The sequence below is a fragment of the Ursus arctos genome, unplaced genomic scaffold (genome assembly GCF_023065955.2).
Source record: "Ursus arctos isolate Adak ecotype North America unplaced genomic scaffold, UrsArc2.0 scaffold_34, whole genome shotgun sequence".
Lineage (NCBI taxonomy): Eukaryota > Metazoa > Chordata > Mammalia > Carnivora > Ursidae > Ursus > Ursus arctos.
The window spans coordinates 461,176-533,264 of NW_026623030.1; the positions used below are offsets into that span (position 1 = coordinate 461,176).

At 45.0% G+C, this 72,089-nt stretch overlaps 4 gene segments (V, D, J or C); all 4 read left to right on the forward strand.

Annotated features, from left to right (window-relative positions):
* The first annotated feature begins 12,649 nt into the window (after positions 1 to 12,649).
* Positions 12,650 to 40,132, forward strand: LOC113248744 (immunoglobulin lambda variable 1-40-like). The segment is given in 3 exon segments: positions 12,650 to 12,755; positions 12,868 to 13,199; positions 39,968 to 40,132. Coding segments are annotated over 3 exon segments (555 nt in total).
* A 5,112-nt stretch (positions 40,133 to 45,244) lies between these two features.
* LOC125281873 (immunoglobulin lambda variable 1-40-like) lies at positions 45,245 to 45,765 on the forward strand. The segment is given in 2 exon segments: positions 45,245 to 45,327; positions 45,437 to 45,765. Coding segments are annotated over 2 exon segments (387 nt in total).
* A 4,252-nt stretch (positions 45,766 to 50,017) lies between these two features.
* On the forward strand, positions 50,018 to 50,516 carry LOC125281874 (probable non-functional immunoglobulin lambda variable 5-48). The segment is given in 2 exon segments: positions 50,018 to 50,063; positions 50,176 to 50,516. Coding segments are annotated over 2 exon segments (387 nt in total).
* Positions 50,517 to 71,337: 20,821 nt separating this feature from the next.
* LOC125282120 (immunoglobulin lambda variable 1-51-like) lies at positions 71,338 to 71,858 on the forward strand. The segment is given in 2 exon segments: positions 71,338 to 71,420; positions 71,533 to 71,858. Coding segments are annotated over 2 exon segments (384 nt in total).
* The last annotated feature ends 231 nt before the right edge of the window (positions 71,859 to 72,089 follow it).

The following is a 72,089-nucleotide window of genomic DNA, read 5'->3' on the forward strand; positions in this document are numbered from 1 at the left end:
TCCAGCACCAGGGCTCAGGGAAGGGGCTGGGCACTCACTGGATGGAGCCCATTTGCAGGGACAGTCCCACTGGTGGCAGAGGGTGGAGGAGAAATGGAGGCCTGAGGCAGCCCAGCCATTTGTGATGACAAGGGGCTGGGAAAAGAGGCCAGGACTCCTGTCCTTATGCTCCTCTATCAAGGTACATGCAGGGTCAGGACTTGGGTAGTGGGTCCCCGTTCTCAGGCTCCATCAGTCCCTCTGGCTCAGATATTGAAAAGTGTTACTCTGGCTCCTGCCTATCACCCAGGAGGGTCTGTGTTTGCGGGTCCGAGTCCCAGCCTGTGCTGACCCAGCTGCCCTCCCTCTCTGCATCTCTGGGATCATCCCCCAGACTCACCTAACTCTGAGGATGTGTTACCAGAGTCCATCTCACCAAATTCCTCTTCCTTGTGTAGAATTACTCCTCATGCGAGGGATGTGACCTTCCAGACACTGGCCTTCTTTAGCTCCAAGATCCAGGACCGTGGAAGTTCTTGCAAGGAGCCTGCTCTGGGGATGGGATTGCATGGAGATCAAACCTCAAGGGCGTGGGAAAGCATAAGAGGGATAGAGGGACACTTGCCCTCATGCTTGGCCTCTGAAGGAAAGCTATAACGATAGTACATGGAGAATATTCTCATTCTGTGGTGTGTGTGTGTGTGTGTGTGTGTGTGTGTGTGTGTGACCCCTCTCTCCTTTCTCCTGTCTCACAGTGTCCTTGACTCCACAGTTTCCAGGCCTCTCTCTCCCTCCAGAAGTCAGGGTCAATGCTCACCAAACCATCGTCAGCATTACAATCTCCAAGAGGCAGAATCCCTATCAGCAAGTACCACCAGCGATACTGAGGGTAACAAGGTTACAAATTTAAGGACTATTTGCTCCAGTTCTTTGAAAAATGTCATCGGTATTTTGATCGGGAGAGAATTGAAAGTGTAGATTGCTCTGGGTAGCATGGACATTTTTTAAATGTTTTTTTTTATTTTTTTATTTTTTATTATTTTTTTTAAAGATTTATTTATTTATTTATTTGACAGAGATAGAGACAGCCAGCGAGAGAGGGAGCACAAGCAGGGGGAGTGGGAGAGGAAGAAGCAGGCTCATAGCAGAGGAGCCTGATGTGGGGCTCGATCCCATAACGCCAGGATCACACCCTGAGCCGAAGGCAGACGCTTAACCTCTGTGCCACCCAGGCACCCCTAAATGTTTTTTTTTTATTATATTATGTTAGTCACCATACAGTACATCGTTGGTTTTTTATGTAAAGTTCGGTCATTCATTACTTGCATATAACACCCAGTGCACCATGCTATACATGCCCTCCTTACTACCCATCACCAGTCTATCCCATTCCCCCACCCACCTCCCCTCTGAAGCCCTCAGTTTGTTTCTCAGAGTCCATAGTCTCTCATGCTTCATTCCCCCTTCTGATTACCCCCCCTTTCTTTATCCCTTTCTTCCCCTACCGATCTTCCTAGTTCTTATGTTCCACAGATGAGAGAAATCATATGATAATTGTCTTTCTCTGCTTGACTTATTTCACTTAGCATTATCTCCTCCAGTGTGGTCCATGTTGCAGCAAATGTTGAGAACTCGTTCTTTCTGATAGCTGAGTAATATTCCATTGTATATATGGACACATCTTCTTAATCCAGTCATCTGTTGAAGGGCATCTCGGCTCCTTCCATGATTTAGCTATTGTGGACAATGCTGCTATGAACATTGGGGTGCATATGGCCCTTCTTTTCACTACGTCCGTATCTTTGGGGAAAATACCCAGTAGTGCAATGGCTGGGTCATAGGGTAGCTCAATTTTTTCACTTTTTAAGGGACCTCCACACTGTTTTCCAGAGTGGCTGTACCAACTTGCATTCCCACCAACAATGTTGGAGGGATCCCCTTTCTCCACATCCTCTCCAACATTTGTTGCTTCTTGCCTTGTCAATTTTTGCCATTCTAACTGGCGTAAGGTGGTATCTCACTGTGATTTTGATTTGAATTTCCCTGATGGCTAATGATTTTGAACATTTTTTCATGTGTCTGTTAGCCATTTGTATGTCTTAATTGGAAAAGTGTCTGTTCATATCTTCTGCCCATTTTATGATTTGTTTATTTGTTTCTCGTGTATTGAGTTTGAGTAGTTCTTTGTAGATCTTGGACACCAGTCTTTTATTTGTAGCATCATTTGCAATTATATTCTCCCATTCCGTGGGCTGCCTCTTAGTTTTTTTTACTGTTTCCGTGGCTGTGCAGAAGCTTTTTATTTTGACGTAGTCCCACAAGTTCATTTTACCTTTTCTTTCTCTTGCCTTTGGAGATGTGTCATGAAAAATTTCTGTGGCCTATGTCGTAGAGGTTGCTGCCTATGTTCTCCTCTATGATTTTGATGGATTCCTGTCTCACATCGAGGTCTTTCATCCATTTGGAATTTATCTTTGTGTATGGTGTGAGAGAGTGGTCAAGTTTCATTCTTCTATATATAGCTGTCCAATTTTCCCAGCACCATTTATTGAAGAGACTGTCTTTTTTCCACGTGATGTTTTTTCCTGCTTTATCAAAGATTAGTTGCCCAAAGAGCCAAGGGTCCATTTCTGGGTTTTCTATTCTGTTCCATTGGTCTATGTGTCTGTTTTTGTGCCAGTACCATGCTGTCTTTGTGATCACAGCTTTGTAGTACAGCTCGAAATCCAGCATTGTAATGCCCACAGCTTTGTTTTTCCTTTTCAACAGTTCCTTGGCGATTTGGGGCCTTTTCTGTTTCCATTCAAATTTAAGGACTATTTGTTCCAGTTCTTTGAAAAATGTCCTCGGTATTTTGATCGGGATAGCACTGAAAGTGTACATTGTTCTGGATAGCATGGATATTTTCACTATGTTAATTCTTCCGATCCAAGAGCATGGAATATTTTTCCGTCTTTTTGTGTCTTCCTCAATGTCTTTCAAGAGTGATTTATAGTTTCTAGAATATAGATACTTTACGTCTCTGGTTAAGTTAATTCCAAGGTAACGTATGGTGTTTGGTGGTATTGTAAATGGGATGAATTCCCTAATTTCTCTTTCTTCAGTCTCATTATTCGTGTATAGAAATGCAACTGATTTCTGAGCATTGATTTTGTATCCCGCCACATTACTGAATTGCTCTATAACGTCTAATAGTTTGGGAGTGGCTTCTTTGGGATTTTCCATACAGAGTATCATGTCATCTGCGAAGAGAGACATTTTGACTTCTTCTTTGCCGATTTGAATACCTTTGATCCCTTTTTGTCGTCTGATTGCTGTTGCAAGGACTTCTAGTACTATGTTGAATAATAGTGGCGAGAGTGGGCATCCTTGTGTTCCTGATCTTAAGGGAAAGGCTTCCAGCTTTTCCCCATTGAGAATAATATTTGCTCTAGGCTTTTCATAGGTGGTTTTTATGAGATTGAGTAATGTACCCTCTATCCCTACACTCTGAAGGGTTTTAATCAGGAAAGGATGCTGTATTTTGTTAAATGCTTTTTCTGCATCTATTGAGAGAATCATAGGTTCTTTGAATTTTTCTTTCTGGATAAAATCTAAGACACCGGTTGATTGGCGAATGTTGAACCACCCTTGCATCCCAGGGATGAATCCCACTTGGTCATTATGGAAAATCCTTTTAATGTACTGTTGGATTCTATTAGCCAGGATCTTGTTGAGTATTTTGGCGTCCATGTTCATTAGGGAAATTGGTCTGTAGTTTCCTTTTTGATGGGGTCTTTGCCTGGTTTGGGGATCAAGGTAATGTTGGCCTCATAGAATGGGTTTGGTAGCTTTCCTTCTGTTTCCAATTTTAAATAGCTTTAGGAGAATAGGTATTATTTCTTCTTTGAATGTTTGGTAGAATTCCCCAGGATAACCGTCTGGGCCTGGAGTTTTGTTTTTTGGAAGGTTGTTTATCACTGACTCAATCTCTTCATAATTAATTGGCCTGTTTAAAAAATCAATTTTTTCCTGTTTCAGTCTTTATGGGTTTCCAGGAAGACCTCCATCTCTTCCAGATTGCTTAATTTATTGGCATAAAGCTGTTGATAAAAGTTTCTAATAAGCCTTCCAATTTCATTGGTGTTGGTTGTGACTCCTTATTCATTCATAATTTTATTAATTTGGGTCATTTCTCTATTCTTTTGGATAAGTCTTGCCAGTGTTCTGTCAATTTTATTGATTCTCTCAAAGAACCAGCTTCTAGTTCTGTTGATCTGCTCTGCTGTACTCCTGGTTTCTAATTCATTGATTTCTGCTCTAATCTTGGTCAATTGCTTCCTCATGCGTGGATTAGATCTGTCCCTCTGTTGCTGTTCCAGCTTCTTGAGGTGAGAATACAAAAACTGCATTTTAGATTTTTCTATTCTTCTGAGTGAGGCTTGGATGGCTGGTTATGTATTTCCCCCTTAGGACTGCCTTTGCAGTATCCCATAGGTTTTGGACCATTGTGTTTTCATTCTCGTTGGTCTCCATAAATTGTTTAAATTGATTTTTGATTTCCTGGTTTATTGAATCATTCCTGAGCAGGATGGCTCTTAGTCTCCACGTGTTTGAGTTTCTTCCAAATTTTTCCTTGTGGTTGAGTTCCATTTTCAAAGCGTTGTGCTCTGAGAATATGCAGGGAATAATTTCAGTCTTTTGGTATCAGTTGAGACCTGTTTTGTGACCCAGAACATGGTCTATTCTTGAGAATTTTCCGTGGGCGTTAGAATAGAATGAGTATTCTTTGGTTCTGGGGTGTAGTGTTCTATATATATCTACGAGGTCCAACTCGTAGAGTATGACATTCAAAGCCCTTGTTTCTTTGTCGATTTTTTGCATGGGTGTTCTGTCTATTTCTGATAGTGGAGTGTTGAGGTCCCCTACTATTAACGTATTTTATCTATATGTCTCTTTATTCTGGTTAAGAGTTGGCTTGTGTATCTTGCTGCTCCCCTGTTGGGGGCATATATATTTATAATTGTCATATCCACTTGTTGGATACATCCTTTAAGAATAATATAGTGCCCTTCTGGGTCTCTAACTATACTCTTTAGTTTAAAATCCCATCTGTCTAGTATGAGTATTGCTACTCGAGCTTTCTTTTGAGGTCCATTAGCATGAAAGATAGTATTCCATCCCTTTACTTTCAGTCTGAATGTATCTTTAGGTTCAAAATGAGTCTCCTGTAGACAGCAAATGGATGGATGTGTCTTTTTATCCAATCTGCAACCCTGTGTCATTTTATGGGAGCATTTAGACCATTTACATTGAGACTGATTATTGAGAGATATGATTTTAATGATGCCATGTTGCCAGTAAATTCTTTGTTTCTATCGATTGTGACTTTCTGTTCTGTATCACTCTTGGGGCCTTTTTACCTTTATAGGACCCCCCTTAGTATCTCCTGTAGGGCTGTTTTCATGGTTACAAAATTGGTCAATGACTGGCGATTCTGGAAGGTCTTTATCTCTCCATTAATTCTGAATGACAGCCTTGCTTGATAAAGAATCCTTAGCTGTATGTTTTTCTCTGAAAGAGCTTTAAAAATGCCCCCCCCCAACCCTTTCTCTCATACCAGGTCTGTGTAGACAGGTCTGACGTAATTCTGATACCTTTGCCTTGGTACGTGAGAAATTTCTTTGCCATGGCCACTTTCAATACTGTATCCTTGGATCTAATATTTGCGAAATGCACTATGACGTGACGTGCTGTAGTTTTGTCATGTTTGAGCTTGGGAGGGTTCCTCTCTGCCTCTTGGACATGGATGTTTGTTTCCCTTGCTAGGTTAGGGAAGTTTTCAGCTATAATTTGTTCAAATATCTCTTCTAGACCTCTGTTTTTCTCCACCCCCTCGAGGATGCAGATGATTCTGACATTGGAATGTTTCATTGAGTCAGTAATCTCCCGTAACTTACATTCCTGAGCGTGGATTTTTTTGAGTCCAGATTCTATTGTAGCTTTTTTCTTCCTCTAACCCATCGTCCAATTCCCTGATACGTTCTTCTGCCTCATTCACCCTGGCCGTCAGAGCCTCTAGTTTTGAGTGCACTTGGCTCATAGAATTTTTAATTTCTGCCAGATTTGCTCTCATTTCTGCCCTTCAAGATTCTATATTCTCATTAACACTTTCATTAATACTTTTTTCAAGTCTACACATCATCTTGGCCATTGTTACTCTGAATTCCATTTCTGATAATTTGGTTATATCCATATCCATTAGTTCTGTGGCAGAGGCCACAGACTCATTGTCTTTTCTTTGCTTGGGGGGATTTCTCCTTCTCGTCATTCTGATGAGAAGAGGTTGCGGGGTTGTCCAGAGCCCAAATTATTGACCGGGACCCTGGCCGTGCGCCCTTGTTTTATCTGGATCTCTGGGATGTGGGCTTCTTGATTTTTCAGCCTGACTTCTGGCGGAGGGGACTGCCGTGCCTATACTCAGGCAACCCTGTTTGGGTAGAGTCTCCGTGTCCCCTGTGAGGGGGTATGGGGATGGGCCCACTGTAGCCGGTATTTCCAGGCTTTTGATCTCTGGCGGCTTTCCCTGGCGGTTTACTGTGCCTCTTCTAAGAGTCAGAGCAGTAGTGGCTGAATCTCAGCCTCTGTCTCAGAACAGAGGGATCGCGGACCATTCTCCACTGATGTTCTGTCCACTTTAACTCTGTTTCTTTTGGTGTGCTCACTCCTGCAGTGTCCTGGGATGTGCGCCCCACACCCGGCGTCCCAGCCCTCACTTCCGGAGCTGGCGCATCTCTGTCATTTGTGTTTCTAACACCGCCAGCCGCCAGCAGCCAGCCACCCCCAGTTGCTCCTGGAGCTCCTGGTCTTAGTCTGGTTTCAGTGAGCACACCACAGCTCCGTTTCAGTCTGGTGGCACGTGTTCCCCGGCTCACAGTCCAAGTCTACTCTCTCGCTGGTGCCGGTCTGTGAGTCCACCCGCTCCCCCGTGTAGGTGGCTACTGCTTCCCGGCAACCGAATGCGGCAGCTCCCTCCCCCTTCTGTTTATCTTCCAATATCTGTGCGCGGTTTCATGGCTCCCTGCTTCGTACCTCAATACTCAGCACTGGAGATGTTCATTTGTAGAGATCCAGATGTATCTTCCTGCGTCTCAGGCTAATTCCGTGGATGGTCAGGCTGGTCTGCTACCTATCCAATTCTACTCGGGGGGCCAGCCGAAAAAGGGGTCCCTAATCCTCCGCCATCTTAACTTCCCCCCAATTGTGATCTTTTGAACATATCGCTGAGAATCTTTAGATCCTATAAAGTGTCCAATGTATACTGATGCCCTGAAGACCCCTCATAGGACATTCAAACACGCAAACAAACAAAAGCCCATCCACTCTTCCCTGGTGTGTCACGTCAGATGTGGCACATATGGGTCCTTCAGGTTTATCTGGAATCTCCTGTGGGGGTCACTAGCTACTTCTTTTGTTTTTCTGAGCATTAAAAACAAATGTGCCTTTTATTTTCCCAGTGATAATGGGTTATATTCAAGAAAAGTACAAAATGGAAATCCAGGACAGGTAAAGTATGGGAAAACCACCGGCAAGTCCAGAGAACAAAGGATAAAGGAGCTCTTTTGTAGAGCAAAGGGTGAGTGTGGAAGGGCTGTGAAAGACAAAATCTAAGGGAGGAAAGGGGAATTCTAGGTAAAACGGCATGTCATTGGTTGAGCTGTGACAATTTCTCATTGGCTGGGCTGTTGCCAGGGGAGGGGAAGTCTTTCTCTTCCTGAGGCAGTAAGGGAGAAGCTAACATAGTGCAGACTTGCAAGGTCTGTCTTCTCCTGCTGGGTCTGCATTTGAGGAGTTGTGGTCTTGAGAGCTCCCCCTACTGGTCTCTGATCTCCATGCAAAAGAGATTTTCCTCTTACTAATTTTCAGATAATATATGTACGTGTTTACCTTCTCATAGACCAGGACTGGTTCTGAGAGGGAGACTCAACAATATCATCAGCAGACCTAAAAAATCATAGTATCTAGAAATCAGACCTAGTGAGGTGCACACACCAGCTGGACTCTCAGGGCTTCGGGCCATGGTGACTGACATGTGTGCATTTGACCAGCAGGTGGCGAGGTGGGACCGCCTCTTGCTCCCTAAGCAGTTCATTAATGAGAACCATTCAAAGGAGCCTGGGGGCCTGGTACAGTGCTCCCAGATGGGACTCAGCAGCTGTGTCTCCTCTGGTCTGGCAGAGTTTCCCCAGGGGACCTGTGTGTGGTCTCAGCAGGTGCTTCCTCCCAGGGCTGTCCCGAGGGCTGAAGCCACCTGCATCCTCCTCAGTGTGGGGTGTGAACTGAGCTCCAGCACCAGGGATCAGGGAGGGGCTGGGCAGTCACTGGATGGGCGTCATTTGCCTGGAGAGCCCCTCCTGGGGCAGAGGCTGGAGGGGAAAATGAGGCCTGAGGCAGCCCAACCCCCTGTGGGGACCAGGGTCTGTGTCACAATTGTCTGCACTCCTGTCCTCATGCTCTTCTCTCGCTGCACAACAGGCCTCAGGGACCAGACTGAATCACCCCCATGGTTCAGAGTCTAGACAAGATTTACTTTGACCCATTCCAATATCCCATGAGTGTCTCTTTCTGCAGACTCCCTGTCCCGGCCTGTGCTGACCCGGCTGTGCTCCCCTCTGCACGTCTACGAACAACAGTCAGACTCTCGCCTGCACCCTGAGCAGTGGCTTCCGTGTTGGCGGCTCCTCCATTTACTGGTTCCAGCAGCGGCCAGGGAGCCCTCCCCGGTATCTCCTGGACTACTCCTCAGACTCAGATAAGCACCAGGACTCAGTGGTCCCCAAACACTTCTCCGAATCCAAGGATACCTCGGCCAATGCAGGGCTTCTGCTCATCTCCGGGCTGCAGCCTGAGGACGAGGCTGACTGTTTCTGGGCAACAGCTCATGGCGGGGGGAGCAGCTCCCGTTCCTCACAGTGTCTCAGATGAGGAAGAAGTGGGTCAGAAAACTCTGGACCCAAGACTCTTGTTTCTGAGCCTCTGTCCAGGAGGACACTTATATGGACAGACACAGCGGCGTGGTCGCTTCTGCACGATGATCTGTCATTCATCAGGGAAAGAGAGACACTCCTGTAAGGCCCATAATGTGAGATGAAATGGGAACATCGCAGGAAGACACAGACAGATGAGATATCAGAGCCCAGCTGCCCATCACCCTCAATCTGGAGACGATGAAGAGGAATCGACACAGTTTCCACAGTGAACATGCTGCCCAGCGAACACTCACCCACACATCAGTTCTGGCCTCTTATTCCATGAAGTGTGACCTCGTGTCACGGCTGATGCATCCGCAGCTGATGTATGGACACTAACCCTGGTCACAGACACTCTCTCCTTTCTCTGAACCAGCTACACATGAACTTGGACCAGATCCCACAGAGTCTCCCTGACAAGACCCCCACTCCCTCCTCCTCTTCTCTGCTCTGCTCCCCTGTCCCTCAGGCTTCAGGTTCTCCCTCTGCCTCCTCAGGTCTCCACTCCGTCTCCATGTCAGCATTTCAGAGAACACTGGAGAGGATGGTGCTGTAGTTTCCCTGGAGACTAGGCCAGAGAATGAGCAGAGCACACAGCTGCCTGCAACCCCTCCCATTCTCCTTCTTGCTCTCACCCCAGGCTCCATTTTTTCTGTCCCCAACACTCCCAGTCAGTCTCTTTATAGATTTGAGAGAGAGAGAGAGGGAGAGGGAGAGAGAGCACAGCAGGGAGAGGCAGAGGGAGAGGGAGGGAGAGTCTTAACAGACTCTGCACTCACTTCCCTGTGGGGGGCTAGAATTCAGGACCCTGAGATCATGACCTGAGCTGAAGGCCGATGCTTAACTTCCTGAGCCACCAGGTGCCTCTCAGGACCCTGAGATTAGGAGCAGAGCCAAACGAAGAGTCAGACATTCAATCAACTGTGCCCCCGGGCCTGCCCCAGTCATAGTCTTTAATATGAAAATAAATTTCTTACATTTCCTGGAAATGATGTATTCATCTACCCTTAGGTATTTGCATGTGGGATTTATTGATTTTTACCCACTTCAGAATTAACTGATGCTCCACTCATGGGGAGTGTTGGAGGAATCCACAGACAATAGAGCGCCAGAATATTTTAAGATATGTGATTATTTGTCTTATGCTCCAGATTCTCATTCCTAAGATTACCCTGGATAGTAGATTCAAAATAAAAATATTTTTCTACGATACTTAACGTCCCAGGTTGTAGTGTTTTTTTCACACAGGCCCAAAGCATCAGCAATAACTTGTTCTCACTCTGGTAGACACCCGGGGACATGAGGTACTGTGGGTCTTGCTGGGATGTGGGGGCAGGAAGGAGGGGGCTGCAAGTTCCCCCGCACACACACCGTCTGCTTCCCAACACCTGAAAACCCCACAGCTGTAGGTCTTCTGTCTGCAGAGATTAAAAAACAAAATTGGCAGATTTCTTGTCACTCAACAAGACCTGGACTCCATTCAGTGATTTGTTCATAGGTTTGCTCTCACATGAGTCCTCCTGGGCTAAGTAAGTCCTTTTCCAGTAAAAATCTTTGAGATACTTACCTCTAAATGCAGGATCAGGACCCTGGAGGTATATAAAGAGAATCACCAAGGAGAAACATCTCTCAGGGTGTTTCACAGTCATAAGAGGGACAGGGGTCATGTTGCTTCCTTTTTGGACACACACACACACACACACCCTTCTCCTCCCTCTGAGTGAATAGTGTGTCTGGGACTCTGCAGTTTCCAGGCTTCTCGGTTCTTCCAGAAGTCAGGGTCAGCCTGTGCTCACCCAGCAGTCCTCGGCGTCATAATGTCCAGATGGTAGAATCCTCTTCAACAGGAAGCACTGGGGACATCTAGAGTTACTGGGGTCCTGTCACCAGGGCAGCCAGGATGGGCTCTGAACACCTGCTCTCCTGGGATGAGGCTGGTGCTTAGGTGTCCCCGGGGGAGTCTCTGTCCCTGTGGGCAGCTCAGCCCCCGACCATCTCTGGGCTCCAGTCAGGGCCTCAGGCTGATCAGCACATTGATTCTGGGACAGCAGCCTCAGGGCTGTTTCCCACGGTGCCCTGCTCCCTCTGCTCTCATGACTGGGCTGTCACTCCCTCAGTCACCCCAGGGACACCTCCAGCCAGGCTGCACTCTGATGGAAACTCTTCTGTCCCAACCCAGGGCCACAGGCCCTGTGAGCTCAGGGACACTGTCCCAATTATCTCCACCTCTCCTCCATTCACATGTGGGTTGTTTGACAGAAACTTCTGGGTCGAGTTAGCCGTGGGTAGTAAAATTCCTTCCTGTAGTCTTGGGTGGCTGAGTGAATAACGGTTCCATCCTGACCATGCTGGACACAGGTGCTGGGACCAGAGCTGTGCTCTCCCCAGAGAGTGGCCTGACCCCAAATCCCTCTGTTCTGGAAGCTCTGTGTTTGGTAATGTTGTCAGTAGGATGGTTCTGAGTTCATAGGAACAGACCCCTCAAGGGGTTTCCTGGGCACCACGTTGACCTTTCCTACCTGGGAGACCAGGTGCAAGGTACAAATATGTGATTTTAGAAAACAGTATATAAGCCCCTATTCTCCTGAGAACAGAAGGCATTCCTGGTCCATTCAATCAATCTTACTGAATGGAATTATGTATAAAATAACAGACATTCTTTATAAATACGAGGTTGGCTCAGTGGTGACTGACAGAAACGCTGTCAATAGGTCCCTGTCACAGCATCTGCAGCTGTCAGTCCTTCTCTCCTAGAACTTCCTGCAGGTTTGTCCTTGTGCTCTGAGGTCAGTGCCACACACAGCCTCATGTGACAGGGCTCCGGCCGACTTGTGTCTGTGCTGGGAGGACAGATCCTCAGAGGCAATCACGGCCCCAGTGGGTGGAGGACTGTTGTTTCAAGCAGGTGGAAAGAGTGACAGGTGACAAAGATGTTCAGTGTGTAACCCTCTAGGAATGCACATGACGGCTTCTACTCAGAACCTGGAGTGAAGAGCTCCCCATCACCTCAGTGCTGAGGGAATCTCAGAGGAAGGAGAGCCTGGAAATCAGGGAGAAGGCAGATAAGAGGAAAGTCCCATCATCCCACACAGAAGGGACCATGTGTCCGTGAGGACCTGTCACTGCTCTGGACTTGATCCTGGTCTCTAAGAGGAGTTTGTATAAGACACGCACCTCACTGCTGACCCAGGAACAGGCAAGGGAGCCACAGACAGACTCACTCTGCAGACTCTTAGTTGAGCGTATAGTGAACCCTCCAGTAATGGGAGGTGACATATAGGAACACCTGGTCAGGCCCTAATGCAGGGAACAGTGGGCAAATCAGTTGAGCAGGCAGGGTTACTGATGGGTCTGATGGGCCCTGCTTACTAGTCACACAATAGTTTCCCTGAATCTGGACACCAGGGGGCACTTGGGTCCCATTTTTGAGGAGGGGGGATTAGAGCTGGGACCTGCCCCCTGGTCCTGCCTGTGCCTTAGGCTCAGAGCTCACAGCTGGGACTCCCACCCCTGTCCCCACACAGCCCCTCCCCTACCCACCCCACTGACATCTTCAGGCAGAGGGATCTTACCCAGGGCCAGGGAGGGGTCAAAGAGCTGGGGGTCTCATTTGCATGGATGGGCCCTCCCTCTCTGAGAGGACTAAGAGGAGAAGGGGGAGATTAGGGGAGGCTCTGCTCAGCTGTGGGGCATAGAAGTCAGGATCCGTGATGGTCTCCACCATGGCCTGGTCCCTCCTCCTCCTCACCCTCCTCGCTCACTGCACAGGTGACTGGAGGCAGGAACAAGTAAAGGGACCTTGGGAAGACATATGGGTCCTGCATCCTCCTCCTGTCTGCAGACCCCAACATCACTCTCTCTGTTTCTCTCCCCCTTGCAGGGTCCTGGGCCCAGTCTGGGCTGACTCAGCCGTCCTCCGTGTCGGGGGCCCTGGGACAGACGGTCACCATCTCCTGCACTGGAAGCAGCTCCAACATCGTTGGTAATTATGTGAACTGGTATCAACAGCTCCCAGGAACCGCTCCCAGAACCGTCATCTATGGTGATAACGACCGACCGTCGGGGATCCCGGATCGATTCTCTGGCTCCAAGTCTGGCAGCTCAGCTACGCTGACCATCACTGGGCTCCAGGCTGAGGACGAGGCGGATTATTACTGTCAGTCCTATGATAGCAGTCTCAGTGCTCACACATTGTCCCGGGCCTTTGGGGAAGTGAGACAAAAACCTGCTGTCCCCCCAGCAATGGGGTTCCCCTTGCAGTTTTGCTTCTTGTTCAAATCATTCTTTTCTTTGTTCTAAACTGTGGTCTGAGACGAATCTCAGTGAACGTTGACTACAAAATCATCCACCTTCTCTTAAGTTCAGACCCCAAAACCTGTCCTTTGCAGGAATGCATTTTAGGATTTTCTCATATTAAGGAGAAAGTCCTGGGTCCCAGGGGCAGGCTGCCCTGGGGACAGAGTCTATGACAGGACAGAAACAGAGGCACAGAGTCCAGCTGTGTCTGACTGAGGACAGAACACTGTCAAATAATATGCACCCACACCACCTACTGAACACCTAGTATGTGCCACATGTGAGTCCAGGGATGTGGGGCACAGATGGATATGATAGGAAGGCTCCCCATACTCGGGAAGCTGACAGTGTCTGGGGGAAGATGGAGGACACAGAATGTAAACATGTAAAGGAAAGCTGCGTCCCAGGAGCATGAGAAGGGGTGAGGTCGTTGGGTGGTGCTGCAGCACTGGAGGGGTTAACAGCATTGGAGGGGTTAACAGGGAATCCCAGTTCCCTCCCTCCTCCGAAACTTCCCAAAGTTACCCATGTCAAAAGTTGGGCTGGTAGATGGTTGAGTTTTTTTGAGCCTCCCCGGACAATAGGCTGGTTTAGTTAAACTCATTTCAGGAGGGGGTGATGCAGGTGTGTTCTCAAGGTAAGGCCTGTGGTTCCAGAAATCAGGTATTGAACAAGAGGCATTTTTATGGAAGCACATAAAAATAATGGTTAATGATTGGATCAAATTACAATGCAGTTTCTGAGTTCTGAGAATAGCCAGTGGAGAAGACTTCTAGATATCATGTTGAAATCATCTTCAGATAGAGGGACGCCAAGCTGTGACAACATGACAGATTTTCCTGCTCTGATGTTCAAATGTGTCTGATGATCTCTGAGTGGCTCACAGAGCAACAGGCATGAGACCGTCGCTATGTGAGCTGCTGTGGTGATTGTTCTTAACTAAGTCATGTTTGTTTGTTTGTTTATTTTTATTATGTTATGTTGGTCACCATACAGTACGTCATTAGCTTTTGATGTAGTATCCCTTGATTCATCGTTGTTTGTATTTTAATTTTCAGGACTTCAGGATAGAGGGCAGTTTGAGTCCAACTCAGAAAGGTGGGAGAAAAATTAACATGCTACTTTGGAGATTAGTAGCTGGACCTTTTAGGAAGCTAGAGAAAATTAGGATCTATTCCAGGTTATAATGAACAGGATTGAAATCAAATATTTACTCAGGTGTGTTATGAAAACATAATGTGTTTTGTGTGTTTTTTTTCTCTCTACACTCATCCTCATTTCTAGTAAATATAGCCAAATTAACATTAATTTGTTTGCAAAATAAATCTAGTTTCAAAAAGAACTTGTTCTGATTATTTACATACGTGCAACAAGAATAGTAGTTGACCACATAGGCTTTTTAAAGCATGCTTTGATGGGACTTTAATAAGAAACTTCTGGATTGAATGTTTAACAGCCCCTCCAGGCCAGAAGCCAAGCCAACACTTGTGCCAAATACTTGCCATTAGACTTGGCCTGCAACACCTGTAGACTTGGGTAAATTCCTCGCTTCTCGATGTACCCAAAACATCTGTAGTTCCTGAACCTGCCAGGAAATAAACTTTTTAAAAGATTTTATTTATTTATTTGACAGAGCGAGAGAAAGAGAGAGAGAGAGAAAGCATGCACATAAGCAGGGGACCAGCAGGCAGAGGGAGAGGGAGAAGCAGATTCCCCACTGAGCAGAGAGCCTGACTCAGGCTCAATCCCAGGACTCCAGGATCATGACCTGAGCTGAAGGCAGATGCTTAATAGACTGAGCCACCCACGTGCTCCCAGAAGTAATCTGCTTGACTCACCAGGTAGAGCTGCTGGAAACTGTGGAAACAAGTGATAGCAGGCTGATATTTCCAAGAGGCTGCATTAGTTCACTAAAGTCAGTGTTAGTTCCTTAAAGCTGCCTAGTCATATCTGAGATTATGCATATGCATATCTCTTTCAAATATGACCTTCTAATCAAAGTATTGATAATATAACCAATGATTTCAATGATATGCTGTTACAAGGAAAACAGATTCTTATCGTACTTATGCTAATAAATATATGGCCATAAAAATATGAGAATACTCACTAACAGTTTCTGACATCTGGAAGGATCAGGCAGGGAGAAAAGATAAATAACTTAGTTTGTTCACAAAGGTGCATTTCATCAAGTTTTTATAGATCAGTTAGCATAGGAGATGTTTCCTTAAATATGAAGAAAAGAACATTTTGAAAAGTCAGCAATGTTTCAAACAAAAAGTCAAACATTATAGTCATCCGCCTCTGTACTTTGTTTCATGTTACTGGTTTTGTTCTGTTTGAATCTAGTTTTTCTATTAGTTCTCAAAATTTTTCCCTTAGTTTGACTATCTTGAAGGTATCAGAAACTTAGATTCATTAGAAGTCCTCCCCATTGGGGCGCCTGGGTGGCTCAGTCGTTAAGCGTTTGCCTTCAGCTCAGGTCATGATCCTAGGGTCTTAGGTACAAGACCCACATCAGGCTCCCTGCTCAGTGAGAAGCCTGCTTCTCCCTCTCTCACTCCCCCTGCTGGTGTTCCCTCTCTCGCTGGCTGTCTCTTTCTCTGTCCAATAAATAAATAAATAAATAAAATCTTAAAAAAAAAAAAAGTCCTCCCCATCAATATCCTTGAAGTTAAAATACATTTGCAGTAGCATCGGAGTAAGATGGTAACTGTACATGAGAAGACATGAAAGTGGCCATAGCTACAGATGGGATTACGATGCAATTGACAAGGAAATGTAGTTATTCCTGTGACACACGACACGAACATATATCAAAGGCAAATGCACTAAATTACATAGTTGTAAGCAAAATGTAGAGTTGTTTTACATATCAATATTAATTATTTTATCAATATAATTATTATATATAATATATTATATATAATTATAATAATTGTTATCAATATTAATATTAAATTTTGGGGGGCATCTGTGTGGGGCAGTTGCTTAAGCATCTGGTTTCAGCTCAGCTCAGAACTCATGGTCATGAGATCGACCCCCCTCATCAGGCTCCATGCTCAGTGCAGATTATTTTTTTTTTAAAGATTGTATTTACTTATTTGACAGAGAAAGAGACAGTGAGAGAGAGAACACAAGCAGGGGGAGTGGGAGAGGGAGAAGCAGGCTTCCCACTGAGCAGGGAGCCTGATGCAGGGCTCGATCCCAGAACCCTGGGATCATGACTTGAGCTGAAGGCAGAGACTTAACGACTGAGCCACCCAGGCGCCCCCTCAGTGTGGATTCTGACTGAGATTCTCTCTCTCTCTCTCCCTCTGCCATTCTTGCCCATGCACTTTCTCTCTCTTTCCTCTCTCTCCCTCAAATAAATAAATAAATCTTTTAAAAAAATCAGAGTTTTAATATAAATCAAGGTCTTGATACACATAGGAAATATTTTGGCAAAACAGAGCACTTCTGTCTAGGCTAATAACTTTAAAATTGATTACAAACTTTTTTTTAATGCAGAATAATAGTTCAAGAAAAGTTTATCCTTTTAACAAATAGAAAACATTTTCAATTTTGCATCCACATATTTTGATATGACTACTCATTCATTTACTTAAATTTATCTTAATTTTAACCAGTATTTATCACACATAAATTTCCTTTCCAGATTTCTTTTTCCAAAAGCTTACAACTTTCTCTTATACGATTAGATTTTGAGCTAAATTTTCTTTCTTCATAAAACCAGCCTCATTTTTGGGCAAATTTACATTTCTTTTTCCTAAAAAAAATAGGTATTCACATTCCTCATTTTTTTTTTGTCCCCAAAAAACCACATGTCTTACTTTTGGCATCCAGAATTGTGTTCCTTATTATTTCTAGTAGTCTAAATTATATTTAATAGAATTCTTAACTCTTAGAAACTTTATTTCCTCTTGAAAACTAAGTAGTAAGTAATTGTGAACCGTTTGTTATGCCAGTATTCTACAGATTAGCAAATTAATGAATGCATTTCACAGTTTTTAGAAGCATAACCCCATAATTCAATAAAGCACAAACCAGGTTTACTAACAAACCCATATTTATCGTTATGGTTTCTCTGTAATACGACAAAAGTAGAGTAACTTGTGCTTAGTAATTTTTTAAAATCTTAATTAACTTTGCAAAAAATAAAGAAATAAATAGTTTGGAAACATATACTTTCCATAGCAATTGACAGATTAAATTCAATCCCTATCAAATCCCCAAATACCTCTCTTGCACACTCAAAGAGGATCTTACAATTTTAGTGGAATTGCAGTGATTCAGAACATGCAAACAATACTGAAGAAGAACTAATCAGTAGCACTCACAATTCCAGACTTCAAGACTCACTAAAACTTACTTACAATGCTGCAGTAATCAAGAGTGTGGTCCTGGTCTATGGATGGATATACAGATAAATCAGACATTTTTGAGAGTCCACAAATAAATCCCTCATCTATGGTCAATAAATTTTCAAATGGGTTCTAAGAGAATTTAATGTGGAAAAACTGGTCTCTCCAACAAATGGTGCTGGAACAACTAGATATCCACACACAAAAGAATGAAATTAGACCTCTACCAAATACCATATACAAAAAAAAAGAATGGAAAATAGATCAAAGTTCTAAATTTAACAACCATGGCTATAAAAGTCTCAGGAAAAAAACATAGAAGTAAATCTCCATGATTTTGGTTTGACAGTGGATTCTTTACATATGATATCAAAAGCACCGGCCTAAAAGGGGGGGGGTCATCAATTTGAATTCTCTAAATTTAGTATGTTTGTACACTCTCAAGAAAGACAAAATACAACCCATTGAATGGAAGAGAACATTTGTAACTCATATATTTGTTAGAAGTCAAGTATCCAGAATGTGTCAGTAACTCCCACAACACAATAACAGTAAGATATCCTAATTAAAAAAAAAATTGGTAAGCGACTTGTATAGACATTTCACCAAAGAAGATGTACAGTAGTCAAGAAACTCTTGGAAAGATGCTCAACATCAATAGCCATTGACATACAAATCAAACCAATGGTGAGATACCACTTAGTACCCACTAGGAAGGCACTAACAATGACAACAACAGTAACATGAAAAGTAACAAGGTTTCACAAGGATGTGGAGAAGGTGGAGCTCTCGTATAAGGCTGGTGGGGATATGAAGTGGTGCACATGAGCTGGAAACAGATTGGTGAGTCCTCATTAAGGTAAACACAGAATTCCTGTGTAATCCAGGAACTCCACTTCTAGATACGTGCCCCAAAGAACTGAAAACAGGTCCTCAAAACAAAATACAAGTTGCCCACAAATGTCCACTGCAACATTGCTCAGTGCTTCACCATTAAGGATGATTGAACTACAGGTTTCTGGAGCTGTTTGTTACTTTGTTATATGAGTTCCTTCTAGAGTTATTCTCACTTCCTTGAACAAGAAGGCATGAGGAGACATGACTAGTAATTGTAACGTGGTGTCCCAGATGGGATCCCTGAGTAAGAATGGGTAAATGGTTTCATTAATAGGTGGAACATAAGGAAAGCATGGGGACATTAAGAAAAGGAAGGGAACAATAAAGGGGGTGAAATCAGAGGGGGAGATGAACCATGAGAGACTATTGACTTTGGGAAACAAATGGAGGGTTTCAGAGGGGAGGGGGGTGCGGGATGGGTTAGCCCAGTGATGGGTATTAAGGAGGACACTTACGGCATGGAGCAGTGGGTGTTATACGCAAACAATGAATCATGGGACACTAGATCAAAAACAAATGATGTACTGTACGGTGACTTACATAACATAATAAAATTTAAAAAATAAAAAAAAAAGAAAAAGTTAAAAAAGAAAAGAAAAAAGAAGAAAAAGGAATGGGTAAATGGATAAATCTAAGGAAATTGTAATAGATTATGGCCTTTTGTTGCAAATGCATTAATATAAGTTTGTGAATTGTAACAAACATACCATCTAATTAAAGGTGTTAATAATAGAGGTAGGTGCAGAATATATTGATAACATAGACTTCTTTGTACTATTTTCACAATTTTTCTGTAAATTTAAAACTGTCTAAAATAAAGTTTATTTAAAACCTTAACTCTATTTATAATATTAGTAATCTAATATAATAATATTATAATATTAATCTGTTAATAATTCCATATCTGAACTTTCTGGAGCTATTGTCTGCTGCTTCTCTACATTTAATGCATTCATTTTAATGGCTTTGGCCTTGATATACATTATAAGACACAAAGAGATCTAAGAAAAATTTGAAAACATCTATGACATGCTTCAAAATTTAAGTGATATAACTTTGTTTCCAATTTGTAAGTTTTCATTTATTCAGGCACTGATTTCCCTTTGTTCCTGCTAATTTCTTTAAAGTATTGATTTAAGTCAATTCAATAGTCTTTTCTAGCCTTAATATTTCTAAAGCCTGAGTGAGACCTATTCACTGAAAAGATAACTTCATTACCTCAAATAAATATTTTGCTCAAATCCAAATCCTTCCATGTCAATTTACATCAACATGTATGGAACTGGAGGATATTATGCTAAGGGAAATAAGTCAATCAGAGAAACACAATTATCATATGGTTTCACTCATACGTGGAACATAAGGAATAGTGCAGAGGACATTAGGAGTGTGTGTGGGGGGATAACTGAATGGGAATAAATCAGAGAGGGAGACAAACCATATGAGCCTCTTGACTCCAGGAAACAAACTGAGGGTTACAGAAAGGGAGGTGGATGGGAAATGGGGTAACTGGGTGATGGGCATTAAGGAGGGTATGTGAAGTGATGAGCACTGGGTGTTATACTGAACTGATGAATCATGGAGAATCATATCAAAAACAAAACAAAACAAAAATCCCAATAGTTTAGATTCTTCATCAGAACTCATCTTATCTTCATGAATCTCCCTATTAATCTAATTAATGGAAGGCTCTGCACACCACAGTAAGGATCTGGAAGTGGAGAGAAAACAAATGGCCCATCTCAAACTTCCAAGAGATCAAGCAGACATCCAAACGATGTCCATGTAATGATGTCCATCAAAGGATATTCTTTGATGCGGTTCCTCAAACACACACACACTTCTTGTTCAGTGGATAGGAGTTAGGAGAGTTGACTGAAGCAAATGACCTCCAGTGCTGATTGGAACTCACTTGTCACTTTCATTGCAGGAGGTCTTAATTCCAGTATTTTGTTTCCCTGTGAGGACCAAGCAGGGTTGCTCCTGGGCCCTTCTGACACTTCGTGAGTGTCCAGTCTGCTGGGAGTAGGTGGAGGCTTGGCACTCAGGGCTTGGCTGAAACATCACTGTGTAACCATAGCTGACGCCCCAAGCTAGAACTCCCCAACCCAGCAGTCCCTGGTGCCACACCATCCCTGGACCCAAGGTCACCCCCACCACACCCTTAAGTGGAGGAGCATGGTCCTTTATGGCCTGCCTCTCTGAAGAGTCATATGTTGAATTTTTCCTGTGGCTCCAAGTTTAGTCTGTTTGTCTTTGATTCTTGTAATGAGAACCCTCTGAAAAGTGGGTTATCTCCACATGTATAGAAAGCATTTCCTCTTGCTTTTGACATACCCATAACAACTCTAGGGAGCCAATAGAGCCCCATGAAGATGTTGGCCAGATACCTTGCTTACACAGTTTTCTGCAGCGTTAGCAGGTGAGTAAAGAAAGTCACTTCCTGGCACAGTCAGGAACCTCAGGATAGGATGGGGACCTTAGAAAAGAGGAATTCATCAAATCTATAGGTATGGAAAGCAAAGTCTGGCAAATACTTGGTGCATGTTTTGGCTTGGTTTCTGGTCTTAAGGCTATTAGGAATTCAATCTTGATTTTTTTTTTTTGTCAGTGATTTTTTTTTAATGTTATGCTGGTCACCATACAGTACTTCATTAGTTTTTGATGTAGTGTTCTATGATTCATTATTTGTGTATAACAACCAGTGCTCATTGTAATACATGCCCTCCTTAATACTCATCACTGGGTTAACCTATCTCTTCACCCTCTCCCCTCTGAAACCCACCACTTGTTTCCCAGAGTCGATAGTCTCTCATGGTTCATTTTCCCCTCTGCCTTCCCAAGGAAAACTCTAAATGGATGAAAGACCTCAATGTGAGACAGGAATCCAACAAAATCCTGGAGAAGAACATAGACAGTAACCACTTCAACATCAGTCACAGCGACTTCTTTCAAGACACGTCTCCAAAAGCAAGGGAAACAAAAGTGAAAATGATCTTTTGGGATTTCATCAAGATAAAAAAACTTCTGCACAGCAAAGGAAACAGTTAACAAAACAAAGAGGCAACACACAGAATGGGAGAAGATATTTGCAAATGACACCACAGATAAAGGGCTGGTATCCAAGATCTATAAAGAACTACTCAAACTCAACACCCCCCCCAAAACTCAAATAATCCAGTCAAAAAATGGGCAAAAGACATGAACAGACACTTCTGCAAAGAAGACATAAAAATGGCTAATGGACACATGAACAAAATGTTCAAAATTATTAGCCATCAGGGAAATTCAAATTGGAACCACAACAATCTAGAAATTTCTTATGAAAAATTACAGCAAAGCAGATTTACAAGAACATATATGGCCAATCACTATTCTTGCTGTGCTTATGTGAATAATGATGCTGAGCTGTTAAGACTAGACTTATATTTCAAACACATGTTAATTTGGATATCTTTGGAGAAAATGAGAATGATTATAGAGAGAAAAAAAAGTTTCAATAAGATACCTCACTGAATGTTAGATTCTAATAAGGTTTGTTATAACCTGGACTAGGGGCTGATTTTTTGAGAGCTAAAACGGCCCTTTCTCTTGAAGCCCTGCAAACTAAATATGAACAGCTTGAAGTAACTTCAGAAAAATCACAACAGCTCATTCATTGACAGTCTTCATGCCTGTTGCTCTGTGGGCCCCTTGGAGATCACCAGACACTTTTGAACGAAACCAGGAAAATCTGTCAGATAATAACAGTCTGCTGTCACTCTATCTAAAGATGCTTCAAGTTTGACATCTAGAAGTCTTCTCCACTGGCTGTTTTCAGAAACCAGAAAGTGACTTATATTTGACCTAATAATGAACCACTGTTTTTCTCCTGTTTCCTTAATATGCCTCTTGTTTACTATGTTATTTCTTGAATAACAGGCCTAATATTGAAAACACATGTACATCACTATCTTCTGAAATGAGTTTAACTGAACTGACTGATCTACTGTCAGACTAACGCTGGTTCCATGAGAGGGAACAATTTATCAGCTCAACTTTTGTGCTGTTGCTGTTTTAAGTAAACTCTAAGCCCAACATGAGGCTTGACCTCATGACGTCAAGATCAAGAGTCCCATGCTCTACCACTGAGACAACCAGGTGCCCTCCAGCTCAGTTATTAATGCATTAAAACTTGAGAGTTTCAGAAGAGGGAAACTGTAGAGGCCCATGGCAGGCTGCCCCAGGATGGGCCATTTTGGCATAAAGATTATTTGGAGTTAAAAGTAATCAAAACTCGAGAGGAAAAAAGATGGTAGAGGAGTAGGGGACCCCTTTTTCAGCTGGTCCCCTGAATTGAGCTGCATATGTACCAGACCATCCTGAAAACCCACGGAATCAGCCTGAGATGCAGGAAGATACATCTGGATCTCTACAAACAAACATCTCCAGCGATGCGTATTGAGGTATGAAGCAGGGAGCCGTGAATCCGCGCACAGATATCATGAGATAAATGGAAGGGGGAGGGAGCAGACACACTCAAGTGTTCGGAATGCAATAGCCACCTGCACTGGGCAGTGGGTCGGACTCTCGGACCACTACCCGCGAGAAAGCAGAGACCGTGAGCCTGGGAATGCACACGTCCACACTGAAAACTGGAGCTCTGGAACGCTCACTGGAACTGGCCTGAAACTGGGAGTTCGGGAGTGGGTGCGTGTACAGATTGACAACTGGAGCTCCAGAGTGCACAGTCGAACTAGACTGAAACTGAGAGCTCAGGAGTGCCACGACTAGACTGAAAACTGGAGCCCTGGAGCACTCACTGGAACCGGACTGAAACCAAGAGCTTGGGAGTGCACGCGGGGTGTGACTGAAAACAGGTGCTCCGGAGCGCACATGAACCACACTGAAACAGGGAGCTCAGGAGCATGCGGGGGAACCGGGCCGGCCGGCCATCAGTGTTAGAAGCACAAAGGACAGAGACGTGCTGGCCCTGGAAGTGAGGGCTGGGACACCAGCTATGGGACGCACAACTCGGGATGCTGCAGGGTTTTTGGCAACACCGACAGAAACAGAGTTAAAGAGGCCAAGAGAGCTCAGTGGAGAGTGGACTGTGATCTCTCTGTTCTGAGACAGAGGCTAGGATATGGCCACTGCTGCTCAGACTCTCAGAAGAGAAACAACAAAGCGCCAGAGAAAGCTCCCAGAGAACAAAGCCCGGAAATACCAGCTCACATTGTGCTAATCCCCATCCCCCTCTCAGGCGACAAGGAGACTCTACCCAAACAAGGTGGCCTGAATATCAGCGTGGCAGACCCCTCCCCCAGAAGGCAGGCCGAAAAATCAAGAAGCCCACATCCCTAAGTTCCCTATAAAAGAAGGGCACACTGCCTGGCTCCTGGTCAATAATTTGGACACTGGACAACCCCAAAACCTCTCCACATCAGAATGACGAGAAGGAGAAATCCCCCCCAGCAAAGAAAAGACAATGAGTCTGTGGCCTCTGCCACTGAACTGATGGATATGGATATAACCAAATTATCAGAAATGGAGTTCAGAGTAACAATGGTCAAGATGATGCGTAGACTTGAAAAAAGTATTAACGAAAATCTTAATGAGAATATAGAATCTCTAAGGGCAGAAATGAGAGCGAAACTGGCAGAAAATAAAAATTCTATGAATCAAATGCAGTCAAAACTAGAGGTTCTGATGGCCAGGGTGAATGAGGCAGAAGAACATATCAGCGAATTGGAGGATGGGTTAGTAGAAGAGAAAGCTAAAATAGAAACTTGGCTCAAAAAAAATCCAATCTTGAGAATATAGGTTACGGGAGATTACTGACTCAATGAAATGTTCCAGCGTCAGAATCATCAGCATCCCCAAGGGTGTGGAGAAAAACAGAGGTCTAGAAGAGATATTTGAACAAATTATAGCTGAAAACTTCCCTAATCTAGCAAAGGAAAACAATTCATGTCCAAGAGGCAGAGAGGACCCCTCCCAAGCTCAACCATGACAAACCTACGCTACGTCACGTCATAGTGCAATTCACAAATATTGGATCCAAGGATACAGTTATGAAAGCGACCAGGCAAAGAAATTTCTCATGTACCAAGGCAAAGATATCAGAATTACATCAGACCTGTCTACACAGACCTGGAATGAGAGAAAGGGTTGAGGGGGGCATTTTTTATAGCTCTTTCAGAGAAAAACATGCAGCCAAGGATACTTTATCCAGCAAAGCTGTCATTCAGAATTGATGGAAAGATAAAGACCTTCCAGAATCGCCAGTCATTGACCAATTTCGTAACCATGAAACCAGCCTTACAGGAGATATTAAGGGGGGGTTCTATAAAAGTAAAAAGGCCCCAAGAGTGATAAAGAACAGAAAGTCACAATCGATAGAAACAAAGACTTTACTGGCAACATGGCATCATTAAAATCATATCTCTCAATAATCAGTCTCAATGTAAATGGCCTAAATGCTCCCATAATATGACACAGGATTGCAGATTGGATAAAAAGACATGACCTATGCATTTGCTGTCTACAAGAGACTCATTTTGAACCTAAAGATACATTCAGACTGAAAGTAAAGTGATGGAATACCATCTTTCACGCCAATGGACCTCAAAGGAAAGCTGGAAAAAAGCAATTCTCCTATCAGACAGATTACATTTTTTTTTAAAGATTTTATTTATTTATTTGACAGAGATAGAGACAGCCAGCGAGAGAGAGAACACAAGCAGGGGGAGCGGGAGAGGAAGAAGCAGGCTCATAGAGGAAGAGCCTGATGTGGGGCTCGATCCCATAACGCCGGGATCACGCCCTGAGCCGAAGGCAGGTGCTTAACCGCTGTGCCACCCAGGTGCCCCCAGACAGATTACATTTTAAACTAAGGACTGTAGTTAGAGATACAGAAGGGCACTATATTATTCTTAAAGACTGTATCCAACAAGTGGATATGACAATTATAAATATCTATGCCCCCAAGAGGGGAGCATCAAGATACACAATCCAACTCTTAATCAAAATAAAGAGACATATAAATAAAATACGTTAATAGTAGGGGACCTCAACACTCCACTATCAGCAATAGACAGATGACCTAAGCAGAAAATCAGCAAAGAAACAAGAGCTTTGAATGCCATACTCGATGAGTTGGACCTCATAGATATATATAGAACACTACATCCCCAACCAAAGAATACTCATTCTATTCTAATGCCCAGGGAACATTCTCAAGAATAGACCATGTTCTGGGTCACAAAACAGGTCTCAACTGATACCAAAAGACTGAAATTATTCCCTGCATATTCTCAGACCACAATGCTTTGAAATTGGATCTCAATCACTAGGAAAAATTTGGAAGAAACTCAAACACTTGGAGACTAAGAACCATCCTGCTCAAGAATGATTCGATAAACCGGGAAATCAAAAATCAATTTTAACAATTTATGGAGACCAACGAGAATGAAAATACAATGGTCCAAAACCTATGGGACACTGCAAAGGCAGTCCTAAGGGGAAAATACATAGCCATCCAAGCTTCAGTCAAAAGAATAGAAAAATCTAAAATGCAGTTTTTATATTCTCACCTCAAGAAGCTGGAACAGCAACAGAAGGACAGGCCTAATCTACTCACGAGGAAGCAGTTGACCAAAATTAGAGCAGAAATCAATGAATTAGAAACCAGGAGTACAACAGAGCAGATCAACAGAACTAGAAGCTGGTTCTTTGAAAGAATAAATAAAATTGACAACCCCCTGGCCAGACTTATCCAAATGAATAGAGAAAGGACCCAAATTAATAAAATTATGAATAAAAAAGGAGAGGTCACAACCAACACCAATGAAATAGGAAGGATTATTAGAAACTTTTATCAACAGCGTTATGCCAATAAATTAAGCAATCTGGAAGAGATGGAGGCCTTCCTGGAAACCTATAAACTACCAAGAGTGAAACAGTAAGAAATTGATTTTTTAAACAGACCAATTAATTATGAAGAGATTGAAACTGTGATTAAAAACCTTCCAAAAAACAAAACGCCAGGGCCTGATGGATTCCCCAGGGAATTCTAGCAAGCATTCAAAGAAGAAATAATAGCTATAAAAGACTGGTATCCAATATCTATAAAGAACTTCTCAAACTCAGTACGCGAGAAACAAATAATCAAATCATAAAATGGGCAGAAGATATGAACAGACACTTTTCCAATGAAGACATACAAATGGCTAACAGACACATGAAAAATGTTCAAAATCATTAGCCATCAGGGAAATTCAAATCAAAACCACACTAAGATACCACCTTCCACCAGTTAGAATGGCAAAAATTTACAACGCAGTAGACAACAATTGTTGGAGATAATGTGGAGAAAGGGGATCCCTGCTACATTGTTGGTGGGAATGCAAGTTGGTACAGCCACTCTTGAAAACAGTGTGGAGGTCCCTTAAAAAGTTAAAAATTGAGCTACCCTATGATCCAGCCATTGCAGTAATGGGTATTTACCCCAAAGATATAGATGTAGTGAAGAGAAGGGCCATATGCACCCCAATGTTCATAGCAGCTCTGGTGACAATAGCTACATCGTGGAAGGATGCCGAGATGTCCTTCAACAGATGACTGGATTAAGAAGTTGTGGTCCATATATATAATGGAATATTATTCAGCTATCAAAAAGAACGATTTCTCAACCTTTGCTGCAACATGGATGGCACTGAAGGAGATAATGCTAAGTGAAATAAGTCAAGCAGAGAAAGACAATTATCATACGGTTTCTCTCATCTATGGAACATAAGAACTGGGAAGATTGGTAGGAGAAGAAATGGATAAAGAAAGGGGGGTAATCAGAAGGGGAAATGAAGCATGAGAGAGTGTGGATTCTGAGAAACAAACTGAGGGCTTCAGAGGGGAGGAGGTTGGGGGAATGGGATCGACTGTGATGGGTGGTGAAGATGGCAGGTATTTCATGGTGCACTGGGTGTTATATGCAACTAATGAATCATCGAACATTAAATGAAAAACCAGGAATGTACTGTTTGGTTACTAACATAATACAATAAAAAATATTAAAAAAAAAAAAAAAAGAAAAGAAAATGTGAAGATTTTGCTTCACCCAGAAGACAAAGTTTCTATGCTTTGTCATTAACAGGTCGTTCATCACTTAGTTAAAACTTCTCAATATTAAAGGAGCTAAGTTTTGCTAACAACTATAGAACCCTGCAAATTTGCCTTTCAAATCGCTAAGTGTCAACTTGGTTAAGTAAAAATAGAGTTTTGTAATGATCTGTAATCCTATTCAGGCATGAACTATAATTTTAAGGTTTGAACAAACTTTACCAACATTTAAATTGTAAATGAAGTCTCTTTAAGTCTTTAGGCCTTTTCCTTTGATATGCTAAGTTACCCTGGAAGCACTGTTAAACAAATGTTAAGCCTTAAGTTACACTTGGGTAAAAGGTGTAACTCTATGCAATTCCTAAAGTTTTAATGTTTTAATATAAGGTCAGCATCACTTTCTTCTGGCTATTGAAGTGTTATGTGTTACAGAAATAATAATAAAGCAAATTAAAGCATTTAAATTTTCTCTCTACCTGAACCCTCTGAAATTAAAAAGGTCCTAGTAAGTATTCTTTCTTCCATGACAATCATAATCATTTGCATAAGTTCAATAAGTATTGTTCTCCTTGTAACAGGACACCATTGGAAACATTGGTTATTTTACCAAGGCTTTGACTGGAATGTCATATTTGAGAGACATTCATAGACTCAGATATGACCAAAGAGCTTTAAGGAACTATGGTTGACTTCATGAAACCTGGAGCCATAAAGCCCCCTGGAAATGGCCTGATAACTTGCTTACAGATTTCCCAGCAGCCTCACCAGGTGAGTAAAGAATGTCACTTCCTGGCAAGTGCAGTAACCTCAGGCTGCTTTGGGGACCTCATGGAGAGGAACCTGCCCAAATCCACAGGTATCGCAGACATGTCTGGTAGCAAGTACTTGGCTTGGCTTCTGGCCTGGAAAGACTACTAGAAGTTCAACCTGGAGATTCCTTATAAAAGTTCCAGCAAAGCAGATTCTAAAAGATCTATATGATCAATCACCATTCTTGCTGAGCTTATGTAAATAATTATGCCAAGTTTGTTAAAATTGGACTTGTTTTGCAAACAAATTAGTCCTGATTTGGCTATCTCTGGAAATGAGGGTTATTTTAGAGAGAAAAACTATGTTTAACTAACATACATTTGTGGATGTTAAATTCTAGATCTGAGTGTCCTTAAACGTTTACTTAAGCTAGACAACTTGAGGTAAACTTAAGAGAAATTGCTTTTTCTATTTCTATATGATAGCTCATGTATATATAATCTTCATGCTTTTTATTCTATGGGGCTAATAACAGGACCCCATGGCCATATATTTAATTATTTGAACAACCAGGAAATGGGATAGATTCCCCAACAATTGTATAAATATCACCTTGACCAATTCTATGTGGCTGGGATGATGAAATCACTCGCTAAGAGCCCGAGCATACCCCACTCCATAGGCTTGTGGAGATAATGGATGACCCCACTTTCCTTGTGATTGGACTGGAAAAACATTACCAACTCAGCCAACCTTCCAAAATTTAAAACCATGGTGGACATGTTCTGTGTTACATTGGTATGACCACCTAGCATCTATCTTTGTTACCTCTTTGATACTGGAGGATGTTGTTTGGCACTTGGAAACTCTTAAGTACACTGTCAAAGCCCTAAATGACACTCAGAATAACATTTATCTATTAAATTCTGAAGTAATACAAATACATGAAGCAGTTTTACAAAACGGAATGGCATTAAATTACGCAAGGTGAAACTTGTGCTGGCATAAAAGCAGTGCTGTGTATACAGTCCAGATTACCACCAAAATACTTCTGGGTTTCTACCTGACAAATCAATACTCAAATTGGTGCTTTAAATGATCTCTTTCCTTTAGTGATTGTTTTAAACTCCTGGATTGGAGGAAAATTATCAAAGGTCAACTATCAAAGGTCTTTTATTCAGACTTCCCTTTCTCATTACAGTATTAACCTTATTTTGTCATTTCCAGTGTCTCCCTTCCTAGTGCCAAGACTCCTTCACTGCTGTAACTTCCAGGTAACAGATTATCCCTTCTACTCAAGGAGGTTCATCTATGTTGTCCGTGTTGGATTCAGCTACCTCCCCTTTCATAACTCTGCTATACATTGCCCACTGACCAATATTGACCCATTGGTAGCGACATCTCTACGCCTCTATTCAGCAGGAAGAAGTTACAGAAGTTGAGACCTTCCAACTTCAACAACCTTAAAGATTTAAGGGTCAAAATTATTCAGGAGGTAAATGATGGGGGAATGGACAGCAAACTGAAGACAAAGCAGAAGCTGACACCCTGCAACCCCCACCCCCACATGTATGCAACATTTCTCCACACTCCTGGCTGCCCTAAAACTAAGGAAAGGAGCTGCAGCTCATTGATAAGGACACAGTGATAGTTTAGACAGCCTTGGCTTGATGGTGGTGGGGTAGCCAGTGTGCTGAGAGTCTTCTTTGACATATGAAAGTGCTTTCTCAGCCTCCCTTTTTCCTCACCTCCCCTAACCCCATGGTATATAATCAGCCACCTCTCACAACCCGGGGCAGCAGATCTTTCTGCCCATGGGTCCTGTTCCCGTGCTTTAATAAACCTCCAATTTTGCACCAAAGACATCTCAAGAATTCTTTCTTGGTTGTGGGCTCCGGACTCCACCCCACTGAATCTCACCTATATTCCACAACCTCATCCCGTGGATGGTACAGAAACCAGTAATGCAGGCTGCACCCCAGGTGGTGCAGAAAGAAGGGGGTGTACCTGGGTGGCTCAGTCATTAAGCGTCTGCCTTTGGCTCAGGGCGTGATCCCAGCATTCTGGGATCGAGCCTCACTTCAGGCTCCTCCTCTGGGAGTCTGATTCTTCCTCTCCCACTCACCCTGCTTGTGTTCCTTCTCTCACTGGTTGTCTCTTTCTCCATCAAACAAATAAATAAAATATTAAAAAAAAAAAGAAAGAAGGGGGAGGGGGAGACAGTAGAGGCAGAGTGCTGCCAGAAGTCTGAGAAAGGGTTCCCAGTTTTAGAGCTCATCAGCTTCAACAGGAGCAGACGCCATGTTTCCCCGCCAATAAGGGGGATAGGCATTCCATGTTGGGCTAGAGAAGACAGGGAATTTCCCCAAAACAAAGGGAGTTTTGGCAGGTGCTTGGCAATATTCCTTAAAGTCCCTGTCCCAAGATAAACTAACCACAGTTGGCTCCAGTTGTAGTCATTAACCCAGGAAATGAGTGAGGGAGATGCCCCCACATCTGTTAGAAGGAACAGTGAGAGAAGACAGTCAAGAGTCACTTTTGTGTGGGATGGCCTGTGTCTCCTCCAGCAACCTAGGTTTCCTCAGAGGAGACCTATTTAGATAATTATCATCCAATATGTCAGGAGAGAGTTTACTAGCTGACCCATTCAGGCAAACAGATTCTACAAGAGGCCCTTAGGTCGGGGTCTAGGTGTAGAGCATTGAAGGCCTATGTATGAGAAATGAAGGTACCCTAGGTCCATTTGCTCTGTTCCCTACAGAAGAGATCTAACCAATAGATCCCACTGAGGCCATGCCATGTTACAGGAGATCAGTGCTTTCCTAAATTTTGCAATCTGAATTGCTTTCAATGGGTTAGAAGGCACCACAATGGAGAGTCCTTGGGAACCGAAGAAGCAGCCTATTGAGGCCGTGCTCAGAAAAATAAAGAAGGTCGATTACCAAAATCCCCCCAACTCCCGGATGGCGTCCTACGCAGGATATGTCAGAGGTTCCCGTGTGTCAAAAGTGACCGGTGGCATCCCTCAAACAAGACATCACTATTGATCACAATCCTGCCTTCCCATGAAGGCATTCCTGCCGTAAAAGTCACGTAGGAGGGATTCTGGTGTCCCTCCCCTAGCCCATCACGTCCTAGGCTGCTGATGGGTGCCTGGTGAATGGACTGAAATACCATGCCTTGAAGGTCATGCCTTATTTTGTATTGCCTTAAAAGTATATTGCCTTGCCTTGAAGAACCACCTGTCTTTAACCCATGGAGAACACTAGAAAAGTTTTACCAAATTTCATAGCCTAAGTAATTAGTAGAGGACATTGGTGGAAAACAGTAAAGACAGAAACCCACCATGGTCCAAGCGACATTCTAACACATGTGGTCCTTACAGCCAACTTCCCTAGGAAATGGTCCCCAATAGGGTTTTAATTCCATCCCATCCTAGTTTTAGGCCGGCCCCAAGTGGAGGTCCCTTGGCTAGAAGTGGCTAGACCAGGGATGCAGAGGGGATCACATTAGATCAATGAGAAGGAAACCTCACATGGGAGTCTTAGGATTGGCAGCCATGCTAGTCACTTAGGTGGCTGTCCCATTCCCACAACAGACAACTTTTTATAAGGACAGCAGTAAAGAGAGGCCATCAAGTTTCTGGGTCTTATTACCATCCCGGCCAGGGTATTAACTTCCAGCCAAAAGGCAGGCTTTTTCCTCCCCATAGCGTAGCCAGGGGCTAGAAGATTGCATCCTGCGCAGTTGACAGGAAAGTGTTACAATTAGACCGGACTCCCTGAAGAGCCCCAGGAATGACAGTAAAGGAATAGGAGAGAAAGTATCCACCAATTTTGCACCGAAGTTCAGAGTCCCAATGTAAAGACTCAAGGCCCCATGTTCAACACCATATGATGAGGTTGTGGAATACAGGTGATGTTCAGTGGGGTGGAGTCTGGAGCCGGCAACCAAGAAAGAATTCTTGAGACGTCTTTGGTGCAAAATTGGTGGTTTATTAAAGCACGGGGACAGGACCTGTGGGTAGAAAGAGCTGCTGTCCCGGGTTGTGAGAGGTGGCTGATTATATACCATGGGTTTGGGGGAGGTGAGGAAAAAGGGAGGTTGAGAAAGTACTTTCATATGTTAAGGAAGGCTCACTTGCTATTGTCGAATTAAGGTTGTTGACCCCTCTAGAAGGTGTTAATAGTAAGATAGTTGGGGGATCCCAGGAGAATGTTACTTTCCTCCTATCACATGTCCTTGTCAATGGGCTTCAAGTTTAAAATAAATTCCATTTTATTTCCATTTTCTTCTGCCTCAGCCTCCCTCAATTTTATGGAGGGGGTGGTAACTTTAGGGCTCTAGGAAACTGAAATATGGGTCTCTGGAAGTTAGGTTATTGATAAGAAAGCTTCTTCCTTGTAAATCACTAGGACACGTGTAAACTAAGGGAGAATTATGGGTCTTTGCAGGACTGTGATCTCTGTCAGTTAACCATTTGTTTTTTCCTTTCTTTAGTTGTAGCCAGGAGTGCCAAGGAATGTTGCATACATCAGTGGGGGGTGGGGGGGAGCGGTTTGCAGGGTGTCAGTTTCTGCTTTGTCCTCAGCTTGCCTTCTGTTCCGTCATCAACAACGATTCTAAATTTTTCAGTGTGTAGCTTGTATCAGTAGCTCCTGGGCACAAAGCAAGCAATGAAATGGAATATCTGTCATAAATAGAGACACTAAAATTCTAAAGAAAACATTTAGAAAACATAAAATAATATATATTTTAAGTATATATATATATATATCTCAGTAAGTACACACTAGGACCAAATGGGGTGTTGTAGGAATGCAAGGCCAAATTAAGATTAAAAAATTAATATTAAAAAATGAATCAGTGGCACAGTCGTTAAGCATCTGCCTTCGGCTCAGGGCGTGATCCCAGCTTTCTGGGATCGAGCCCCACATCAGGCTCCTCCGCTAAGAGCCTGCTGCTTCCTTTCCCACTCCCCCTGCTTGTGTTCCCTCTCTCACTGGCTGTCTCTCTCTCTGTCAAATAAATAAATAAAATCTTAAAAAAAAAAAAAACGAATCCGTGTAATCTCCTATATTAACCAGCAAAAAAAGGAAAAACCCTGATCTTATCAATCAATAGAGAAAGAGCATTTGACACAATTTGAAACCCACTCATGATAATGGGTGGGAATGAATGAATAAATGAATAAGAATGATAACAATTTCCAGAGAATGAAAATAGAGGAACACATTTTCAGCTTGATAAGAAAACTTAAAACACATGCAGCTCACACATGGAGGTGAAACACTGAAATCTTTCATCCTCAGGTAGGACAAGGCAATCATGTCCCATCTCAACACCACTGTTTGACACTGGACTGGATGTTCCAGACAGAACCACAAGGCAAGAAAAACAATGAAAACCTTAAGACTAAGAAGAATAAGAGACAATTGTCTCTGTATTCAGGTGAGAGAATGATCTATGGGAAAAATGCAAAGGCAGCTACAAATATGTATGTAAATATATAAATTCAAAGAGTAATAAGTAATTTTGTGAAGGCATAGAATACAAGACCAACCTTGAAAGATCATTTAGATGTGTATATACTAGTAGTAAACACAGGAAAAATAATTAAAAATACATTTTTTTTTGAAGTATGTAGTTGAATATTTAACAAAACAAGTACTGGCCATGGATGCTGCAATGCTGGTCTGTGTAATTAAAGTGGATCTAAAACAATAGAGAGACGGGTTTTGTTCATGGATTAGAAGACTCAGTATGATAAAGATGTCAATTCTTCCCAAATTGCACAAAAGACTAATTCAATTCTTATCACAAGAAAACACATTGGAATGGACACAAGGGCCCTATGTAACATAGCAGAAAAGGCAGAAGCAGACCCACAAAAGAATGGATAAGTATTTTTGACAAAGTTGCAGAAGACTTTCAGAGGAAGATGTTTGGACTTTTGGACAAATGGCTACAGGACAATTGGATATCCGTAGAAATGAATCTCACCTAAAACTCTCACTTTATTACAAAAAAACCACTAAAGGATTATAAATACAACTGTAAAACATAAAGCTATAAACATAAAAAAGGAGAAAATCTTCAGGATCTATGGTTTGTATATACATGTTTAGACAAGATACCATCAGCATGATCCATAAAAAAAAAACACTGATAAATTGGACTTCGTCAAAGATAAATTCATTGTTTTGCCTTTATTTGTAAATTAGTAAGCCAATAAAATTAGCTAAAAACACAGTATATTAAGATAAAGCTAAATTTATCGGACAGCAGTTGGAGTCCATTGCTATAATGCAAAGGAGTGTAAAACATTCACAAGGTAGGCGTATTCTAAATCACATATCAGTGCAGTGTTATAATGTCTGCAGTGTCTTCTGCCAGGTGCCAACATTTCCCGCTGAATTGAGGTAAAAGTTTACATCCCACGTAGATCAGGAATCCTTCTGAGAGTGAAAAATGCTGCAGCAATCAGGGACAGCACTATGGGATCACATTATCCTTGATTCAGATTATGGATGTGTGAATCCACAGGGATCTGGTGAACTGAGGAAACAGGCTGGGGTCTCAGGGCTTAGGGCCATGGTGAGGTGTGTGCCCTGCAGCCAGCAGGGGGCGCCGTGGCACTGCCCTGTGGTCACTACAAAGAGGCTTAGTGAAAATCACTCATTCAGAGGAGCCTGCAACTGGAAACTGGGCCCTGTGCTCCTTGCTGGGGACTGAGAGTGTGTCCCCTGTGGCCTGACAGGGTCCCCTGAGTGTGATCTCAGCAGGTGCTTCCTCCCAGGGCTGTCCCCAGGGGTGAAGGCCATCTCCTTTCTTCTCAGTGTGGGCTGTGAGCTGAGCTCCAGCACCAGGGCTCAGGGAGGGGCTGGGCAGTCACTGGGTGGAGACCATTTGCATGGACAGCCCCTCATGGGGCAGAGGGTGGAGGGGAAAAGGAGGCCTGGGTCAGCCCAGCCCATTGTGGTGACCAGGGTCTGTGTCACCATGGCCTGGACTCCTGTCCTCGTGCTCCTGTCTCACTGCACAGGTAGGGACAGGCCTCAGGAACACAGGGTTCCCAAATGACTCTTCCCATTCTCTGCATTTTGAGATTTTTTTTTCCACTTATAGTTCCATCACCCATGAGTGTCTGTGTTTGCAGGTTCCCCTCCCAGCCTGTGGTGACTCAGCCACCTTCCTTCTCTGCATCTCTGGGAACAACCGCCAGACTCACTTGCACCCTGAGCAGGGACATCAGTGTTGGCAGCTACTACATGTACTGGTTCCAGCAGCGGCCAGGGAGCCCTCCCCGGTATCTCCTGTACTACTACTCAGACTCAGATAAGCACTAGGGCCCCGGGGTTCCCAGCCACTTCTCGGGCTCCAAAGATGTCTCGGCCAATGCAGGGGTCCTGCTCATCTCTGGGCTGCGGGCTGAGGATGAGGCTGACTATTACTGTGCGATCGGGCACAGCAGTGCTGGTCACAGTGACACACACAGGGAAGTGGGACAAATACCTCAGCCTGCTCAGAGCCTTGTACGCTGACTCTCTTCCAAATTAAAATAGCTGGAATACACTCTGACAGTACTCGGAAGTAGCTGCTAGATCGCAGTGTCCTTCCTCCCGGTGTCCTGTGCAACGGAAGTGAGCTCGCGGGGAAATAAAAGACAACAAAAACCTCAAGATAATGCAGAAACTCCGCCTGGTGACCCAAGTGTAGAAACCAGGGCCTGTTGCGCTGGCGTTTTCTCTCTTCATAAAGTCACATAGACTTTCCTTATTTTTCTTGGTCAGAGCCTGCAGACCGTCCCAGCCGGTGCGCGGTCCTCCACCTCAGGAGCCAGGTCCTCCCGGGCTCAGAGCGGAGACCCTGCCTTCCCTCCAGGCTCCTGAGCTCAGGGCTGATGGAGCGGCTCCGTGTCCTGGGAAGGAGGCAGTAAGATGAGTGCGGAGTGAGGACTCAGAACAAGATTTCCAGGTGCACAGAGGGCCTGGCTCCCTGGCTGGGTGTCTGCTCTCCAGCTGTGGTGTCAGGAGAGGGTAGTTAGCCCTGGGGGGAACGTTGAGTGTCACTTAGCAAAGCTCTCTGTGGAGCCTGTGTGCCTCAGGAGGAGGCTAGAGCATTGCTGTAAGACGCTGAGCCCGCTGTAGGGATGGTGGGTGAAGGAGATCCACAGACGTGAGGGACACACAGCTAACACCATCAGGGCAATGGGAACCCTGTGGCAGATTTCCTGAGCCTGCAGACACGGACTGTGTCCTCCTCTCCTTTCCTGGCGCAGTGGGGCTTGTCAGTGATCCGCACAGTTGGGGGGACTACAGGGCACCGTGAACAAGGTCTCCCCCACCTGTGCACAGAGGAGGTCCACCGCATGAGTCTTTCCAGGAAGATGCCCTGCCATTTGTGACAGCATGGGTGAAACTGCAGGACATGTCCCTACGTGAAATAAGGCCTACAGGGAAGGACAAATGCTGTTTTATCTCATTTGTATGTGGAGGCTACAGGGAAAAAAATAAAATAATAAAATAAATTGCTGCACGTTTTTAGTTATGAGAATGATTTAAAATAGCTTAACACACTTAAGGATGTCAGGATATTTGTATGAGTACAGCTTCTTAAATATAATTTGATTTTCAACTAATAATTTATAATTATTATGATATACAGAACAGAAAATGTACTCTTTCTATCACTCTTTAATGTGCAATTCAGAGATATTGAGTAGACTCCCAATGCGGTGCACCCATCACAACTATCCATTTCTAGAACTTGTTCATCATCCCCAGCAGTAACTCTGCACCCAGTAGGGCGATGGGTACCCGGATTTGACAGCGGAGCCAGGCCTCCAGGAGCCCACGCAGTGCAGGAAGCAGCAGAGAGCAGAGGGCAGCATCGATGGGGGCTCTTGGCTGGTGTGGCCTCACCCAGCAAGGAGCATTCATTGGACTGTGCTTCTTAAAGCACATGGTCACCCTTGCCACGGTGCACTGTGCCCACTGTGGCAAGGGTGACCATGTGCCTGCTGCAGGGTATCCAGTAATCCCTGCTTTGTCTCCCAAAGTGTGCCGGGAAACATCAGTGAGAACATAAGGATATCATTTGGGGCATCTGCTCTATGATTCATGCATATTCCTAACTGAATCCCCTACAAAATTCATGTCACCTTTTCTCCAGTGACCTCTCAAAGGCCCTATTTTCAGCCTATGTCCTCCCTGCTGGTCAAGGGAAACTCATATCTATTTCTGGACATTTATTCTGCGGAATCATCTTTGTGTCTTTAGGAGAATATGATACTGTTTTCATTAATGTAGCGTTGTAATATAATTGGAAAGCAGGAAGGATGGTGTCTCCAGTTTTGTTCTTCTTTCTCAATATTGCTTTGGCAATTTGAGGCCTTTTCTGGCTCTATACAAAATTCAGGAATTCTGTTTTTCTATTTCTGAAAATATCATTGGAATGATCATAGGAAATGCATTGAATGTATAGATTGTTTTGGGTGGTAGGGACATTTTAATGTCATTTTTCTTGTGGAGAAAACTGGATTTAGGCATTACTTGGGGATTGTGTGTGAGGTATAAGGATGTGTCTAAGATGACACCATGTCTGTGGTTAAGAATTTGAGTTGACGATGATGGTCCGAATGAAGCTGGAGATGCATATTTTAGCCATACGTTAAAGAGGTAGATATTTGTTTTTTTTTTCATTTGCTGATTTATTTGTTTTAATTAAAAAGCATTTATGAGCACCAGCTAAGTATCAGCAAACTCCAGGTCCTTGGTGCTGCCAGGAGCAAACAAAGTTGTGTAGATCATGGACACATGCTGGGTTTTCATCTGACTCACTGTGAAAGACAGTGATCAGATGTCCTGTGTGAAGTAGTCAGAGGGAACCATGAAGCATTTGTAGGAATAGGACATACAGTTCTATGTTAAGTGAGAGTTGTTGGATAGAAATACACATATATACTTCCATTAGCAGTGCAGGAATGGGTTAGATAAAATCACTGGGGAAAATCATTGTGTTAATATTTACAGCCTAAGTACAACCATGTCTGGCACATGGAAGGGCTAGAGAGGGATCTGGTGAGTAATTAAAATACATCTCAGACTGAGCACAGAGGACGTAGGGCGCCAGGAATTTCTGGATCATGAGACGCAGTGATGTCCTTGAAACTCCCATCCCTCTGCATGTCCCCAAATGTACAGAGCCATGTGGCTGAGCCCTGAGCTTGGTGCAGGAGACCCGTTCACTCCTGGTGTCTCCCCTCAGGGCTGGGGGTTCCTGGCTGCATCCTGGGAAGGCTGTTTTGTTGACCGTCTCCTGTGGGTGCTCCCAGAGAGGAGACACGGAAGAACCACATTTCACTTCTTTATACTCCTGGTCTCTCCTTGAAGAATTCCCTGCACATTGTCATTAATGAACTCTGTCACATCAGGGGCAGAGCAGTGGGTTATGGGGACGGTTCTGCTGCGGTGGGGAGTGTCCTGACATGAGAGGGAGATGGGCTGTCCCCTCCAGCCTCCCCCATAGAGCCTGTGAAGGGGCAGCATGCCCTCTGCACTTCTGCTCACTGGGTGCAGGATACATCCTTCCTGAGAGTCACTCAGCTGTGGCCCCAACAACACAACTAGGTAAGTGGTGGGAGGAGCACAGGGTGATTCATGCTGAGGAGGCCATGTCTCTGAAGTAATGACTGAGGTGTGGTGGCATCTGCAGCACAGGCTGGGACCCCTGGGGAATGAGAAACCCTGGCCCTGTATGGGGATGGGTGGTGAGCCAGGCAGGCTGAAGTCCAGAGTGTCTCTCTCTGCTCAGCTCCAGGATATCCCTCCCAGTCAGCAGTGAGTCTGGACTCTGAGACAGCAGGGGGCTGTGGGCCTGTCCCTGTGGGTCTGTTGGGGGGGCAGTCTCAGCTGGGCCCCCAGATCTGGAGCCCTGCCTTGTGCCCTCTGCTCAGTGCTCACTGGGGCCCAGGAGAGGCTCCACAGCTCTGCCCCACACTCTGCTTTCCCCAGATTCAGGCCCAGAGACCCCAGGGAAGGGAGCGATTTGCATGAAGGGTTCCTCTCTGCTCTCCCAGGAGGGGAGAGGGTAAGAGAGGCTTTGTGCAGGCCTTTCACCTGTGGGCTCAAAATCAGAGCCTGGGGCATCCCCACCATGGCCTGGACCCCTCTCCTCCTCACCCTCCTCACTCTGTGCTCAGGTGACTGTCTCTTGGAAGTAGGGGGACTGATCAGGGTGGCCCCAGGCTATTTCTTGCCTCTATTTGATAACTCCTTGTGGACAATCATCGGAGACTCACCCGTGCGTGTCTGCGCTGCTCTGGCGCTGGGTCCTGGGCCCAGTCTGAGGGGACACAGGAAGCCACCATGGCAGGGTCTGTGGGACAGAAGGTCAGCCCTCTTCCCTGGAAACAGCAAGGATGCTGGAGCACCTTATGTGTGCTGGTAGCCACAGATGCCTCATGATGCCCCCAACACGCTGATGCTTAGAAGCACTAGGCCCTCAGGGACCCCAGCTCGGGTCTCTGGCTCTGATGCTGGGAACACTGCCTCTCTGACCGTCTTGGGCCTGCAGCCTGAGGACAAGACTGAGTATTACCATTCAACCTGGGATGACAGCATCAACAATGACACCGTGCTACAGGCCCATGGGGACCTGAGACACAACCTGCCCCTGTTCCCCAGGGCCACTCCCATGAATGCCTGTGACAAACAGACAGGGAGACCCTGGAGGGTCTGAAGGTCTGACTGTGTGAGCACAGAACAACATTACAGGATCAGTGACAGTAGCTTCCTCTCCTGCTGCTTTTTTCTAGAACCAAAACAAATGTATTAAGATAATTTGCATGTCATGCACTGATTTCAGGTGTACAATTCAGTGGTCTGTAGGGTATTTACTGAGTTGAGGAACTACCATCAAGATCAAATTTACATTCCATCACTTGCAGAGAAACCCCAGAGCCACCCACAGTCAGGCCAGTGTCCCCCCTGCACTGAGCCCTCTATAGCCCCCAGTTCCCTCAAACCAGCCCCTTGTCCTCTGATCAGTGGTGTTTGACAGGATACAGTCACCTTTTGCAGTAACTTCTCTGAGGATGGTGAACACTAATTGATTATTTGTGTACATTTTTGCCCTTTCCATAGAGAGGTGCCCCTTCAGAGAGTGAGAAACCGGAGTAATCACGTACAGTGTATATGAGCCATGGTATCTAGAGATAAGACATGTTAGTGAGAATAGACAAGGACCTGGTGAGCTGCTGAAAGCCACTGGGCTCTCAGGGCTTTGGTCCTTGTTGAGATTGGTGCATTGTGACCAGCAGGGGGCGCGGTGGGACTGCCCTATGGTCCCTACATGGCTGCTCAGTGAGGACCCTTCACTCAGTGAGTCTGACCCTGTGTGCTGGGCCCTGTACTCCCTGAGGGGGACTCAGCAGCTGTGCCCTCTCAGCCCTGGAAGAGTCCCCTGAGCAGGGTCCTGTATGGTCTCAGCAGGTGCTTACTCCCAGGGCTCTCCCCATGGCTGAAGCCAATCCCCATCCTCCTCAGTGTGTGGTGTAAGGTGAGGTCCAGTGCCAGGGCTCAGGGAGGGGCGGGGAAGTCAGTGGGTGGAGCCCATTTGCAGGGACAGTCCCTCCAGTGGCAGAGGGTGGAGAAGAAAAGGAGGCCTGGGGCAGCCTGGCCATTTGTGATGAGTAGGGGCTGGGTCAAGAGGCTGGGATTCCTGTCCTTAAGCTCCTCTCTCAACGCCCACATAGGAACAGGACGTGGGTAGTGGGTCCCCATTCTCAGGCTCCATCAGTCCCTCTGGCTCAGATACTGAAAAGTGTTACTCTGGCCCCTGCCCATCACCCAGGAGGGTCTGTGTTTGCAGGTCCATGTCCCAGCCTGTGCTGACCCAGCCGCCCTCCCTCTCTGAATCTCTGGGATCATCCCCCAGACTCACCTGCTCCCTGAGCCGTCACTTTGTGTTGGCATCAACGATATATACTGGTTCCAGCAGCAGCCAGGGTGCTCTCCCCAGTATCTGCTGAGGATCTACTCAGACTCAGATAAGCAGCGATCAGGACCAGGGCTCCGGGTTCCTCAGCTGCTTCTGTGGCTCCAAAGATGCCTCAGGCAATGCAGGGCTTCTGCTCAACTGGAAGTTGCAGGCTGAGGATGAGGCTGACCATTACTGTGCTACACATGGTGGTGGGAGCAGCTACCGTTCCTCACAGTGTCTCAGATCACAAGGAAGTAAGTCCGGGAACCAGAGACCTTGTCTCTGAGCCTCTTGTATTGAGAAGCTTCTGTGCAGGCTCCTGTAGGCGAGAGTCCCCTGTAGGGAGAACTGTCCTTGAGGAGGGAGGAGTGACACACAGACTATGCTGCTGCCTGAGCCAGCACAGGTGTCCCAGGAGCTCACCCAGGTGAGGGGATAGAGCAAAACTGCACATGCGCCCGGCTCTGGGATAAATGAAAAGGAATAAACACTTTGAAAGTGATAACCTCAGTCTCTCCCTTCTGTTGTGTCTCCTTTACTATTCACAGAGAATTTTCTGCTTATCACAGTCTTGGTCTTAAATTGTATGTTTAGAGTCCATATGTTAACACCTCCCTGGTCACAGACACAACCTTCTCTGAAGTCATGACTTCTTCAGACACACTGACATCATCCCCTCTCCACAATCACCCTGTTCTCTCTGTTCCCACCTCCCCCAGGTCTTCAGTCTCTCTCTGCCTCTTCAGGTCTGAACAGTCTCCACACTGGGATTTCAGAGAAAAGTGACAATGTTCTTTCTGTCACTTCCAGTCTCCAGGGTCTTCCTCTAGGGAGGACAAGTAGCAGAAATTGCACCAGTATGCAATTCGTCATAATCTGCTTCCTGCTCTCATACCAAGAATGTAATTCCTACTTCCCACCAGCCTCGGTCGATCTCTGTAATATGTCAATAATATTATTGTATTTACAAAATATGAATGTTCATTCAGTCTTTGAGGGTTGGCACATAGAAGCTATTGGTGTATTTAATTTTTCATCCTCAGAATGACTGAGGCCCCACAGAAGGTCAGTGTTGACGTACTTGACATAGGAGAGAGTGGCTTCATACTTTAACATATACCAACTGTTTTTCTTGTGGCTGAGAATATTTGTTTCTAAAACCATCAGGACACTAACTTAGCCACACATTTTTCCTCCATCAATGAACTCCCACCAATTAGCCCCCTTCCAAATGCCCTCTGATGGGCCCCCCAAGGAGACAGCAGGGTTACATGGAGCACAGAGGAATGGCTGTGATGTGAGGATGCAGGAAATGGGGGCTGCATGGTCACCCCCTGTCCTGTGATTCCTCTGACCTTAAGACTGCACAGCTGTGAGATTTGTGTCCGTGGGGTGAAAATGGACAGATGTCTTCCATTCCACAAACCCAACCTTCTGACTCTGAGGATGTGTTACCAGAGTCCATCTCACCAAATTCCTCTTCCTTGTGTAGAATCCCTCTTCATGCGAGGGTTGTGACCTTTCAGACACTGGTCTTCTTTAGCTCCAAGATCCAGGAGCCTGGAAGTTCTTACAGGGAGCCTGCTCTGGGAATGGGTTTGCATGGAGATCAAACCTCAGGGGGTGGGAAAACATAAGAGGGACAGAGGGACACTTGCCCTCATGCTTGGCCTCTGAAGGAAAGCTATAGTGATAGTACATGGAGAACATTCTCATTCTGGGTGTGTGTGTGTGTGTGTGTGTGTGTGTGTGTGTGTGTGTGTCCCCTCTCTCCTTTCTCCTGTCTCACAGTGTCCTTGAGTCCATAGTTTCCAGGTGTCTCTCTCCCTCAATAAGTCAGGGTCAACCTGGGCTCACCCAGCCATCCTCAGCATTACAATCTCCAAGAGGCAGAATCCCTATCAGCAAGTAACACCTGCGATACTGAGGGTAACAAGATTCCTGTCACCAGGACAGCCATGACATGCCCTGAACACCTGCTCTCCTGGGACGAGGCTGATAATCAGGAGTCACGGAGGGAATCTCTGTCGCTGTGGGCAGCTCAGCTCTGGACACTCTTTGGGCTCTAGTGTGTGCCTGAGGCTGGTCAGTACATTGATTCTGGGGAAAGAGCCTGGTGATGGGGACAGGAGATACATCCTCCCAGGCTCTCGATCCTGGATGACACTCCTCAGTCACCCTGGTGACACCTCCAGTTGGCTGGACTTCTGCTGGAAAGTCTGTCCCAGGCCAGGGCCACAGGGCCTGTGATATCACGGACACAATCCCCTTCATCTCCATGTCTCCACCACTCACCTGTGGGACCTTTAACAGAATCCTCTGGGTCCAGGTGGCCTGGGGTAATAGCAATTCCTTGCTCTACTCATGGGTGGTGGAAGGAGCACTTGCTCTATCTGGACATGCTGGACACAAGGTACAGGGACGAGAGCTTTGCACACATCAGAGGGTGGTCTGACCTCAATCCCCTCTGTCCTGGAAGCTCTGACTGGATGTGGAAATTCCTTCACTGAGACGGCTCTGAGGTTCATAGGAACAAGCTCCTTATGGGGTTTCACTGGGCAGCATATCCGGCTTCCTAGCTGTAGCTCCAGACCTAGGACACAAAATTTATGATAAAAAAAAAATAGTGATTTTTATAAAGTTTACAAATTTCTCTTTTCAACAAAGAACAGAAAGCATCCCTTCCCCATTGTTGTTGCATCCATGGTTTTCGGCAAATCAGTACCCATATTCTCTCTGCAATAAGTGCACATTTGGAAAAGGATACTTGTCATTGCACCTGCATCTTCACAGGACTTTGTCCTCTGGCTTAAATCAATCTGATTGAGGAGGACTTTGCAAAAATAACACAAATCCATTTTAAATGCACATTGGGCTCAGTGGTGACGAATACATAACCTCTGTCACTGGATCCGGTCAGAGCATCTGCAGTTGTTACTCCTTCTCTCCTAGAACGTCTGTCACGATTGCCCTTTGTGCTCTGAGGTCAGTGCCACACACAGCCCCAAGTGCCAGGGCTCCTGCAGACTGTGTCAGTGCTGGGAGGACAGATCCTCAGAGGGAATCACTGCCCACAGGGTGCGGAGAACTGCTGTTTCAAGCAGGTGGAAACAGTGACAGATGACCAAGATTTACAGCGTGTTTACCTCTAGGAAGGCCCACGAGGGCATCTACCCAAAACCTGCAGAGAAGTATTCCCTGTCGCCTCAGAGCTCTGGGAACGTCAGAGGAAGGGCAGACCTGGAAACCGGGGGGGAGTCACATAAGAAGAAAGTACACAGTGTCCGTCACAGAAGGGCCGTGGGTCCATGCGGAACCATCACTGCTCTGAACGTGGTTCTGATATAAAAGGAGTTTGTGTAGAGATGCCACCTCAGTCCTGACTCATGAACAGCCAAGATCGCCATGGACAGACTCGCCTGAGGAGTCTGAGTAGAGCATAAAGTCTGCCCTGAGGTGATGGGAGGACACATAAGGGGACAGCTGGCCTGTTCCTCATGCAGGAAACAGTGGACAGAGCTTCGAGGATGTAGCCACTGTCTCTGATGGGCTCTGGTCACCTTGTCACACAAAGGTGTGTCTGGTACTGGCCACCAGAGGGTGCTGGGGGCCATTTCTGAGGAGTCAGTGGTGATCAGAGCTGGGACCTGACCACTGTGCCCTCTGCTCAGGGCTTGCAGCTCTGACCTCTCAACCCCCTGCCCCACAACAGCCCCTCCCCTTCCCATCCCCCTGACATCCTCAGGCAGAGGAACCTGACACAGGGCCAGGGAGGGGTCAGAGAACTGGGGTCTCATTTGCATGGACAGCCCTCCCTCTCTCAGAGGATGAAAAGGGAAGGGGGAGATTAGAGGAGGCTCTGCTCAGCAGTGGGGCACAGAAGTCAGGACCAGGGATGACCTGCACCATGGCCTTGTCCCCTCTCCTTCTCACCCTCCTTGCTCACTGCACAGGTGACTGGATGCAGGAACAAGTAAAGGGACCCTGGGAGGACATGTGGGTCCCGGGTCCTCCTGTTTGCAGATCCCAGCATCACTCTCTCTGTGTCTCTCCCCCTTTCAGGGTCCTGGGCCCAGTCTGTGCTGACTCAGCCATCCTCCGTGTCTGGGGCCCTGGGCCAGAAGGTCACCATCTCCTGCACTGGAAGCAGCTCCAACATTGGGGGTGGATGGTATGTGAACTGGATCCAACAGCTCCCAGGAACTGCCCCCAGAACGGTCATCTATGGTAATAGCAAACGACCGACGGGGATCCCGGATCGATTCTCTGGCTCCAAGTCTGGCAGCTCAGCCACCCTGACCATCACTGGGCTCCAGGCTGAGGACGAGGCGGATTATTACTGTGCATCGTGGGACAGCAGTCTCAGTGCTCACACAGTGCTCCAGGCATGAGGGGAAGTGAGACAAAAACCCACTTGTCCATCTGTAGAGGGGAACACACGCCAGCAGTTCCTGCTCAGCTTAGCCTGTGATACTCCTTATTCCTTTGCTGACTCCCTGGGCCCGGGTCCATCAGGGGTATCGATTGGGAGCAAGGCTCTCCTGTCACTCCTATCCTCAGAGTCACTCAGAGCAGCCTATTCCTCAATAAAGAGTCTCCACGTGAACAGAAATTTCTTGTTTCATCAGCTGCGGTGTTTTACTTCTAGGCCGGACCATATTACTTTTTCCCCTTCTGCTCTTCAAATATATAAAACATTTTATTTGGTCTCTGAACATATCATGGGACCTCAGCACTCCCCATGTGGTGTTTGAAGAATACCTCAGTCCTGTAGCATCAGAAATTATTATCTACTTGGTTATAAACGGTGCTGCTGCCTAGTTTTGTCTTATTTCCTGATTCTTTGAGAAATAGATGCTCACTTAGAATTGGAAAAATTTTTTTAAAATCCCCAAACTTTTGTCTGTAGAAAAAACCTGCACTTAAATATTTATACCAGTTTCATTGCTAATCATTAAAACTGAAAGCGAGCATAATTCTGTCCACAGAGATTTACCCCAGGTTTATATCTAATCACCCAAACATGGAACCGAACTGAGATGCCAGCAAATAGGAAGCACATTTATAAAAAGGGACAGAATACATAGTATGGTTAAAGTTACATCATATATGGGAAGTAGCGAACACTCTGGAGAGAGTGCTAACATCTGCAGTTTCTGGGAGGATAAAAGAGACAACAGGGTTGATCATGTGAAGAAAGGAAAATGTTTCTGAGCAACAGAATGATTCTATAGGATCCTGTCACAGCACTGAAATGACACTATGACACTGTCAGGGTCACTGAACACTGTACAGCCACGTGACAGAACCCAAAGGGTGCAGGTACAACTCATTTGGGAGGTTTGAGCCCCTGAATGGCACGCGGACTGTGACAAACCCACGTACCTGCAGCACAGACGTGTGAGCTCAGCTCAGGGCAGGGCTCAGGGGACACTGCTGAGCTGAGTGATGGTGAAAATGAGTGGAGCCCATCAGTGTAAAGTCACAAGAGACTGCGTGTGAGCTCTGTGCTCTAGTAGGTAAGCTTGTGTCCCGTGGGGAACAGGTGAATTATGTTCACAGGGCTGCACTGCATCCTGGAATTGAACAATCAAGTCAGTGGTGGAGCCAGATTTCTCCCATTAGGAATGGAAGTTCACAGAAATAACCAAGGAAGGAGGCTTGAGTGAAGCGTGTGGTCACGGGTTAGAGCTGGAACTGGCAGCTTGGAATCGTGTGTCGTTTGATGTAGACAGATAATCACCTGTGGAAACAGTCACCGCTCTCTAATACCATTCTCCCGGAGAACACGTGGGCTTCTTTAGAGAAATCTTTTTTTTTTTAAAAGATTTTTATCTATTTATTCAACAGAGATAGAGACAGCCAGCGAGAGAGGGAACACAAGCAGGGGGAGTGGGAGAGGAAGAAGCAGGCTCATAGCAGAGGAGCCTGATGTGGGGCTCGATCCCAGAACGCCAGGATCACACCCTGAGCCGAAGGCAGATGCTTAACCGCTGTGCCACCCAGGCGCCCCTTCTTTGGAGAAATCTTAATCTCCAGACCAGGAATTCCACAGGGTGAGTGTGGAGCACTTTCTAGGGTCAAAAAGTGAAGAAACCTTCAAGTCAAACACAAGCACATCAGCACACCCAGCACACACACACACACACACACACACACACACCAGGGTGTGTCAAGGAGCTCAGGAGCCAACTTAAAATGCTTCCATTGTGTAAAACTGGAAAGATGTGAGCAACCAAATAAATGTAATAGTATCAGGTTATAACTCAAAGCCTAAAATAGCTGTCCATGGTCCATATTGTTCACTCTTTGAACAAATGAATAAATGGAGGAAGAAGAGACACATTCCAGCACAGACAGATTTAAAGTAACAGGTGCAAACACTTAGTATGAAGGGTATCGGGCATGATCCCCACTCAGCAAGTGTGGACAAAGTCACCCAAACAAGGAGAGTCTGAGAAAGTGTCACAGTGAGAGAAGCTTAAGGAGCCATCACAACTAAATGCCACAGAGAATTCTGAACTGGATCTTAGAACAGCAAAGGGACATTAGGTAAAAACTAAGACAATCTGAATAAAATCTGAATAAACCATGGTTGTTAATTTTTATGGGTTGAACTGTATCTTCATCAATTGATGTGATAAAAGTTCTAAAACTCTTTATTTCAGGATGTGACCTCATATGGACATGGGGTTGCTGCAGATGTAGTCAGCTAAGGTGAGACCAGTAAGGTTTACTCTCATGTGTCATGGATTTTTTTTTCTCTCTCTTTGGTTTTCCTCTGACTCTATGGTTGAAATGATGCTGAAACACATCACAGTATTTTAGAGAACAGAACCTAGGAATCCAACCTTCATTGTCAAAGAAGACCCTCATATTACAGAAAAAATAGAGAAAATGCAGTTTTTTTATTACTCTGAATCCATGAAGGCATTTACCAAATGAGCACCATGAAGCCTCGATCTTGGTGGGATGCCTTGTTCTGGGAGCCCCTTGATGTAGGAGTAGAGAAAGAAGTTCTAAGAAGAGGGAGGTCCCTTCTACAGTGTAAGGATATATTTCCATCCTCATACTGAGAATAACTACAAAACTGGACTAATAAAAAGGAAAATGAATCCTAAGTATATCAGAGTGATGCAAGACATACTGAATTCCCAGGTTAACCGTAAAAGGAAATGAAAACTAGAGTGGGAAGTGTGAACAGTGGACACATTTTTGTTGATAGTATTTTAGTCTCATGACCAATGCAGACATCAAATGCGTGGGCCTGTGCCCTGGGGGTTATGGGAAGTTCCAGGAGACTCGTAATACAGCAACACCAACATTAGTCTCACTGTAAGGATGGAGACTTTTATCAGGTGTGAACCAGAAGTGAACTCTGGGAAACATTAGGCCACTGAGTGAGTGTATCCTTACAACATTCTCTTTCTATGCCTTTCCCAGAAACAGCCCTTACGATTTCTGCAAAGCAGCTCCACTGTCCCCTGCCCAGTGACAGAGCTGCCCTGATGCACAGCTGGGTCATCCAGCTTTGTCTAGAAAGTCCTGTAATTACATAGGCACACATTTCCATCTCCCATGGAACAGCGCTTATCCTGGAGTGAGAAATTACTGTAAACGAGCACAAAGATCAGAAACATAGTACGGGTCTCCCCAACATTGGAAAGTTCTCTTTACACCACTTAGCTTTTATGGAATATTTACATTCGTAGCTGCTTTTAGTACTAAAAGAAATCTCAAGCAGATTTTCAGTTTCACACACACACAAAAAAGTGTTGACATAGCCCGGAGCATTAGTTGTGCAGGGAGCCTCTACAGGACAGTGCAGAACCCAGAAGCATGAGGGGGGCCTTCCAGCACCTTCCCTGAGATCTACACACAGCAGCTCAGCATTAGGCCACCAAAGCTGTGACCCGTGTATGTTATCATATATGCTTTATCTCCATTTGTGTTGAACATCTGAATGCAGATTGTGTCCTTTGGGATTAGAGATACCCAAGAAAAGTTATTTAACCTTTGAATCTGGAAACATGCAAAGATTATCATATCAATTAATGTTACATACTTCTTTGCCTCATGCCATTGGGGCTTCCTAAGGTTTGTTGGGGATGATGTACTTTCAGACAGCAGGGGAAACATGCACTAAGTCTTGGCCCACGGATGTGTGTATCCACAGGGATGTGATGAGCTGCAGAAATCAGCTGGGCTCTCAGGGCTTTGGGACACAGGGACCACTGTGCCCATGACCAACAGGGGGCGCCGTGGGACTGCCCTGTGGTCCCTACTCATTCACTTCTTGAGGAACTTTCACTGAAGGGAACTTGGCCTGGGGATTGGGGTCTGTGCTCCCTGATGGGGACTCAGCAGCTATGTCCTCTCAGCCCTGGCAGAGTCCCCTGAGCAGGGAGCTGTGTGTGGTCTCAGCAGGTGCTTCCTCCCAGGGCTCTCCCCAGGGCTGAAGCCACCCCCATCCTCCTCAGTGTGTGGTGTTAGCTGAGCTCCAGCACCAGGAATCAGAGAGGGGCTGGGCAGTAACTGGGTGGAGCCCATTTGCATGGACAGCCCCTCTTGTAACAGAGGGTGGAGGAGAAAAGGAGGCCTGGGGCAGCCCAGCCCACTGTGGGGACCAGTGTCTGTGTCACCATGGCCTGGACTCCTGTCCGCCTTATGCTCCTCTCCTATTGTACAGGTAGGGACAGACCTCGGACAAACTGGCAGCTATCAAAGTCACTCTTCCTGAGGTCAACTTCTTGTTAAATTTCTCCCTCTTTCTTGTTCCATTAACCACACTGTGTTTGCAGGTTCCCTGTCCCAGCATGTGCTGACCCAGCCGCCCTCCCTCTCTGCATCTCTGGGATCATCCGCCAGACTCACCTGCACCTTCAGCACTGGATTCAGTGTTGGCAGCTACCAAACATACTGGATCCAGCAGCAGCCAGGGAGCCCTCCCCAGTATCTGCTGAGGTTCTACTCAGACTCAGATAAGCACCAAGGTTCCGGGGTCCCCAGGCACTTCTCTGGCTCCAAAGATGCCTCGGCCAATGCAGGGCTTCTGCTCATCTCCGGGCTGCAGGCTGAGGACGAGGCTGACTATTACTGTGGTATGTATCATGGCAGTGAGAGCAGCTACCATTACTCATAGTGTCTCAGATAAGGAGGAAGTGAGACAAAAACCCCTCCAATGACAGGTCTTTTCCCTGAGCCTCTTTTATTGAGAAACTTTTGTGGAGGCTTGTAGGAGAGAGTCCTGGTGGGAGGACCTGACCTGGAGTAGGGAGGTCTGACACACAGACTATGCTGTCGCCTGAGCCAGCACAGGTGTCCCAGGAGCTCACCTAGGTGAGGGTTAGTGCCCGCCTGCACATGCTCCAGGCTCTGGTGTAAATTAAAAATAATAATAAATATGCAGTGACTTTACGTATATGTAGAAGGTTTGGCCACCAGCCCCATGATCAAACTGACAATATTTCCATCACCTTCTGAGAAATCCCCAACGCACCTGCAGTCAGGCCAGTGTCGCCCCCCCCCCCCAGCTCAACGTAATGTGGCCCCCAATTCCCTCCTGTCTGTGGCGAGCTCCCTACTGTGCACATTTCACAGGGACTGAACCACCGAACAGGCGCCATTGTAGGTGCTCCATTCACTGGCAGGAGCAGCGTGTGCACTGCTGTGGGGACGTCAGCGCCACCGTCTGTAAATATGGAGATAATGTCATGTATGTACATGTCACCCTTTTGTGGAGACCTTGCTGATCTATCTGGATGCTTCCAATTTTAATGCATAGGATGTTAAAATGTTCATGATTTATGTTTCCATAGTGGTTTATAAAATAATTAAGGGTTTCAATATTTTTCATTTTTATTTTCCGATATCAAATATCCCTTATCAAGTTTTTTGTGGGTGGGTTTTGTTCAAAATAATAATTTAGCCAGTGGTTGTTTTATTCTGTTTGAAAAATAATATTACGTGTTAATTAAAAATTTTTTTTCTAGTTATTTTGGTTTACTTCTCATGGGAGTTGAACTGTGTCTCCCCCTCCTGTTTTGCTATTTTCCTGTGACTGGCCAATGCTAAATGTCTCCTTCTCCTCTTTTCCCATCACTATGGTGTTTCCAGGGCTCCCCTCCTGAGGTTCTCACCCCATCTGCCCACAGCACTGCCTCTGAGACCTCCTGGTCACCCTGGATGCCTGTCCTGTGGTCGGGACTCCCCCTTGCTGTCCTGTGTCTTCACACTCAGGGTACTTTCTTCTCTGATGATGGTTCAGGCCACTGCTACCTTCCCCTTCTGTCTCCCATAGACATTTTGGAACTGACTTTTCTTCCCACTGATGCTCAAGACATATGGAGTTAGTGTGGGAGCGAGGCCGCCCGGGTCTCCAGTTTATTTGTGCATTTATGTATTCTATTGTTTTCATTTACAGGACCTGAGAAGTTGGTGTATGACGTATCTCATGTGTTAACATGGTATGAGTCTTGTGTAGTTTCCTGTCTTCTTAATTGTGGAGGTGTTTTGAAGACGTATTATTTTTGTGCAGTGGAAGTATATTGCATACATTTTAAAAATATTAACAATTATAAATACTTCTGAAAAGGATTCTTCTTCCCTAATACCCTGGATGAAATTGGATCCTCTCAAAGACTGTATATTGACATCATAGCCCTTAGGACCTAAGAATGTGACTTTGGGAGTCGGTTAAGATGGTGGAGGAGTAGGGGTCCCCTTTTTCAGCTGGTCCCCTGAGTCGAGCTGGATAGGTACCAGACCATCGAGAACACACACGGAATCACCTGAGACGAAGGAAGATAATCTGGATCTCTACAAATGAACACCACCAGCACTGAGTTTTGAGGTACGAAGCGGGGAGCCATCAATCCATGCACAGATATCGGAAGATAAATGGAAGGGGGAGGGAGCCTCCGCACTTGGATGCCAGGATGCGGTAGCCACCTGCACTGGGGAGCGGGCTAACTTGCTGACCGGCACCCGCCAGAGAACAGACTGAGATCCTGAGCTGGGGAATGCTCGCGATCAGTCTGAAAATCGGAGCTCCAGAGTGCGCGCGAGCCACACTGAAATGGAGCTACGGAGTGGGCAGGGGTGTCTGGCGGCTGGCAGTGTTAGAAACACAAAGGACAGAGACATGCGGGTCCTGGAAGTGAGGGCTGGGATGCAGGCTGTGGGGCGCACATCCCGGGACACTGTAGGGTTTAGCAGCACCAACAGAAGCAGAGTTAGAGTGGCCAGAGGAGCTCAGTGGAGAGTGGACTGCAATCCCTCTGTCTGAGACAGAGGCTGGGATGTGGCTACTGCTGCTCTGACTGTCAGAAGAGGCACAGCAAACCACCAGGAAAAGCCGCCAGAGAACAAAAGCCTGGAAACACCGGCTCACAGTGTGCCCATCCCCATCCCCCCACTCAGGAGACAGGGAGACTCTACCCAAACAAGGTTGCCTGAGTATCAGAGCGGCAGACCCCTCCCCCAGAAGGCAGACTGAAAAATCAAGAAGCCCATATCCCTAAGTTCCCTATAAAACAAGTGCACGCTGCCTGGTTCCTGGTCAATAATTTGGACTCTGGACAACCCTGCAACCTATCCTCATCAGAATGACGAGAAGGAGAATTCCCACCCAGCAAAGAAAAGACCATGAGTCTGTGGGCTCTGCCATGGAACTAACAGTTATGGATATAACCAAATTATCAGAAATGGAGTTCAGAGTAACAATGGTCAAGATGATGTATAGACTTGAAAAAAAATATTAATGAAAATATAACAAGAATATAGAATCTCTAATGGCGGAAATGAGAGCATATCTGGCAGAAATTAAAAATACTATGAATCAAATGCAGTCAAAACTAGATGCTCTGACGGCCAGGGTGAATGAGGCAGAAGAATGTATTGGTGAATAGGAGGATTGGTTATTAGTAGAAGAGAAAGCTAAAATAGAAACTGGGCTCAAAAAACTCCAATCTCAAGAATATAAGTTATGGGTGATTACTGACTCAATGAAATGTTCCAATGTCAGAATCATCGGCATCCCCGAGGGGGTGGAGAAAAACAGAGGTCTAGAAGAGATATTTGAACAAATTTTAGCTGAAAACTTCCCTAATCTAGCAAAGGAAACAAGCATTCATGTCCAAGAGGCAGAGAGGACCCCTCCCAAGCTCAACCATGACAAACCTACACCACGTCACTTCATAGTGCAATTCGCAAATATTAGATCCAAGGACACAGAATTGAAGGCGGGCAGGGCAAAGAAATCTCTCACGTACCAAGGCAAAGGTATCAGAATTACGTCAGACCTGTCTACACAGACCTGGAATGAAAGAAAGGGTTGGGGAGGCATTTTTAAAGCTCTTTCAGAGAAAAACATGCAGCCAAGGATACTTTATCCAGCAAGGCTGTCATTCAGAATTGATGGAGAGATAAAGAACTTCCAGAATTGCCAGTCATTGACCAATTTCATAACCACGAAACCAGCCCTACAGGAGATATTAAGGGGGGTTCTATAAAAGTAAAAAGGTCCCAAGACTGATACAGAACAGAAAATCACACTATATAGAAACAAAGACTCTACAGGCAACATGGCACCATTAAAATCATATCTTTCAATAATCAATCTCAATGTAAATGCCCTAAATGCTCCCATAAGATGACACAGGATTGCAGATTGGATAAAAAGACATGACCCATCCATTTGCTGTCTACAAGAGACCCATTTGAACCTAAAGATACATTCAGACTGAAAGTAAAGGGATGGAATACCATCTTTCATGCCAATGGACCTCAAAAGAAAGCTGGGGTAGCCATTCTCATATCAGACAGATTGGATTTTAAACTAAAGACTATAGTTAGAGATACAGAAGGGCACTTTATTATTCTGAAAGGATGTATCCAACAAGTGGATATGACAATTATAAATACCTATGCCCCCAACAGGGGAGCAGCAAGATACACAAGCCAACTCTTAACCAGAATAAAGAGACATATAGATAAAAATACGTTAACAGTAGGGGAGCTCAACACTACAGTATCAGCAATAGATAGATCACCTACACAGAAAATCAACAAAGAAACAATAGCTTTGAATTCCATACTAGACGAGTTGGACCTCATAGGTATATATAGAACACTACAACCCAGAACGAAGGAATACTCATTCTATTCTAATGCCCCTGGAACATTCTCAGGAATAGAACATGCTCTGGGTCATAAAACAGGTCTCTACTGATACCAAAAGACTGAAATTATTACCTGCGTATTCTCAGACCACAATGCTTTGAAATTGGAACTCAACCACAAGGAAAAATTTGGAAGAAACTCAAACACTTGGAAACTAGGAACCATCCTGCTGAAGAATGATTCGATAAACCAGGAAATCAAAAATCAATTTTAACAATTTATGGAGACCAATGAGAATGAATACATAATGGTCCAAAACCAATGGGACACTGCAAAGGCAGTCCTAAGGGGAAAATACATAGCCATCCAAGCCTCACTCAAAAGAATGGAAAAATCTAAAATGCAGTTTTTATATTCTCACCTCAAGAAGCTGGAACAGCAACAGAGGAACAGGCCTAATCCACACACGAGAAAGCAGTTGAACAAGATTAGAGCAGAGATCAATGAATTAGAAACCAGGAGTACAGTAGAGAAGAACAACAGAACTAGAGGCTGGTTCTTTGAAAGAATAAATAAAATAGACAAGCCACTGGCAAGACTCATCCAAAAGAATAGAGAAAGGACCCAAATTAATAAAATTATGAATGAAAAAGGAGAGGTCACAATCAACACCAATGAAATAGGAAGGATTATTAGAAACTTTTATCAACAGCTTTATGCCAATAAATTAAGCAACCTGGGAGAGATGGAGGCCTTCCTGGAATCCTATAAACTACTAAGACAGAAACAGGAAGAAATTGATTTTTTAAACAGATCAATTAATTTTGAAGAGATTGAAACAGTGATTACAAACCTTCCAAAAAACAAATCTCCAGGGCCTGATGGATTCCCCAGAGAATTCTACCAAACATTCAAAGAAGAAATAATACCTATTCTCCTATAGTTTTTTCAGAAAATGGAAACAGAAGGATAACTACCAAACTCATTCTATGAGACCAATATTACCTTGATCCCCAAACCAGGCAAAGACCCCTTCAAAAAGGAGAATTACAGACCGATTTCCCTGATGAATATGGATGCCAAAATTCTCAACAAGATCCTAGTTAAAAGGATCCAACAGGACATTAACAGGATTATCCATCATGACCAAGTGCGATTGATCCCTGGCATGCAAGGGTGGTTCAATATTCGCAAATCTATCTGTGTGATAGATTATATCAACAAGAAAAAAGCCAAAAATCATATGATTCGCTCAAGAGATGCAGAAAAAGCATTTGACAGAATACAGCATCCTTTCCTGATTAAAACCCTTCAGAGTGTAGGGATAGAGGGTACATTCCTCAATCTCATAAAAACCATCTATGAAAAGCCTACAGCAAATATCATTCTCAATGGAGAAAAGCTAGAAGCCTTTCCCTCAAGATCAGGAACATGACAAGGATGCCCGCTCTCACCATTATTATTCAACATAGTACTAGAAGTCCTTGCAACAGCAATCAGAACACAAAAAGGGATAAAAGGTATCTAAATCAGCAAAGAAGAAATCAAACTGTCTCTCTTCACAGATGACATGGTACTGTATATGGAAATCCCAAAAGAATCCTCTCCCAAACTATTAGACGTTATAGAGCAATTCAGTAATGTGGCAGGATATAAAATCAATGCTCAGAAAACAGTTGCAATTCTATACACGAGCAATGAGACTGAAGAAAGAGAATTTAGGGAATCCATCCCATTTACAATAGCACCAAAAATCATACGTTATCTTGGAATTAACTTAACCAGAGATGTAAAGGAACTGTATTCTAGAAACTACAAATCACTCTTGAAGGACATTGAAGAAAAAGACACAAAAAGATGGAGAAATATTCCATGCTCATGGATCGGAAGAATTAACGTAGTTAAAATGTCCATACTACCTAGAGCAATTGACACTTTCAAAGCTATCCCGATCAAAAGACCAATGACATTTTTCAAAGAACTGGAACAAACAGCCCTTAAATTTGTGTGGAACCTGAAAAAGCCCTGAATCGCCAAGAAAATGTTGAAAAGGAAAAACAAACCTGGGGGCATCACAATGCCAGATTTCAAGTTGTATTACAAGGCTGTGATCACAAAGACAGCATGGTACTGGCACAAAAACAGACACATAGACCAATGGAACAGAATAGAGAACCCAGAAATGGACCCTTGGCTCTTTGGGCAACTAATCTTTGACAAAGCGGGAAAAAACATCCAGTGGAAAAAAGAAAGTGTCTTCAGTAGATTGTGCTGGTAAAATTGGACAGCTACATGCAAAAGAATGGAACTTGACCACTCTCTCACACCATACACAACGATCAAATCCAAATGGATGAAAGACTTCGATGTCAGACAGGAATCCATCAAAATCCTAGAGGAGAGCATAGACAGCAACCTCTATGACATTGGCCACAACAACCTTTTTCATGACACATCTCCAAAGGCAAGAGAAACAAAAGATAAAATGAACTTGAGGGACTTCATCAGGATAAAAAGCTTGTGCACAGCCAAGGAAACAGTAAAAAAAAACTAAGAGGCAATCCACGGAATGGGAGAAGATATTTTCAAATGACACTACAGATAAAAGACTGGTATCCAAGATCTACAAAGAATTTCTCAAACTCAATACACAAGAAACACATAAACAAATCATAAAATGGGCAGAAGATATGAATAGACACTTTTCCATTGAAGACATACAAATGGTTAACAGACACATGAAAAAATGTTCACAATCATTAGCCATCAGGGAAATTCAAATAAAAACCACACTGAGATGCTACCTTACACCAGTTAGAATGGCAAATTTGACAAGTCAAGAAACAACAATTGTTGGAGAGGATGTGGAGAAAGGGGATCCGTCCTAAATTGTTGGTGGGAATGCTGGTTGGTACAGCCACTCTGGAAAACAGTGTGGAGGTCCCTTAAAAAGTTTAAAATTGAGCTACCCTATGACCCAGACATTGCAATACTGGGTATTTACCCCAAATATACAGACGTAGTGAAGTGAAGGGCCATATGCACCCCAATATTCATAGCACTATTGTCCACAATAACTAAATCATGGAAGGAGCCGAGATGCCCTTCAACAGATGACCTGATTAAGAAGATGTGGTCCATATATACAATGGAATATTACTCAGCTATCAAAAAGAACGAATTCTCAACATTTGCTGCAACATGGACGGCACTGAAGGAGATAATGCTTAGTGAAATAAGTCAAGCAGAGAAAGACAATTATCATATGGTTTCTCTCATTTATGGAACATAAGAACTGGGAAGATCGGTAGGAGAAGAAAGGGATAAAGAAAGGGGAGGTAATCAGAAGGGGAATGGACCATGAGAGACTATGGACTCTGAGAAACAAACTGAGGGCTTCAGAGGGGAGGGGTGTGGGGGAATGGGATAGGCTGGTGATGGGTAGTAAGGAGGGCATGTATTGCATGGTGCACTGGGTGTTATACGCAACTAATGAATCTTCGAACTTTACATAAAAAACCAGGGATGTACTGTATGGTGACTAACATAGTATAATAAAAAATATTATTATAATAAAAAAACCCAAAAAAACCCAAATGAATAAAAAAAAAGAATGTGACTTTTTTCGGAAATGGGGTTGTCCCAAATGTAATTAGTAAAGGTGAGGCGATAATGGGGTGAGGTGGTCTCCTAATCCAACATGTCTCGTGTGCTTGTAACAAAACAGCCAGATGGAGACAAGGCAGGTACTGTTGGGAGGTGGAGGCAGGGACTGTGGGTGTGTAGCTGCAGCCAGCGAATGCCAACACTGACCTGCAAACCTCTCATGGTTGTGTAGAAGCAAGCAGATTGCCTCTGCAGGTTTCAGAGGGAACACAGCCAGCCCTGCAGACATTGGGGCTGTGTGAGAACAGCAGAAATGCATTTCCACTGTTTTAAGCCACCCAGACTGTGGTACCGTATTACGGCAGCCCTAGAAAAAGAACACACCTAAAAATCAATATATATAAACATAGGAAAGGTCACTAATAAGTGGAGAAATACAACTTAACAATGAAATTATTTCTCAGTTATAAAATTGGTAAATATTAACATTGATTTTATCCTCTGTAATAAGTGTGCTGAGTAGGAACTCTCATACGTGTTTGGTGAGGGTATAAATTGGTGAATCAGTTTTGGAGCATAAATTTAAAATTTTTATCAAACACTAAATATATATATGGTTTCCATCGTGTTACATTTTTAGAAGTCTATTATGAATGAAAATTATCTAACTAATACACTCCAAAATGAATATCCAGGCATATCTAGTTTAGAGATGTTACAATAACAACAATTGAGATCAACTCGGATATTTCTCCATGGAAAAGTGGCCAGATCATGGCAAATTATCCTATGGAATAATGACAAACTATGAATAAAAAAAAACAAATATTGATCATATTTTATATGTGAAAGACAGTCAAAAAGCTTGATTATGTTATGTTTTATATATATATATATACACATATATATACACACACACACACACACATATATATATGAAATACATGTAAATGTGTGAATATATATATATATATATATAATTACTTGAGCACATTCTTGAGAGTGTTATCAGTTGTCCATTCAGGAAGAAGTAAGTGTCTGTGGAACAGAGGAGTTGGTTGTCAGTGGTTGGTATCATATCAATTTTATAGGCCATTTATACTAATATTATTTAATATCATTTCTTTTACGGAGAAAATTGTAAAAGAAGGCTAAAAATACCCTAAATGCATCAGGGAGCCAATACAAAATGACTTTTGTGAGGGTAATATTCAAGAATAAGTGAGAACCTACCGAAGTTTAAAAGGACAAAAAACATGATATCCTCACAGCAAAGACAGCGATAAAGACAAGATACATACCACGGGGGCAGGTGAACCAGCAGGAGACCCTGACAACAACAACAATATCCAAATAAGCCTGCTTGTAAGGGTAACTCAAGTGGAATTATTACCAGGGTGGAATCAGTGGGCTTCTCTGGGGGACTTTAAGCCTTGAGCTTGGTTCAAGTGCATTGCGTCCCAGTCGTGAAGCCAGGGGCCAGGCAGAAGGAAACTGAAATATCAGGTGATCCTGAAATATCTCCTAACATAAATGTTTCAGTTAGTTGTCTAGCTGAGGAGACTGGTGACTTGGAAAAATGAATAGCTCAACCCCACACCAGCAGGGGGCGCAGGAGGGCTGCTCCTGAGGGCTCAGGGTCAGGGCCAGGAAGACCAGGAAAATCTATCACTGACCTTTCCACACTTAGAAAAGCAGGGTCCTCACTGTGTGTGACTTTCCTGCACCTGGGCCCCCAGGGGCCACAAGAGCCCTCAGCTCAGATTCACACATCCCTCATAATTCGTCCTCCACTGCATCACAAAGTAAATTGTCTAGACCTGATTTTCATGGAAAGATAGTTGGACAGGACCATCACATAACAAAAATACATTTGCTTTATGAACTCATGCTGTAATGGTCCCTGGGCAAAGGATAGGACACACAGGGGGAGGGACTGTCTCCATGCCAGCAAATAGGCCTCAGCAAGCAGAGCTCTGGGGCTTCTCCACCATGGCCTGGATTCTTCTCTTTACCTCCTCACTGAGTGAATAGAGAGTTTCCTTTAGGGGAAAGTGTACAGATAGGGGGGTGATGAAGACATTGGCTCTCCTTTTCGCTCCTGTCATCTGGGTACAAGTCTTTGTCTTTGATCTTTCTGACACCTTCTGATCTGAGTTCCAGGGTCCTAGGTCATATGGGGCTCATTCTGCCCTCCACAGTGTTTAAGTCTTTGTAGAAAAAAAACATGGTTTATAATATATATATTAAAATAGAGGGTTTGTTGCATTCTAGAAAATCAATGTAGGGAACACAACCCAAAAGAAGAGTATCTGGTATGAAAATTAGAGGAAGATCTCATTTATGAACATAGCTAATAGTTGCACAAATGACTCAAAATATGAGCTACTAGAAGCCATGTTATCGGGGAGCCTGGGTGGCAGTTACGTGTCGGCCTTTGGCTCAAGTCATGATCTTGGGGTTCTGGGATCAAGCTCCGCTTGGGGTACCTGCTCAGTTTGGAGCCTGCTTCTTCCTCTCGCTCTGCCCCCCCCCCCGCCACTTATGCTCTCTTGCTCTCGCTCTCTCTGTTGTATAAAGAAAATCTTTAAAAAAGAATCCATTTTATCTTAGGAAAAATTGACCTTGAGCATCAGGGAGAATTTGGGCTGAGACTGGGTTGTGTGAGGAATATGGAATGTGTGGAATCAGATATTACGTGGCATGGACTGTGGATCAGATGCCCAAATAGGGTAGAGCTAATGATCTCCCAGTGCTGGTTCTCTGACCCTCTCTGGAAGAAAGCAGTGGAGTCACTAGACACACTGCAAGGGACACACACACCTATAGAGTGACCTGGTGAGCCTGCATCAGCATCCCCTCAGAGATCCGAGCCGTGCCCAGAGGAAGCTCCTCCCTGACTCATGCAAGACCACACAGGACATACAGGGGGCGCTGCTCTATCTACTTCCTGCATGTGAGGGGCTTCTGGTATTCTGGTGCTTCTCCCATGTCCAGCCTATCAACCCCACCATTCTGCTCTGGCTGCAGATCCCACCCAGACCTGACCCATAGGAAAGTGAATAGGACCCTGGTGTCTGGGAAATGCCTGGGAAAATGTGTCCAGGTGGGCACCCTCAGGGACCCTTGCTGCTAGTTATGACTTCCATGTGCTTGTGATGAAATAAATATGTCATAGGTGCTTGATCTGCCATTATTTCACAGTTGTTATTTCATTCTGATCTTTTTCATTTATTCCAAATACTTTATAGTGACTTATGTAAACTGATATCGTTCATGATTTCAACTTTCCAATTCTTTCTTTTGAGTGTGAATTCTGCTCCTCACCTCAAAATTTCATAGGTATGAAATTATCTATTGTATTCTAAAGTGTCAGGAATGCATAAGTGTAATAGGAACATCATTTAGCACAAGTTTTTTTTCTCTGATGTGAGTTGGGGCTCTCAAACACAAGAAGAGAAAGGGAAAAAAATTATGCAGGATTTAACAAACCAACAATTTAGTAGTGATTCCAAACTGAATACCAATCATTTTTATATCTCAAAAGAACACCAGCCCTCAGCCTCATCTTCTCTATTTCTGGAGACACTTTACCGCCCTGCCACTCCTCTTTCCTCCCAGTCCCTTACCCAGCCATCCCAGTCCCTCTGATCCTCAGCAGAGCACAAACGGAACTGGAGTTCAAAAACCTCCATGATGGTCACACCCACTTGTTCTTCCAGTGTCTTTTTCATTTCTTATAAAGACATACATGTCCATATGTTGTTATACCTGATGGGGCAAACTGTCTCATGAATTCATTGTGACCCTCTGTCTCTTATCCACAAAACTTGCAGGTACATTGAAGCTAATTCTTATAATTGATGGTTTCTTAGAACAAAGGAGGATGTTTTCCCCAGCCTGGCGGGGCTGGTCAGTGTGCTGCCCCCATCCCTGGTTGGCTCACACTAAGCAACTGCAGACAGGGTCCATGACTGAGTCAGAGGAGACCACCATCCCTACACTCCTCATACATGGGCTTTGAGATTCCCTGTGTCCTCATTTCTGGAGGACTGACTGTTAAGATCCTCCCAGAAGACAAGAAGAGGTAGCCCTGGGAAGAGAAGAGAATGTTCCAGGGTTAGATTTGTGGTAACCTAGAAGCAGGGCCAGGAGGTGGAGCACACACCCATCTCCTCATTCAGTTCTCAGGCTTCCCAACGAGGAACCCTGGGATAGAGGTCACCAAGGTCATTGGGGATGTGATTTGGTAAAGATGCCCCCCTGACACATAGTGTCCCAGGTCACCCTGCAGTCATTGGAGTGTGTGAGGTCCCAGCATCTACTCCTTTCAAGATATCCCAGGGGACCTATGGGGACTCCTGGGGCAGAGAGAGAGAAGAAGCTGATTTGCATGAAGCGCCTTCTCCTCCTAATAGGTCTGGAGACATGAAAAGGTCCAGGGACACCCGACTCCAGCTCAAGATTCTGTGAGGGCCGCACACTGTGAGGGTCCCCAACATGGTCTGGATGGTGCTTCTTCTTGGGCTCCTTGCATATGGCTCAAGTCAGACGTAGGGACTCTGTCCGTGGTGGAGGGGGCACATAAAAGCAGCGTCCCAAGTGCTTCTTGTCTCCCATTACAACACTGTTCTCTCCTGTTGGTTATAGGAGAAGATTCTCAAGCTGTGGTGATCCAGGAGCCATCCCTGTCACTGTCTCCAGGAGGGACAGTCACACTCACTTGTGGCCTCAGCTCTTTCTCAGTCTCTACTAGTAACTCCCGTCACTGGTTCCAGCAGACCCCAGGCCAGGCCCCCTGCATGCACATCTACAGCACAAGCCGCCACCCCTCTGGTGTCCCTGAGCACTTCTCTGGATCCATCTCTGGAACAAAGCCATCCTCACTATCACGATGGTCCAATGTGAGGATGAGGCCGACTATTGCTGTTTGCTGTCTGTGGGTGGTGGTCTTTACACAGTGATTTACATCCATGAGGAAGTGCAGCCAGAACCTCCCCAAGTGCTCAGAATGGCTCAGCCTCAGAGACGGGAGAGAAAGGAGGGGGGTTATGGTCACCAGCACCATGGGAAGGGAAGCTCCCTGTCCCCATGATCCTGTTTCTAGGTTCATGGCCAAGTGTCCCCCATCTTGAGTATCTCAGGGTGTGTCCGTCTTTCCAGTGTGACCCTCCCAGACTGTGCTTCTTCTTCCATCTGCCTAAAGTGTTGAGTGAGGGCTCAGTTCCATTATATAGATTAATACCAAGATTCAATGTGCTGCTACCAAGAAGGACCATTGTCCAGAGAACACTGGTGGTTATAACTGTATTCATTAATTTCATAATGAGAGGCAAATTAATATTTTTTTAATTGGAAGCTTGATAAAAATGTGATGCTCCATCCTAGACCTTCTAAATCTGAAACCTGTGTTGGTTTTCATAGATCTACGTTTAACAAGTCCTCCAGGAGACTTGTATGAACGCTGATGTTTGAGAAGCATCACTTCTTTTATTATTATGAAATTATTTCTGAAAGTATTTCTTTAGAGTGCCATGAGAATAACATGTTCTAACTCAATCATTCCCCAAATCCCACAGAACACCAAAGAACACTGAGAAACAGATTCAAAATCTCAGTCCACTGGTGGTCACAACATCCCGCTGTGGCACAATGCATGCTGGGAGACAGATGAGGGACAATATGTGACCAGTGGTTGTAGATTTGTAATTTGGCCTGGAAACTGTATGATCTGAGCATTACGGTCCCTGACTACAATGGGGTCCCAGCGAAATATTGAGACACAGGATAGCATAACAGTATGTATTCTGTTTGGTCCCCCCGCCACTAAATGAGGTTGTGCAATACTTGACATTATTCTTGGGTGGTTTCTACTATTTTTGTTTCAAAACACACCACCTGCATTAAAAATTACTAAACTATTCTGAAAATTAAATTACCAGTTTATTTTATATCCACAATGATATTAATCTTATAGGAAATTCACAGCCAAGTAAAACACAGCCCCAGGCATAATTTATGCTCAGTAGATTTTGATCAAGGAATGAGGCAGCACTTTGTTTAACTCATGCTTTCCAGCACTTACATTGAAATTGTTCATCGCTTTAGTTGACACCTTCCCACAAAGAAAACTTCGGGCCCAGAGGGCTTCACTAGGGAATTCTATCAAGCATTTAAGGAGGAAACGATGAAAATACTACAGAGATACTGAGGAGGTGAGAAGAACCTTGAATATACGTTATACATCTAGTTTTTTTCTCTATTAGAACCAGATACAATTTTCAAAATAAAGACAATTAAGAATCAATATGCTTCATAGACATAGAGACCAAATATAACAAAATACTTGCAAATTCAATCTAACAATGTATCAAAGGGGCATCTGGGTGGCTCAGTAGGATGAGCGTCTGGCTCTTGGTTTGGGCTCAGGTCATCGTCACATGGATCTTCAGATTGTGACCCATGTCAGGCTTCACACTTTGTTCTGCTTGAGGATTCTTTCCCTCTGCCCTCTTCCCTCTCTCTCTCTCAAAATAAATAAATAAATCTTTTAAAAATGTCTGTTGTATCAAAGGTGGTCATTTTAGATGCTTAAAGTTTGTGAAACATTTGAAAGTCAGTCATTGTAATTCACCCTAAAAGACTAAATTAAAAATATTATCATCAGAATAAATGAACCTATATTCACCCAAAACCATTCTTCTAGAGGCATACAGATCAAGAAGGGGAAATAAACTGTATTATTCTAAGGTGATATGATCATTTATGTAGAAAATACAAAAGAATTGACATGAAAAGAAAAATCTCAAATCTAATAAGCATATTACAACATAGCTTCAGAATGCACACTTAATACAGAAAAAATCACGTGCTTACAAATTACTTAGCATTGAGCGAGTGGAGTGTGAAATATACACAATTTATCGTAGCGCCGAAAAAGCAGACATTCTTAGGTATACATCAAACATAATATGTGCAAGATCTATATAAGGAAAATAACACAATTCTGATGAATGAAATGAAAGAAAAACTAAATAAATTAGGAGATATTCTATGCTCATTGGTGAGAAAGGTCATTACTTTCAAGATGTTAGCCCAGTAAATGGTATTAAGGAGGGCACGTATTGCATGGAGCACTGGGTGTTATACAAAAACAAAGAATCATGGAACATTACATCAAAAAGTAAGGATGTACTGTATGGTGACTAACATAACATAACATAAAAAAAAAAATGTCAGTTCTTCCCAATTGGATGTAGATTCAATGCAACCCTTAAATCCTGGCAAGATATATTGTAAATACTGAGAAACTGATTGTAAAATTTATGCAGAGAGGGAAAAGATCCAAATTAGCAGCATAATATTGCAGGGGAAGAACAAAGTTAGAAGACTGACACTTGAACTTGAAGACCATTATAAAGCTACAGTATTCAACATCAGTAGAAGACCAATAGAGAACTATAGATCACAATGTGTTATACTTTGTGTCTGCCCTGTTTTCACAGATGCTCAGTGTGGCCAAAATATGGGCATCTACCATGATCTCCTGGGGAAACCCATCTCCTTCTGAGAGAACCTGGTATGGAGAACATGGGAAGGACTGAGTCCAAGTAAGAGGGATGAGGCTGGGGCAGGGGACAAGGGGCAGAGCTGCAAGGGGGGAAGGGGAGGATGCAGGACTGAGCAGGGAGGACGCTTAGGGGTGGGAGGGGCTTGGGTGCTCAGCAAACAGCAGGGAGGTGTCACTGAAGGGATTAGAGCCATGGGGGACCTGCCTGAGCTGAAGCAGAAGGATCCCTCTGAGTGCCTTGAGGAGAGGGATTCTGAGGGAAGTGAGTGATCTTGTCATAGACCTTTTACTTAAGGTCCCCGTGAGTCTAGAGATTTGGTGACCATTTGCACATAGAGCTGATTTGGTTTTTGGACCCTGTGAAAACATGATTTCAGCACCCCCTTTCCTATGTCTGTGGAAACAAGAATAAAACATCACATTCACCTTCTTAGAGAAGAAAAGCAATGGGTATGAAACTACAAGTGGAAAATAAGTTTAGCTACCACATAAACAGTTTGTGAGGCAACAAAGACAGAATCCTGACAAGAATTTGAAAGCAGAAATACTCAGAAACCAATGAATTTAGGAGAAATATCTCACTTCCAAACATAAAAACATATGTATACTATTCACCAGTAAATGTTCAGTCAGACAAAGCTGATAGCTTTTCAGAAATCACTCTGTCATATCTGATCCCAAACAAATTGTAACAGCACCACATGACCTTTGAAATATATGCTGAATTGATGTCGTGAGGGTATGTCACTGAGCTGACTTCCTGGAAAATGTCCAGTCTCTACCGTTCCCTGAAGATCCCCCACAAGACCCTCAAAGCAGCTCCACAGTCCTCTGATCAGTGACGTTTGACAGGATACAGTCACCATTTGCAGTAACTTCTATGAGGATGGTGAGCACTAATTATTTGTGTGCATTTTTGCACTTTCCATAGAGAGGTGTCCCTTCAGAGAGTGAGAAACCGGAGTAATCATGTACAGTGTATATGAACCATGGTATCTAGAGATAAGACATGTTAGTGAGAATAGACAAGGACCTGGTGAGCTGCTGAAAGCCACTGGGCTCTCAGGGCTTTGGTCCTTGTTGAGATTGGTGCATTGTGACCAACAGGGGGTGCTGTGGGACTGCCCTGTGGTCCCTACACAGCTGTTCAGTGAGGACCCTTCACTCAAGGGAGTCTGGGCCTGTGTGCTGGGCCCTGTGCTCCCTGAGGGGGACTCAGGAGCTGTGTCTTCTCAGCCCTGGCAGAGTCCCCTGAGCAGGGAGTTGTGTGTGGTCTCAGCAGGTGCTTCCTCCTAGGGCTCTCCCAAGGGTTGAAGCCACCCTCATCCTCCTCAGTGTGTGGTGTGAGTTGAGCTCCAGCACCAGGGCTCAGGGAGGGGCTGGGCAGTCACTGGGTGAGACCCATTTGCAGGGACAGTCCCACTGGGGGCAGAGGGTGGAAGAGAAAAAGAGGCCTGGGGCAGTCGGGCCATTAGTGAGGAGTAGGGGCTGGGTCAAGAGGCCGGGATTCCTGTCCTTATGCTCCTCTATCAAGGTACACGTAGGGTCAGGACTTGGGTAGTGGGTCCCCATTCTCAGGCTCCATCAGTCCCTCTGGCTCAGATATTGAAAAGTGGTACTCTGGCTCCTGCCCTTCAGCCAGGAGGGTCTGTGTTTGAAGGTCTGTGTCACAGCCTGTGCTGACCCAGCTGCCCTCCCTCTCTGCATCTCTGGGATCATCAGCCAGACTCACCTGCACCCTGCGGTGGCTTCCATATTGGCAGCTATGACATATACTGGTTCCAGAAGCAGCCAGGGAGCCCTCCCCAGTATCTGCTGAGGATCTACTCAGACTCAGATAAACACCAGGGCTCCGGGGTCCCCAGCCCCTTTTGTGGCTCCAAAGATGCATCAGGCAAAGCAGGGCTTCTGCTCATCTCCGGGCTGCAGGCTGAGGATAAGGCTGACTATTTCTGTGCTACAGCTCATGGTGGTGGGAATGCCTCACAGTGTCTCAGATAAGGAGGAAGTGAGACCTGGAACCAGAGACCTTGTCTCTGAGCCTCTTGTATTGAGAAGCTTCTGTGCAGGCTCCTGTAGGGGAGCCTGTCCTTGAGGGAGAGGAGTGACACAGACTATGCTGTTGCCTGAGCCAGCACAGGTGTCCCAGGAGCTCACCCAGGTGAGGGGAGAGACCCCAACTGCACATGCGCCCGGCTCTGGGATAAATGAAAATAATAAACACTTTGAAAATTATACCCTCAGTTTCTTCCTTTTGTTGTGTCTCCTTTACTACCCACAGAGAATGTTTTGCTTATCACAGTCCTGGTCTAAAATTGTATGTTTAGAGTCCACATGTTAACACGCACCTTGGTCACAGACACAATCATCTCTTTCTCTGAACCAGGTACAAATAGTCATGACTTCTTCAGACACACTGACATCATCCCCCCTCCACAATCACCCTGTTCTTCCCTCTGTTCCCACCTCCCCCAGGTCTCCAGTCTCTCTCTGGCTCTTCAGGTCTGAACAGTCTCCACACTGGGATTTCAGAGAAAAGTGACAATGTTCTTTCTGTCACTTCCAGTCTCCAGGGTCTTCCTCTAGGGAGGACAAGTAGCAGAAATTGCACCAGCATGAAATTCCTTCATCATCTGCTTCCTGCTCTCATACCCAGAGTGTAATTCCCACTTCTCACCAGACTCCGTCGATCTCTGTAATATGACAATAATATTATTGTACTTCCAAAATATGAATGTTCATTCAGGCTTTGAGGATTAGCACATAGAAGCTATTGGTGTATTTAATTTTTCATCCTCAGAATGACCGAGGCCCCACAGGTCAGTGTTGACATAGTTGGCAAAGGAGAGAGTGGCTTCATACTTTAACATATACCAACGGTTTTTCTTGTGGCTCAGAATGTGTGTTTCTAAAATTGTCAGGATACTAACTCAGCCACACACTTTTCCTCCATCAATGAAGTCCCATTCATTAGCCCCTTTCCAAGATGCTCTCCACTGGGCGCCCTAAGGAGACACCAGCAGAACACAGGGCACAGTGAGGAATGGCTGTCATGTGAGGGGGCAGGAAAAGGGGGCTGCATGGACCCTCCTGTCCTGTGATTTCTATGACCTGAAGACTGCACAGCTGTGAGATTTGTGTCCTCAGGGTTGGAAATGGACAGATGTCTTCCATTCCATAAGACTCAACCTTCTGACTCTGAGGATGTGTTACCAGAGTCCATCTCACCAAATTCCTCTTCCTTGTGTAGAAGAAGGTCCTCTTCGGAGAGAATCACTGCCCACTGCCCCTTCTTGCACATCCTCATGCAAGGGATGTGACCTTCCAGACACTGGCCTTCTTTGGCTCCAAGATCCAGGAGCCTGGAAGTTCTTACAGGGAGACTGCTCTGGGGATGGGATTGCATGGAGATCATCCTCAAGGATGTGGGAAAGACATAAGAGGGACAGAAGGACACTTGCCCTCATGCTTGGCCTCTGAAGGAAAGCTATAGCGATAGTACATGGAGAATATTATCATTCGGTGTGTGTGTGTGTGTGTGTGTGTGTGTGTGTGTGACCCCTCTCTCTTTTCTCCTGTCTCACAGTGTCCTTGAGTCCACAGTTTCCAGGTGTCTCTCTCCCTCCAGAATTCAGGGTCAACCTGGGCTCACCCAGCCATCCTCAGCACTACAATCTCCAAGAGGCAGAATCCCTATCAGCAAGTAGCACCAGTGATACTGAGGGTAACAAGGCTCCTGTCACCAGGACAGCCATGACATGTCCTGAACACCTGCTCTCCTGGGACGAGGCTGATGCTCAGGAGTCATGGAGGGAATCTCTGTCTCTGTGGGCAGCTCAGCTCTGGAATAACTCTGGGCTCTAGTGTGTGCCTGAGGCTGGTCAGTACATTGATTCTGGGGAAATAGCCTGGTGATGGGGACATGAGACACACCCTCCCAGGCTCTCGATCCTGGATGTCACTCCTCAGTCACCCTGGTGACACCTCCAGTTGGCTGGACTTCTGCTGGAAAGTCTGTCCCAGGCCAGGGCCACAGGGCCTGTGATATCAGGGACACAATCCCCTTTATCTCCACGTCTCCACCACTCACCTGTGGGACCTTTAACAGAATCCTCTGGGTCCAGGTGGCCTTGGGTAATAGCAATTCCTTGCTCTGCTCATTGGTGGCAGAAGGAGCACTTGCTCTGTGTGGACATGTTGGACACGAGGTACGGGGACAAGAGCTGTGTGCACAGCAGAGGGTGATCTGACCTCAAACCCCTCTGTCCTGGAAGCTCTGACTGGGTGTGGGAATTCCATCACTGAGACGGCTCTGAGGTTCATAGGGACAAGCCCCTCATGGGGTTTCATTGGGCATCATATCTCGCTTCCTAGCTGTAGCTCCAGACCTAGGATACAAAATTTATGATAAAAAAAAAAGTGATTTTAGAAAAAGTTTACAGACTTCTCTGTTCAACGAAGAACAGAAAGCATCCCTTCCCCATTGTTGTTGTGTCCATGGTTTTAGACCAATCACTATGCTTATTATCTGCAGTAATTACATATGTGAAAATAGGATACTTGTGATTGCACCGGTATCTTCACAGGACTTTATCCTCTAGTTTCAATCAATCCTAATGAGAAGGACTTTGCATAAAATAACACAAATCCATTTTAAATACGCATTGGGCTCAGCAGTGATGAATACATAACCACTGTCACTGCATCCGTGTCATGCATCTGCAGTTGTTACTGCTTTTCTCCTAGAACGTCTGTCACGATTGCCCTTTGTGCTCTGAGGCAGTGCCACACACAGTCCCACGTGCCAGGGCTCCTGCAGACTTGTGTTTGTGCTGGGAGGACAGATCTTCGGAGGGAATCACTGCCCACAGGGTGCGGAGAACTGCTGTTTCAAGCAGGTGGAAACAGTGACAGATGACCAAGATTTACAGCGTGTTTACCTCTAGGAAGGCCCACGAGGGCTTCTACCCACAACCTGCAGAGAAGCATTCCCTGTCTCCTCAGAGCTGTGGGAATCTCAGAGCAAGGGCAGATCTGGAATCCTGGGAGGAGTCACATAAGAAGAAAGTACACAGTGTCCTTCACAGAAGGGCCATGTGTCCATGCGGAACCATCACTGCTCTGGACTTGGTTCTGATCTAAAAGGAGTTTGTGTAGAGACGCCGCCTTGGGCCTGACACATGAACAGGCAAGATCGCCATGGACAGACTCTCCTGAGGAGTCTGAGTAGAGCATAAAGTCTGCATTGAGGTGATAGGAGGACACATAAGGGGACAGCTGGCTGTTCCTCATGCAGGAAACAGTGGACTGAGCTGCAAGGATGTAGCCACTGTCTCTGATGGGCTCTGGTCACCATGTCACACAAAGGTGTGTCTGGTACTGGCCACCAGGGGGTGCTGGGGGCCATTTCTGAGGAATCAGTGGTGATCAAAGCTGGGACCTGACCACTGTGCCCTCTGCTCATTGCTCACAGCTGTGATCTCCCCACCCCCTGCCCCACAACAGCCCCTCCCCTTCCCATTCCCCTACCATCCTCAGGCAGAGGGAGCTGACCCAGGGCCAGGGAGGGGTCAGAAAACTGGGGTCTCATTTGCATGGACAGGCCCTCCCTCTCTCAGGGGATGAAGAGGGGAAGGGAGAGATGAGGGGAGGCTCTGCTCAGCAGTGGGGCACAGAAGTCAGGACCAGGGATGACCTGCACCATGGCCTGGTCCCCTCTCTTCCTCACCCTCCTCGCTCACTGCACAGGTGACTGAATGCAGGAACAAGTAAAGGGACCCTGGGAGGACATGTGGGTCCCGGGTCCTCCTCCTGTCTGCAGACTCCAGCATCACCCTCTCTGTATTTCTCCCCCTTTCAGGGTCCTGGGCCCAGTCTGTGCTGACTCAGCCATCCTCTGTGTCTGGGGCCCTGGGCCAGAAGGTCACCATCTCCTGCACTGGAAGCAGCTCCAACATCGGTGATAATTATGTGAGCTGGATCCAACAGCTCCCAGGAACAGCCCCCAGAACCGTCATCTATAATAATAACAATCGACCGTCGGGGATCCCAGATCGATTTTCTGGCTCCAAGTCTGGCAGCTCAGCCACCCTGACCATCACTGGGCTCCAGGCTGAGGACGAGGCGGATTATTACTGCGCATCATGGGATGACAGTCTCAGAGCTCACACAGTGCTCCAGGCATGAGGGGAAGTGAGACAAAAACCCACTTGTCCCTCTGTAGAGGGGGACACACTCCAGCAGTTCCTGCTCAGCTTAGCCTGTAATGCTCCTTATTCCTTTTCTGACGCCCTGGGCTCGGGTCCATCAGGGGCATTGACAGGGAGCAAGACTCTCCTGTCACTCCTGTCCTCAGAGTCACTCAGAGCAGCTCATTCCTCAATAAAGAGTCTCCATGTGAACAGAAATTCTTGTTTC